Source organism: Dipteris shenzhenensis, chromosome 15 (assembly GCF_047967505.1).
Source record: "Dipteris shenzhenensis isolate YYH24624 ecotype China chromosome 15, Dip_SZ_1.0, whole genome shotgun sequence".
In the NCBI taxonomy this organism is placed as follows: Eukaryota; Viridiplantae; Streptophyta; class Polypodiopsida; order Gleicheniales; family Dipteridaceae; genus Dipteris; species Dipteris shenzhenensis.
Genome location: NC_141610.1, coordinates 55,887,491 through 55,959,579, shown reverse-complemented (window position 1 = coordinate 55,959,579; position 72,089 = coordinate 55,887,491). Strand labels below are relative to the sequence as shown.

Genomic DNA, 72,089 nt, shown 5'->3' with positions numbered 1-72,089 from the left:
TCAAAACTTTGGACGTGCCTCGTGTTGGTAAACTAAAAAGAAAGCATGGAGTGAATACAAACTCAGAATTCTTGCTTATGGAATGAAGAAAGGTGAGGTCCTTAAGTAGGCACCTCTTACATGATCACTAACATCACTGATGACCTCTGAGCTCCACAATCATCTCCTCGGATGATTTTTTTCCTATTAGTTTCATTAAGAAGCGAAACTTTTATATTGGTGTTGAAAGTTTGTATGTCCTTAAAAAAATAAAGGTTTGAAAAATTTGCCAAGATTTGAAAGTTTTATGTGAAAAAATTTAAAGTTTCGCCAAGATTTACAACTTTTTATTTAAATTTCAAAAGAAAATCTATAAAATTGTAGTATGTTTTATAAATATTTTGAAACTAAAAAAACTAGCTTGATAAACCTTCGCCAACATTGTATATTAATATATAAGTATAGCTTCGATAAAAACATCCTTGCTACTCCTAGATTCTCTCAATCATCCTATGTGGTTCTATCACCACCTAATTGTGCTTATGGGCACCTAACTATGCCTCTAGCACACACACATAGAAACCAAGGTGTGCCTGAGGCATACACCTTGAGATATCCCAACAAAGCCCCCCTTCAAGGGAATGCCTCAGGCTATGTCAAGGATACAACTAGCACAAGGTGTCACATGCCATCTCATGGTGGTCATGGATCTATCAATGGCTAGGATCTTAAGCTAGCAAGGGTTCCCATGGGTGTAAGGTAAACAAAAGCGATACAAAGACCTTCCAATGGTTATCTCCCCTGCATGTACATGCACACAATGTCTACAGGAGGTACCATGGAGCAAAAACACATACACATGGCCTACATCATATGGTGACCAGAGGTGTTTACAAAACACACAACAGTTTATTTCATTCATTTTGGAGGACTATCCAGGCTGAGTACCTTGACTCATCAAAAAGAGAGATCTGGAGCATACATGGAGATGATTCAAAAAGCATAATCTTCAAAGGATGCCTCATCTTGTGGAGGCACATCAATTGAAAGTAGATTGGCATTTTCTGTCTTTAAAGTTGCTTCCTTTTTGGCAACCATTATCTTGGCAATCTTCAACGAGGAAGCCATGTTGGCATTCTCTTCCTTTGTAGCATAACAAGACATTGCTTTATGATTTGGCCTTTCACATATTTTGCATAGGCAAGCAATGAGAGGGTCTAACCCAAGAATTGGGTAATGTCTTCTCTCTTACAAGGCTAGAATAACAACTAAAAAGCTTCAAAATATAAGCATTTAATGTAGCAAAGACTTGTGACCAAATTTCAATCAATGATGCTTTCACTTACATGCTTCACAGAGGTGGCTAAATGAAAGCTTTCTAGTCAAATCCAGGTATAGCAACTTAAAAGAAAGTTGTAGCCACAGTTGTACTGATGCTTTTCAAAACTTCAAAACCTCAAAAATGCTAAAGTAGCATCTAATATAGCATCACTTTCACAACCCTATCAAAACTATAAAAAACAGAGGCCTGAACTTGGAGAGCTTGTATCTTACTCTCCAAAGCAAAGAAAAAGGGTATTTCTAAAGAAAAAGAAAGCCCTTATACTAGAGAAGATCCATCGAGGAGGAGAGGTGCAATTCTGCGTCAGGTCGCCATAGCTAGCTTCCTCAATGTCGACTGGTTTTTCTCTATTTTCTCCTTGAATATGGAGCCATTGCTGCTCATATTTCAACACAAGATAGCCCAAGGATGGACAAGCTTCCCCTAAAAGGAATTAGAGAAAGGTGGAGCTGAAATAGAGAAAATGCAAAAGAGAGGTTCAATGATTTTCGAGAAATGATGACCAGCAGTGACGTCCGTTCTTCGATTCCTTGCAGCTGAAGGTTTGCCCATTTGAGAGGTATCTCTAGCAAGAAGGGCTTGGAGAATGGCAGAGAAACAGAGGAGAACAAGCTTTAGCAAGATTTGGGAAGAAGGGAAAGAAATGGTGAAGATGAAGAAGAAGAAGAAAATGATGTGGCACAAATGGGCTCAAGGAGGGGGATCAAAGGGCTCTGATACCATGTTGGTATACTGAAAAGAAAGCATGGAGTGAACAAAAACTCAGAATTCTTGCTTATGGAATGAAGAAAGGTGAGGTCCTTAAGTAGGCACCTCTTACATGATCATTGACATCACTGATGACCTCTGAGCTACACAATCATCTCCTCAATCTACTTCTAGATTCTCTCAATCATCCTATGTGGCTTCTATCATCACCTAATTGTGCTTATGGGCACCTAACTGTGCCTCTAGCACACACACATAGAAACCAAGGTGCGCCTGATGCATACACCTTGAGATATCCCAACACCTCGTAAGGTTCTGTGACATTTTCCCATAATCCCTCGCATCCAACATATGTTCAAGTGCAAATCCATTGCAAAGCTCATGTCATGGCATTCCTCCCATCAATCAACCGATGGAAAGTGGAGAACTCCTGCAGACTCTCTTGCGTGGAAGCATATTGAAGACACATGGCCAAGCTTCAAGGAAGAACCTAGGAGCTTGAGACTTGGATTGGGTATGGACAGTGTGAACCCATTTGGTCTCAAAAGCACCTCTTACAGTGTATGGCCAGTGATATTGGTGAATTATAATCTTCCACCCTCTATGGCTATTAAGAAACGACATTTTATGTTGTCCATTCTAATTCCAAGGAAACATAAAGTCAAAAATCTTAATGTTTATTTGGAGCCTTTGATTGATGAGCTAGAGATACTTTGGAGAGGTATCGAGGTGCATGATGTGAGCAGGCCTCCCTCGTCACAAGACTTCAACTGCAAAAGCAGTCTTGATGTGGATGATGCATGACTTCCCAGGCTATGGCGAGTGTTCAGGTAAGCATTGCACTTCTAATTATGAATAGGCAAAGGATGTGGCACCCTAAACCCACCTTCAACTCTTAATTGCATCTATTGTTCAGGTTTCACTAGATCGGGTTACCAGGCATGTTATGTTTGTGGTTCTTCGCTAGTTGCCTCACGGGAAGACGCATTGAATAAGGTCATCTATGAGAATCACCATCGATTTCTCCCACCTGATTATCCTAGATATGTTGCCCCTTGGAATGAAGTCCTCCCACAATCACTCACCATGGGAGATTGGCCAGTAATATTGGTGAATTATAATCTTCCACCCTCTATGGTTATTAAGAAATGACATTTTATGCTATCCCTTCTAATTCCAAGGAAACATAAAGTCAAAAATCTTGATGTTTATTTGGAGCCTTTGATGGATGAGCTAGAGATACTTTGGAGAGGTATCGAGGTGCATGATGTGAGCAGGCCTCCCTCGTCATAAGACTTCAACTGCAAAGCAGCCTTGATGTGGGTGATGCATGACTTCCCAGGCTATGGCGAGTGTTCAGGTAAGCATTGCACTTCTAATTATGAATAGGCAAAGGATGTGGCACCCTAAACCCACCTTCAACTCTTAATTGCGTCTATTGTTCAGGTTTCACTGGATCGGGTTACCATGCATGTTATGTTTGTGGTTCTTCGCTAGTTGCCTCACGGGCAGACGCATTGAATAAGGTCATCTATGAGAATCACCATCGATTTCTCCCACCTGATCATCCTAGATATGTTGCCCCTTGGAATGAAGTCCTCCCACAATCACTCACCGTGGGAGATTGGATGAGAATTGGCCAGTGATATTGGTGAATTATAATCTTCCACCCTCTATGGCTATTAAGAAACGACATTTTATGCTGTCCCTTCTAATTCCAAGGAGACATAAAGTCAAAAATCTTGATGTTTATTTGGAGCCTTTGATGGATGAGGTAGAGATACTTTGGAGAGGTATCGAGGTGCATGATGTGACCAGGCCTCCCTCGTCACAAGACTTCAATTGCAAAGCAGTCTTAATATGGATGATGCATGACTTCCCAGGCTATGGCGAGTGTTCAGGTAAGCATTGCACTTCTAACTATGAATAGGCAAAGGATGTGGCACCCTAAACCCACCTTCAACTCTTAATTGCGTCTATTGTTCAGGTTTCACTAGATCGGGTTACCATGCATGTTATGTTTGTGGTTCTTCGCTAGTTGCCTCACGGGCAGACGCATTGAATAAGGTCATCTATGAGAATCACCATCGATTTCTCCCACCTAATCATCCTAGATATGTTGCCCCTTGGAATGAAGTCCTCCCACAATCACTCACCGTGGGAGATTGGATGAGAATTTGGGACAGTTCCATGACTCCTCCACCACTTGGCATGAGCCGATAAGGGTTTGTAACTATTGTGTGCTATATTGGCTGGAAATAAAGATTGCACGCTAACACCAGATTTTGTTTAGATACTCCATCTTTTATCGTTTACCATATTGATCCCACCTCAAGATCAATCACTTGCTTGATCCCATGCATATCTTCAAGAATGTGGCATCTACCATACTAGTAGATCGTCTATTAGAAATACTACCAGCCCAATCAGCATCAGTGTATCCATGCAACTGTATCTGAACCCCAGCCTCATAAAATAGTCCATACTGCAATGTGGACTTCACATACCTGAATATGCGTCTAGCCGCATCCAAATACAGTTTCCTTGGAGCGTGCATAAACTGACTTACCAATCCAACAGCATAGCTCAAATCTGGCTTGGTAATAGTCATATACATCAAACTTCCTACTATGCATCTGTACATAGTAGGGTCTTCCAGAAGCTCACCTGCATCTGCGCTTAGCTTCACATTCTGCTCCAAAGGAACTGAAATAGGCTTACAGCCTATCATCCCATATTTGGACAGCATGTCCAATCCATACTGCCTCTAGAAGAGCTGTATCCCACTTGCTGATCTAATCACCTCAATGCCCAAGAAATAATGTAGCTCTCCCAAATCCTTCATCTCAAACTTCTACTTCAATAGCATTTTCACATGAAGGATATCTTCATCACTATCACCTGTGATGATCAAATCATCAACATAAATGACAAGCAGCATAATACCTTTCTCTGTTTTTCTCACATAAAGTGAGAAATCTACCTTGGAAATCTGAAAGCCGATAGTGATAGGATAATGTCGTATCTTATTAGACCATGCTCTAGGTGCTTGCTTCAAGCCATACAAGGCTTTCTTCAACATGCAAACAAACTCAGGATGAACAGCATGAACATAACCTGGTGGCTGCTCCATAAAGACCTCTTCTTGAAAATCACCATGCAAGAAGGCATTATTTACATCCATCTGATGTAAAGACCATCCCTTTGATGCAGCCATAGCAATGACTGCTCTTACAGTTGCCATCCTTGCAACCGGACTGAATGTTTCTTCATAATCAATGCCATATGTCTGTGCATACCCCTTGACAACTAATCTTGCCTTGTTTCTGTTCACAGAACCATCTGTATTGTGCTTCACCTTATAAACCCACTTACAGCTAATCGCATTCTTGTCTTTAGGCAAAGGCACCAATTCCCATGTAGCATTTGCTTCCAAGGCATCCATTTCTTCATCCATGGCTTTCTCCCATTTTTCTTTTCCCATGGCTTGCTCAAAAGAAGTGGGTCCTGGTTCTTGTATCACTTTGACCATATAGGCATAGTAAATGGCTGTAAATCCATCATATTTAAGCCTATCCACAGGATACTTGAGTCTGGTAGACCTGCACAAAATAGGCTCACTACCACGTGCTCTCAAAAAATCCCTGGTCTTCCTTACTCCAGGTGTAACAAAAGAAGGAATACCCAACTCATCATCAATGCTCTGTTCTGAGCCACTGGATTCACCATCCACATAAGAGTGACCTACATTCACATCAAACATGGGCTGATCTACCTTCTCTTTTCCTTTTTGTGATACCTGCATACCACTATCTGCATTGCTTTGAGGAGATTCTCTTGATCTCAATCTGCTTGTCCATGGCGAAGTATGTGAACCACTGCTAGAGGACACTGGAGGTCAACTAATATTTTGTGATTGCTACTGTGAATTTTGTGCAGCATTACCATTTTGTGCATCTACATCATCAATCACACTTACTGGTCTATACCAACTGCTCATCTCATCAAAAACAACATCTCTGCTCACTGTAAACTTACGTGTAGAAGGGTTATAGCATCTATACCCTTTCTGCTATAGAGAATAACCAATAAAGATGCACTTCTCAGCTTTTGGATCCAACTTGGACCTCAACTCATATGGCACATGAACATAGGCAATGCAACCAAAAATTTTCAAATGTGAAATGTATAATTTCCTACTAGTATACATCTCCTCTGGCATCATGCCATGTATTGCTGCAGTGGGAGTCCTGTTCATTATGTAAATTGCTGTAGCAACTGCTTCAGCCCAATAATAATCTAGGAGGTCTTTTTAATTTAGCATGGCCCCAGATACCTCTCCAATATGCCTGTTTTTCCTTTCTGCAAGTCCATTTTGCTGTGGGGTATGACTGCATGAATATTGCTGCTTTATGCCATGCTCCTGCAGGAACCTTGCAAACTCATTTGAGAGGTACTCTCCCCCTCCATCTGACCTTAGGCATTTTATTTGCAAGACTGTTTCTTTTTTAGCCATAGCTTTAAAAGCTTTGAAATGCCCAAACACTTCACTTTTCTTTTTCATAAAATGCACCCAAATTTTTCTATTGTAGTCATCAATAAAAGTGACAAAATAATGACAACCTCCAATAGATGTAGCTTTAGTAGTCCACACATCAGAGTGGATTAATTCCAATGGCTTCTTACTCTCTTGAACATGTCTAGGAAATGGTTTCCTTGCCTGTTTTCCAAATTGACAGGCTTCACATAACTTATGCATTTCTGCAACCTTGAATTTAGGCAATCCTGCAACAATATTTTGGGCTCGCATTCATTTAAGTCGTTGTACATTAACATGACCAATGCGTTTATGCCAGATATCAATACCTACAACTACATCGGTCCCATGTGCAAACATTGCTGCACTCAATTCAGGCATGTCCACATCCAACGTAAACATCCTGCCCTTCTTCTTTCCTTTTGCTATCAAGCGACCATTATTTTTTATATCCTCAACAAAGCATCCATGAGGATTAAATCTAACCTGCAAGCCCTGCTCAACCATTTGACCAACAAAAACCAGGTTGTTGGTGATGTTCGGGACATGAAATACATCAGACAAGTATTTCTTTTTCCCATCCTGCATAGACAAAGGAATTTTGCCAATCTGCACAATAGGATGTGCAGTATCATCACCAGTATCCACAAATCCTGGTCTTTCCATTTTCCTTGCATCCTTCATCCATTCTGCATGACCTGTCATGTGGTTTGACGCACCTGAGTCAACATACCACACATCATTACTTTCTTCTGCACTTGTCATAGAATTGGTCATGTGCTGTACCATAAACAAATGCTCATTTCTGTCATCACCCTGTCTACTAGAGGATGCATAATTGCCTTGCTGCAATTTTCCATTCATAATGTCATTCTGCTTCTTGTAGCAGTCTTTAGCCATATGACCCATTTTACCACAATAGTAGCATTCAACATTGCTGTTTGCATTTTGGCCTCTCTGCCATCCACCACGACCTCTTTGGCTCCCCCTGCCTCTAGAGTTGCCATGTCCTCCTCCAAAGGACTGGTTTTCTTGAGTTTGTTGCATATTCTGATTTCTACCATGGCCTCCAGATCGGCCTCCTCTACCTCTGCCTCTACCTCTTCCAGCATTTGAGTAGAAGACAGTTTCTTTTGAAGTTCCTCCTGAAGAAGATGCACCACCATTTCTCTGCTCTTCAGAAATTAGAAGAGCAAACAACTCCTCAAAATCAGGAAATTTTTCACGAACGGCAATGGATGTCCGGAACTGTGCATAATCCTTTCCTAGACCATTCAAGGTCACAGAAACCAAATCATCATCTTCCACTGGTGACCCAATGGAAGCAAGTGCATCTGTAATTTTCTTCACCTTCATGTGGTGGTCATTGATGCTCATATTTTCTCTCTGCACATTGTGCAACTCTTGCTTGAGCTGCATTTTCCTGGCTTGCGTATTTGTGTTGTACATTTTTGCCAAAGTATCCCATGCCTCCTTTGGTGTACTTGCATCCTAAATATGCACAATCATAGAATCCAAAATGGTGATAGACAGCCAATACATAACTTTTCTGGCTCTCTCATGCCATCCTTTAAATACCTGCATTTCCTGTTGATTGGGAACATTAGGAAGAACTGGTTCTTCTTCATTTCCTGTAATGAACTCCCAATAGCCTTTTCCCATAAGGAAATTCGTCATTCTAAACTTCCATGCTTGGAAGTTGTTCTTGTCAAGCTTTTCAGTGACAATCTGTGAAAGAGAATCAAACGCCATTATAGAACACTGCAAAATATTCTATCACTGCAAAAAACACAGCTTCTGCCTCACAAGGGCAAATCTGCAAAACTGACGAAAGTGGTATTTGACCACACAGTCATTTCCTCAGCTTCTGCCTCACAAGGGCAAATCTGCAAAACTGACGAAAGTGGTATTTGACCACACAGTCATTTCCTAGTGACAATTTTGCATGAATAGGCAATAAGGATGATTCTGTAACTCCCAATATCTCTGTGCATAGGCATACGATGCAATTTTTATGGCAATTTTTCACCGACCTGTAGAGCAGTGGTCGCATAGCAAAAACAGGGCCTTTTTCTAAGTGCTTGCGAAGAACTTCCGCCTTCAAAAACGAGCCCCAAAATGGCCTCGAATCAGAAAAATAAAGTCTCAAAAAAATAAACCCGCAGCATATACTGCCCTCTCGCCACACCACGAAGACGCATTGGTCATGTTAATGTACATCGACTTAAATTAATGCAAGCCCAAAATAGTGTTGCAGGATTGCCTAAGTTCAAGGTTGTAGAAATGCATAAGGTATGTGAAGCCTGTCAATTTGGAAAACAGGCAAGGAAACCATTTCCTAGACATGTTCAAGAGAGTAAATTGTATCATATGGTTAGATCTCCTCGAGTTCCACACATCTCGAACTTGGGGAGGGGACCACCAGGAGGTCCCCATGAAGATCCAATTCTATCATGACCACTTCATGAGAGTATCAGAGGAGGGATTCATCATCAGACCCTAGTGCCTCGAGGACAGAGGAGTCTTTCATGGACTGAGTATTGCCATTGGACAGATGTGCATTTCATCACATCAACTGAGGATTGAGGCAAGGAGAGCTGCAGGTATACCTAGAGTGCAGAGGGTGTGTATGCTATGTACGATGGGAGTGCTTGAGACATAGGAGCATTTTCTCTGTATTTGCCCAGCCTGTTTTGAGATACGAGGTCACTACCATTGTCTCTACCTAGAGGGGAGTGGCTTCGGTCTACTATCACAACTGATCCGTTTCCATGACTAGGTCTGATTTGATGGAGATGCGTTGGCACAGGGAGACACTCCTGCGGTAGATCAGAGAGTAGCAAGAGGCACCTAGACCACATGACATGGAGGCTGACTAGGCATAGCGATGCATAACAAACCTCTACACATATGAGTTAGATCTAGGACATAGTGGAGTAAAGGAGGAGGAGCGAGGGTAGCTTGGATCAATAGAGAGAGCCGACATGATGCCAATGAGAGAGGGACACAGAGATCACGTGTGCGAGACAGAGAGTGTTGAGAGCACATTCTACTGAGGTCCAACCTATCACAGCCTTCCTCAGAGGGGACTGACAGAGACAAGGGGATACCTTGGACAAGGGCCAGAGAACCAACCTTAGGATGACCAAGTTATGATCTTCAATACCTTAGATGCAATGCTCCACCGACATAACTTCACTTATTGAGGTGATCGAGTGGAGATAATGTAGTCTTTATATACTAGGAGCTAGCCTTCATAGGGTTAGTGTTCAAGATGACCCATGTAGCCAAGACATGACTCATAGGAGGATTAAGAGCCTTAGCCCAATTGGAGAGGGATTTCTTTCAAGCACACTTTCAGGATCCACCAATGAAGGGTTGGATTTTTGACACCTTGGTGAGGCTGATTGCCATGTACACAGCACCCTTTTGGGGGAATGATCTTTCAATGAAAGAGTGGAGGTGATTTGAGTGGCTAAAAGTGATTCTAGAGTCTAGGATGATTTGGTGTAAGCCCTCAGCCCCCCACCAAGTAGTACATGAAGAGTTCACCATGACACCTCTCTAGGTTGATGCATTTTTCAGAGATGACATTCCTCCATAGAGTTTGAGCCCTACCCGACTAGAGATTATAGAGGTTGGCCCTATCCAAACGGCTAGCAGAGAGTGGGGTCAATATAGTATGGTATGCATACATATCCACATGGTTTGTCAAGCATGGTATTTTGGTGGTTTTACTTTCCCCCTTTCATAATAGTATGGATGCATAGCTTGAGTTGATCCCACACGATCAGATTAAGCGTATCATATGGTTAGGTCCCCTCTAGCTCCATACATCTTGAACTTGGGATGGAGGGGGCCTAGGATTTCCCCACCAAGGTCCTATTCTATCATGACCACGTCTTGAGAGTATTGGAGGATGACCTCATCATCAGACCCTAGAATGTAGTCATGTTCAAAAATAATATGGAAAGGCCGAATAACTCCATTTCAAATGTCAAAAACACAAAAACTAGTACAAAAATAAATTTCATATACAAGTATTATTCAAAAATAAAAAATAAATAATAATAAATTCAACATAAACAATTTGGTTTATATAGATTTAAATGATGTTGTTTAACATGTCCAAATGGTGTGTGTGTGTGTGTACTTCATCTGCCTGGACATAGGTACTCTTCCTCCTAGCTGCATACATTTGGTATCTCTCTGAGAGTGTGTCAGACATTTGTTAAGGCCTATATGATCATGTTACTAGCCTGGGTACAAGCAATTTTCTAGACACCAATCGTTCGATAGGTCTACAAGATCCTTCAATTGTTGATAGAAATCCAAAGGTATCTTTTGTAGTAGTATGCCAAAACAAGCAATTGCCATTGCTTGTTTCTTGTTAGCCTTAACTACTGCTCTCAATGTATGTTTATTCAGTTCTATGGAACTTTTTCCTCACCTTTTGGTTGACTAGTGAACATAACGCTCGATTGTTCAGTGTGAGTGCATAGTGTGTAGCAAGAATATGCGATCTCTTGCACTCTTGCGATTACTTGGTATGCAAAGTCTTACTCAATGCTTGGGATGTAGAGTTAAATGTCAAGAGTTCTATCGTGTCGCATGGACAAAACCGTATTAAGACAAGTAAATAAGTAGGTGCAGAAAAATACAAGCATTGCAAGAATCCAAAATGGAAACCAAAGATGTAGAGAAAAAGTACACAACCTACTGTCGCCCTTTCATCTATAGAGACATAGTACAGGGCTGCCTGTACAGCGGCATGTGAACCATTGTGGCTCAATTGGATCTTGGAGGACATGAATGTGGCCCAAGAAGATGCGACTGCGGTTATGTGCAACAACCAGAGTTGCATAGCGATCGCCAACAACCCCATGTTTCACGCACGGACGAAGCACATCGAGATCCACTACCACTTTGTTTGAGACCTCATCGACGAAGAAGTCATAGAGTTGATATACTGCCTGACCAATGACAACATCTCTGATGTCTTCACGAAGGCGCTTCCCAGGGAGCAGATGAAACATCTCATTCGACTCATGGGGATTGGCCCATAGTTGTGTCATTGAGAGGGGGTGTTAGAAGGTCACTGCCCCACCTGTGAGCCCCCGATTTGTTGAGGGGACAAGGAGGCAGAAGACCATAGGGGGTAAGGCCTAGTTGCCCTTGTTCAACATATGGAACGTTCCGTACTATTCCGTTCGTTTGTTTTGGATGACTGGTTCTGTTATTACTAGTGGTTCTACCAAACTGAGTTTGGGCCTCCCAAATGGCAAGGTTCCATATAAACCCCCTCTCTTTTGAGTCATCACTATGATCTCACACTAAGCATCTATCTCTGACTCTGGTGAGTCTGGACTCTCCCCTTTCCATCTCCAACAAGTGACGAGGCTCAAGCTGCATCAAGCATCTTCATCTCTCCCCCTCTTTATCTCCATCAAGCACCTATATTACATGTTTGTACAAGTTTTAAAGCTTGTACAAGTACCTAATCCAAAACTCTAAAATACTGTCTTTTTTTTTTGCGTATTGAATGTACCATCGAACGTATGCCTAAGATTTCTTAGTTCGTTTAGTACCACACTAATATCGAATAGTACGCATCAAACGTGATCGTACGTGTCAACCATGGGGTAAGGGAAGAGGAAAAGACAGAAGACCTACCTGGCCTAGAACCTGCGCAGCAGGAAGTTGAAGGCGCAGCATTCTAGGCACCTCCTGGAGAAGCATATGGGTGGCGTTAGGGACTGCAATAGTAACCCATGTGCTAGGCACATGGGCCCTTATATAGGCCTGGCCCAAGCCAGCCAAATCAGCCAGGAAAGGCTGACCCAGCCTGGTCGGTGGGGCCTTACAGGTCGGTGCCTAAATCAGGGAGCCCTCCCTGGTCGGCCACTTTGAGGGGGCCTAGCCCCTCCTATAAAAAGCCTTCATTCCCCCCCTCATTCCTCATCACCTGCATAGATAACCTTGCACACAAGCAAGCGCGTAGAGGGAGAGCAAGAGGGAGGCTAAGCAATTGACAACGTCTCGGAGCTGTTTGTACACGCTCATCCTTGAGCTTTTGTTTGCCCATAGTCATACCCCACAACAAAATGGACTTGCAGAAATGAAAAACAAGCATATTGGAGAGGTATCTCATGCCATGCTCAACGAAAAAGACCTGCCAAATTATTATTGGGTTGAAGCAGTCGCTACAGTAGTCTACATAATGAATAGGACTCCCACTGCAATAATACATGGCATGATGCCAGAGGAGAGGTATACTAGTAGCAAACCAGATATTTCTCATTTGAAAGTTTTTGGTTGCATTGCCTATGTTCATGTGCCAGATGAGTTGAGATCCAAGCTGGATCCAAAAGCTAAGAAGTGCATCTTTATTGGTTATTCTCTATATAGCAAAAAGGATATAGATGCTATAACCCTTCTACTCATAAGTTTACAGTGAGCAAAGATGTTGTTTTTTATGAGATGAGCAGCTGGTATAAACCAGTAAATGTGATTGATGATGTAGATGCACAAAATGGTAATGCTGCATAGAATTCACAGCAGCAATCACAAAATATTAGTGGACATGTAGTGTCCTCTAGCAGTGGTTCACATACTTTGCCATGGACAGGCAGATTGAGATCAGGAGAATCTCCTCAAAGCGATGCAGATAGTGGTATGCAAGTATCAGGAAAGGGAAAAGAGAAAGTAGATCAGCCCATGGTTGATGTGAATGCAGGTCACTCTTATGTGGATGGTGAATCGAGTGGCTCAGAACAGAGCCTTGATGATGAGTTGGGTATTCCTTCTGTTGTTACACCTGGAGTAAGGAAGACAAGGGATGTTTTGAGAGCACCTGGTAGTGAGCCTATTTTGCGCAGGTCTACCAGAGTTAAGTATCCTGTGGATAGGCTGAAATATGATGGATTTACAGCCATTCAGTATGCCTATATGGTCAAAGTGATACATGAACCAAAACCCACTTCTTTTGCGCAAGCCATGGGAAAAGAAAAATGGGAGAAATCCATGGATGAAGAAATGGATGCCTTGGAAGCAAATGCTACATGGGAATTGGTACCTTTGCTTAAAGACAAGAATGCAATTGGCTGCAAGTGGGTTTATAACATGAAGCACAATGCAGATGGTTCTGTGAGCAGATACAAGTCAAGATTAGTTGTCAAGGGGTATGCACAGACATATGTCATTGATTATGAAGAAACATTCAGTCCAGTTGCAAGGATGGCAACCGTAAGAGCAGTCATTGCTATGGCTGCATCAAAGGGATGGTCTTTACATCAAATGGATGTAAAGAATGCCTTCTTGCATGGTGATTTACAAGAAGTCTATATGGAGCAGCCACCAGGTTATGTTCATGTTGTTCATGCTATTCATGCAAGAAGAGGTCTATATGGAGCAGCCACCAGGTTATGTTCATGCAGTTCAAGCTTTGTTTGCAGGTTGAACAAAGCCTTGTATGGCTTGAATGTGAAGATTGTGGGAGAGAGGGAAGGAGTCTCACTTGAGGCTTTCTCACATGCACAATGGGGGAATACACACGAAGGTGGAGGCTGAAAATAGTTTTCCTCTTCTTAGTTGTGTAAGCCAAAAGAACTCTAGTACAAAGAAATAGAAGAACCCTAAATGTGGGTCTCAAACCAAACTCAACTAACTAAGGTGGCATACTAACTGAGCCACGAACTAGTGTAGATAAGGATAGCTGTCATCCAGCTATTATTCGTGGGCGGTGTACCAACCGCATCTCCAGCTAACAAGTCGGTGACATAAGTACACAACGGTCACCCTGGCATATCTCGAGTGGAGCTCGATATCTCAACACTCCCCCTCGAGCTCAATCCCAAATCCTACACACCAAGTAGGTCTCTGAACTTGCGCAGCTTCTCTGCGCCCAATGCTTTTGTGAAGATGTCAGCTACCTGATCCTCTGTGCTGACATAAACTAGATCAATAAGACCTAGTAACACTTTCTCCCGCACATAGTGATAATGCACCTCAATGTGCTTTGTTCTAGCATGAAAGACTGGGTTCTTTGCCAAGTGTATACTGCTCATGTTGTCACAATAAATGACAACTGGCCCATCTGTAGACTGATGCATATCATAAAGTAGCTTATGCAACCAAGCTACCTCACATGCAGCCATTGCTGCACCCCTGTACTCAGCCTCTGTGCTCGACAAGGCAACTGTAGGCTGTTTCTTGCTGCTCCAAGTGACTGCAGCACTCCCAAAAGAGAAAACATATCCACTGGTAGATCGTCTATCTGAAATGCTACCAGCCCAATCAGCATCAGTGTATCCATGCAACTATATCTGAACCCCAGCCTCATAAAATAGTCCATACTGCAATGTGGACTTCACATACCTGAGTATGCGTCTAGCCGCATCCAAATGCGGTTTCCTTGGAGCCTGCATAAACTGACTTACCAACCCAACAGCATAGCTCAAATCTGGCCTGGTAATAGTCATGTAAATCAAACTTCCTACTATGCGTCTGTACATAGTAGGGTCCTCCAGAAGCTCACCTGCATCTGCGCTCAGCTTCACATTCTGCTCCAAAGGAACTGAAATAGGCTTACAGCCTGTCATCCCATATTTGGACAGCATGTCCAATCCATACTGCCTCTGCAAGAGCTGTATCCCACTTGGTGATGTAATCACCTCAATGCCCAAGAAATAACGCAGCTCTCCCAAATCCTTCATCTCAAACTTGTGCCTCAATAGCATTTTCACATGAAGGATATCTTCATCACTATCACCTGTGATGATCAAATCATCAACATAAATGACCAGCAGCATAATCCCTTTCTCTGTTTTTCTCACATAGAGTGAGAAATCTGCCTTTGAAATCTGAAAGCCAATAGTGACAAGATACTGTCCTATCTTGTCAGACCATGCTCTAGGTGCTTGCTTCAAGCCATACAAGGCTTTCTTCAACCTGCAAACAAACTCAGGATGAATAGCATGAACATAACCTGCTGGCTGCTCCATAAAGACCTCTTCTTGCAAATCACCATGCAAGAAGGCATTCTTTACATCCATCTGATGTAAAGACCATCCCTTTGATGCAGCCATAGCAATGGCTGCTCTTACGGTTGCCATCCTTGCAACCGGGCTGAAAGTTTCTTCATAATCAATGCCATATGTCTGTGCATACCCCTTGACAACTAATCTTGCCTTGTATCTATTAACAGAACCATCTGCATTGTGCTTGATCTTATAAACCCACTTACAGCCAATTGCATTCTTGCCTTTGTGAAGATTGTGGGAGAGAGGGAAGGAGTCTCACTTGAGGCTTTCTCACATGCACAATGGGGGAATACACACGAAGGTGGAGGCTGAAAATAGTTTTCCTCTTCTTAGTTGTGTAAGCCAAAAGAACTCTCGTACAAAGAAATAGAAGAACCCTATATATGGGTCTCAAACCAAACTCAACTAACTAAGGTGGCATACTAACTGAGCCACGAACTAGTGTAGATAAGGATAGCTGTCATCCAGCTATTATTCGTGGGCGGTGTACCAACCGCATCTCCAGCTAACAAGTCGGTGACATAAGTACACAACGGTCACCCTGGCATATCTCGAGTGGAGCTCGATATCTCAAAACTCCCCCTCGAGCTCAATCCCAAATCCTGCACACCAAGCAGATCTCTGAACTTGCGCAGCTTCTCTGCACCCAATGCTTTCGTGAAGATGTCATCTACCTGATCCTCTGTGCTGACATCAACTAGATCAATAAGACCTAGTAAAACCTTCTCCCGCACATAGTGATAATGCACCTCAATGTGCTTTGTTCTGGCATGAAAGACTAGGTTCTTTGCCAAGTGTATACTGCTCATGTTGTCACAATAAATGACAACTGGCCCATCTGTAGACTGATGCATATCATAAAGTAGCTTATGCAACCAAGCTACCTCACATGCAGCCATTGCTGCACCCCTGTACTTAGCCTCTGTGCTCGACAAGGCAACTGTAGGCTGTTTCTTGCTGCTCCAAGTGACTGCAGCACTCCCAAAAGAGAACACATATCCACTGGTAGATCGTCTATCTGAAATGCTACCAGCCCAATCAGCATCAGTGTATCCATGCAACTGTATCTGAACCCCAGCCTCATAAAATAGTCCATACTGCATGTGGACTTCACATACCTGAGTATGCGTCTAGCCGCATGCAAATGCGGTTTCCTTGGAGCCTGCATAAACTGACTTACCAACCCAACAGCATAGCTCAAATCTGGCCTGGTAATAGTCATGTAAATCAAACTTCCTACTATGCGTCTGTACATAGTAGGGTCCTCCAGAAGCTCACCTGCATCTGCGCTCAGCTTCACATTCTGCTCCAAGGGAACTGAAATAGGCTTACAGCCTGTCATCCCATATTTGGACAGCATGTCCAATCCATACTGCCTCTGCAAGAGCTGTATCCCACTTGGTGATCTAATCACCTCAATGCCCAAGAAATAACGCAGCTCTCCCAAATCCTTCATCTCAAACTTCTGCCTCAATAGCATTTTCACATGAAGGATATCTTCATCACTATCACCTGTGATGATCAAATCATCAACATAAATGACCAGCAGCATAATCCCTTTCTCTGTTTTTCTCACATAGAGTGAGAAATCTGCCTTGGAAATCTGGAAGCCAATAATGACAAGATACTGTCCTATCTTGTCAAACCATGCTCTAGGTGCTTGCTTCAAGCCATACAAGGCTTTCTTCAACCTGCAAACAAACTCAGGATGAATAGCATGAACATAACCTGCTGGCTGCTCCATAAAGACCTCTTCTTGCAAATCACCATGCAAGAAGGCATTCTTTACATCCATCTGATGTAAAGGCCATCCCTTTGATGCAGCCATAGCAATGGCTGCTCTTACGGTTGCCATCCTTGCAACCGGGCTGAAAGTTTCTTCATAATCAATGCCATATGTCTGTGCATACCCCTTGACAACTAATCTTGCCTTGTATCTATTAACAGAACCATCTGCATTGTGCTTGATCTTATAAACCCACTTACAGCCAATTGCATTCTTGTCTTTAGGCAAAGGCACCAATTCCCATGTAGCATTTGCATCCAAGGCATCCATTTCTTCATCCATGGCTTTCTCCCATTTTTCATTTCCCATGGCTTGCTCAAAAGAAGTGGGTTCTGGTTCCTGTATCACTTTGACCATATAGGCATAGTGAATGGCTGTAAATCCATCATATTTCAGCCTATCCACAGGATACCTTACCCTGGTAGACCTGCGCAAAATAGGCTCACTTGCAGGTGCTCTCAAAACATCCCTGGTCTTCCTTACTCCAGGTGTAACAACAGAAGGAATACCCAACTCATCATCAATGCTCTGTTCTGAGCCACTGGATTCACCATCCACACAAGAGTGACCTGCATTCACATCAAACATGGGCTGATCTACCTTCTCTTTTCCTTTTCGTGATACCTGCGTACCACTCTCTGCATTGCTTTGAGGGGATTCTCCTGATCTCAATCTGCCTGTCCATGGCGAAGTATGTGAACCACTAGTAGAGGACACTCCAGGTCCACTGATATTTTGTGATTGCTGCTGTGCATTCTGTGCAGCATTACCATTTTGTGCATCTACATCAATCATCACATTTACTGGTTTATACCAGCTGCTCATCTCATCAAAAACAACATCTCTACTCACTGTGAACTTGCGTGTAGAAGGGTTATAGCATCTATACCCTTTCTGCTGCAGAGAATAACCAATAAAGATGCACTTCTCAGCTTTTGGATCCAACTTGGACCTCAACTCATCTGGCACATGGACATAGGCAATGCAACCAAAAATCTTCAAATGAGAAATATCTGGTTTCCTACCAGTATACATCTCCTCTGGCGTCATGCCATGTATTGCTGCAGTGGGAGTCCTGTTCATTATATAGACTGCTGTAGCAACTGCTTCAGCCCAATAATAATCTGGTAGATCTTTTTCATTTAGCATAGCCCGAGATACGTCTCCAATATGCCTGTTTTTCCTTTCTGCAATTCCATTTTGCTGTGGGGTATGACTGCATGAATATTGCTGCTTTATACCATGCTCCTAAAAGAACCTTGCAAACTCATTTGAGAGGTACTCTCCCCCTCCATCTGACCTTAGGCATTTTATTTGCAAGCCTGTTTCTTTTTCCACCATGGCTTTGAAAACTTTGAAGTGCCCAAACACTTCACTTTTCTTTTTCATAAAATACACCCACAGTTTTCTGCTGAAGTCAACGTAAACATCCCCGCAGCATATACTGCGCTCTCGCCACACCGCGAAGGGCGTCTCAATCTGAGACAGTGCACTCCTGCACTTCTGGCTGTGCTACCTGCAGAGATTTGCTCCCAAACTCGAAATAGGAAAGCAACACTGGTCCTCTTACCAGGACACCACGAACTTGGCTTGCTTTCTTGAGCTCCTTACCATGAACAAGGCTCTGATACCATGTGAAGATTGTGGGAGAGAGGGAAGGATCTCACTTGAGGCTTTCTCACATGCACAATGGGGGAATACACACGAAGGTGGAGGCTGAAAACAGTTTTCCTCTTCTTAGTTGTGTAAGCCAAAAGAACTCTCGTACAATGAAATAGAAGAACCCTATATATGGGTCTCAAACCAAACTCAACTAACTAAGGTGGCATACTAACTGAGCCACAAACTAGTGTAGATAAGGATAGCTGTCATCCAGCTATTATTCATGGGCGGTGTACCAACCGCATCTCCAGCTAACAAGTCGGTGACATAAGTACACAACGGTCACCCTGGCATATCTCGAGTGGAGCTCGATATCTCAGCAGCCTTTAGGTAAAGGCACCAATTCCCATGTAGCATTAGCATCCAAGGCATCCATTTCTTCATCCATGGCTTTCTCCCATTTTTCATTTCCCATGGCTTGCTCAAAAGAAGTGGGTTCTGGTTCCTGTATCACTTTGACCATATAGGCATAGTGAATGGCTGTAAATCCATCATATTTCAGCCTATCCACAGGATACCTAACCCTGGTAGACCTGCGCAAAATAGGCTCACTTCCAGGTGCTCTGAAAACATCCCTGGTCTTCCTTACTCCAGGTGTAACAACAGAAGGAATACCCAACTCATCATCAATGCTCTGTTCTGAGCCACTGGATTCACCATCCACATAAGAGTGACCTGCATTCACATCAAACATGGGCTGATCTACCTTCTCTTTTCCTTTTCGTGATACCTATGTACCACTATCTACATTGCTTTGAGGAGATTCTCCTAATCTCAATCTACCTGTCCATGGCGAAGTATGTGAGCCACTGCTAGAGGACACTGCAGGTCCACTGATATTTTGTGATTGCTGCTGTGAATTTTGTGCAGCATTACCATTTTGTGCATCTACATCAATCATCACATTTACTGGTTTATACCAGCTACTCATCTCATCAAAAACAACATCTCTGCTCACTGTGAACTTTCGTGTAGAAGGGTTATAGCATCTATACCCTTTCTGCTGCAGAGAATAACCAATAAAGACGCACTTCTCAGCTTTTGGATCCAACTTGGACCTCAACTCATCTGGCACATGGACATAGGCAATGCAACCAAAAATCTTCAAATGAGAAATATCTGGTTTCCTACCATTATACATCTCCTCTGGCGTCATGCCATGTATTGCTGCAGTGGGAGTCCTGTTCATTATATAGACTGCTGTAGCAACTGCTTTAGCCCAATAATAATCTGGTAGATCTTTTTCATTTAGCATAGCCCGAGATACCTCTCCAATATGCTTGTTTTTTCTTTCTGCAATTCCATTTTGCTGTGGGGTATGACTGCATGAATATTGCTGCTTTATACCATGCTCCTGCAAGAACCTTGCAAACTCATTTGAGAGGTACTCTCCCCCTCCATCTGACCTTAGGCATTTTATTTGCAGGCCTGTTTCTTTTTCAACCATAGCTTTGAAAGCTTTGAAGTGCCCAAACACTTCACTTTTCTTTTTCATAAAATACACCTACAGTTTTCTGCTGAAGTCATCAATAAATGTGACAAAATAGTGACAGCCTCCAATAGATGCAGCTTTTGTAGTCCACACATCAGAGTGGATTAATTCCAATGGCTTTTTACTCTCTTGAACATGCCTAGGAAAAGGTTTCCTTGCCTGTTTCCCAAATTGACAGGCTTCACAAACCTTGTGCATTTCTACAACCTTGAATTTAGGCAATCCTGCAACAATATTTTGGGCTTGCATTGATTTAAGTCGTTGTATATTAACATGACCAATGCGTTTGTGCCAGACATCAATATCTGCAACTACACCGGTCCCATGTGCAAACATTGCTGCACTCAATTCAGGCATGTCTGCATCCAACGTAAACATCCTGCCCTTCTTCTTTCCTTTTGCTATCAAGCGACCATTATTTTTCATATCCTCAACAAAGCATCCATGAGGATTAAATCTGACCTGCAAGCCCTGCTCAACCATCTGACCAACAAAAACCAGGTTCTTGGTGATGTTCGGGACATGAAATACATCAAACAAGTATTTCTTTTTCCCATCCTGCATAGACAAAGGAATTTTGCCAATCTGCACAATAGGATGTGCAGTATCATCACCAATCTCCACAAATCCTGGCTTTTCCATTTTCCTTGCATCTTGCATCCATTCTGCATGACCTGTCATGTGGTTTGATGCACCTGAGTCAACATACCACACATCATTTTGTTCTTCTGCACTTGTCATAGAATTGGTCATATGCTGCACAATAAATAGATGCTCATTTCTATCATCACCCTGCCTGCTAGAAGATGCATAATTGCCTTGCTGCAATTTTCCATTCATAATGTCATTCTGCTTTTTGTAGCAGTCCTTAGCCATATGACCCATTTTGCCACAATAGTAGCATTCAACATTGCTGTTTGCATTTTGGCTTCTCTGCCATCCACCACGGCCTCTTTGGCTCCCCCTGCCTCTAGAGTTACCACGTCCGCCTGCATAGGACTGGTTTTCTTGCATTTGCTGCATATTCTGATTTCTACCACGGTCGGCCTCCTCTACCTCTGCCTCTACCTCTGCCAGCATTTGAGTAGAAGACAGTTTCTTTTGAAGTTCCTGCTGAAGAAGATGCACCCCCATTTCTCTGCTCTTCAGAAATTAGAAGAGCAATCAACTCCTCAAAATTTGGGAATTTTTCACGAACGGCAATGGATGTCCGGAATTGTGCATAATCCTTTCCTAGACCATTCAAGGTCACAGAAACCAAATCGTCATCATCCACTGGCGACCCAATGGAAGCAAGTGCATCCGCAATTTTCTTCACCTTCATGTGGTAGTCATTGATGCTCATGTTTTCTCTCTGCACATTGTGCAGCTCCTGCTTGAGCTGCATTTTCCTGGCTTGCGTATTTGTGCTGTACATTTTTGCCAAAGTATCCCATGCCTCCTTTGGCGTATTTGCATCCTGAATATGCTCAATCATGGAGTCCGAAATACTGATAGACAGCCAATACATAACTTTCCTGGCTCTCTCATGCCATCCTTTGAATGCCTGCATTTCCTGTTGACTGGGAACATTAGGAAGAACAGGTTCTTCTTCATTTCCTGTAATGAATTCCCAATAGCCTTTTCCCATCAAGAAATTCGTCATTCTAAACTTCCATGCCTGGAAGTTGTTCTTGTCAAGCTTTTCAGTGACAATCTGTGAAAGAGAATCAGATGCCATTACAGAACACTGCAAAATATTCTCTCACTGCAAAAAACACAGCTTTTGCCTCACACGGGCAGATCTGCAAAACTGACGAAAGTGGTATTTCACCACACAGTCACTTCCTAGTGACGATTTTGCATCAACAGGCAATAGGCATGAATCTGCAACTCCCAATATCTCTGCACACAGGCATACGATGCAATTTCTGCGGCAACTTTTCACCGACCCGCAGAACAGTGGTCGCACAGCAAAAACAGGGCCTTTTTCTGAGTGCCTACGGAGAACTTCCGCCTTCAAAACAGTCCTCGAAACGGCCTCAAATCAGAAAACCGCGAAGGGTGTCTCAATCTGAAACAGTGCACTCCTGCACTTCTGGCTGTGCTACCTGCAGAGATTTGCTCCCAAACTCGAAATAGGAAAGCAACACTGGTCCTCTTACCAGGACACCACGAACTTGGCTTGCTTTCTTGAGCTCCTTACCACGAACAAGGCTCTGATACCATGTGAAGATTGTGGGAGAGAGGGAAGGAGTCTCACTTGAGGCGTTCTCACATGCACAATGGGGGAATACACACGAAGGTGGAGGCTGAAAACAGTTTTCCTCTTCTTAGTTGTGTAAGCCAAAAGAACTCTAGTACAAAGAAATAGAAGAACCCTATATGTGGGTCTCAAACCAAACTCAACTAACTAAGGTGGCATACTAACTGAGCCACGAACTAGTGTAGATAAGGATAGCTGTCATCCAGCTATTATTCGTGGGCGGTGTACCAACTGCATCTCCAGCTAACAAGTCGGTGACATAAGTACACAACGGTCACCCTGGCATATCTCAAGTGGAGCTCGATATCTCAACATTGAAGCAAGCACCTAAAGCATGGTCTGACAAGATAGGATAGTATCTTGTCACTATTGGCTTTTAGATTTCCATGGCTGTTGGCTCTTTCCTACTGCTTTCGTAGGAAGAGTAGGATATTCTATGTTTGCAGGGTTCCGAGGCTTTTTGTCACCTATAGATATAGTGAGGTTGTCGGTGTAGTATATGTGTAGCAGCTTAGGACCTTGAGTCGTGTTTTGATGAGAGACGTAGGCTTAAGTGTGGTAAGCAAACAAAGTGCATGCATGTGTAAAAGGAATGTATATCATCATGATTAAGGTAATGAAGGCTTTCACCTTCATTGGGGGTTGCAAAGTTTAGGAGGAGTTTAAGGGTTACAAGGAAGTTCCAGGGTTAAAAGGAGATTCCAGGGTTTAGAAGGAGGTTCCAAGTTTTAGAGAGAGGTTCTAGAGTTTAGAAGAGGTTCCAAGGTTAGAAGGAGGTTCCAAGGTTCAGAAGGAGTCCAGGGTTAGAAGGAGGATCTAAGGTTCAGGGTAGAGTACATGGTGGAGAACTCATCTCCCTCGTAGATCATGGAGTTTAAGGGTTGAGGAACAAAGGGTTTAGGGGGAGCATAGGAGTGGGAGAGAAAGAAGGTGTAAGAGCATGGGGGAAAGAAGAGAGAGGAGGGAGGAGGAGTAGGGAGGAGGAGGAGAGAGGAGGAGGAGGAGGAGGGAGGAGGAGGAGGAGGAGGGACGAGGAGGAGAAAGGAGGAGGAGGGAGGAGGAGAGGGAGAGGATGGGTTGCAAGGTTGGAGGTGAGGGGAGGAGGAGTTGCAAGGTTAGGACATGCTTTTGGATGTGGAGTGCAAAGAAGCATGGACACTTGAGACAAATGCTTGGAATACCAAAGTAGACTCAACACAATGCCCCAAACAGTGTGGGCTTCATCCCGACGTCATGAAGACGCACTGGCATAATAATGAGATGCAATCTATTTGTTTAGAACATCGCATAGCTCGACACATGGCATCTCTACACTGCTTCATGCAGTGCAGTCTCTGGCCTACGCCACTTGATCAGTTATTATCACTCTACACACGGATCCTATTTGCGATGTTTAAGTACCGACGTTTAGCATACATGGGATGCTAATCATCGGTATTGGAAGCACGCCTCGTCAAGGGTCACTATATAGCGACTTTACTCAAACGTCGTTATATAGCGACCATTGCTAAAGTCGCAAGAAATAGCTTATAGTTCTTCGTTTGCCCAATCACACCCATTATTCATTCAATTCCCTAGCTTCCCAACAACACAAATGCCATTGTGAAAAACTACATAGTACTACATACTATGTAGAACTCTTTAAATTAGAAGTTTAGAACTTTGCACATTCAGTGGAAATTCTAGAGAAAGAGAGCTAAAATTACATCAAAAATTTATCTAGGTCGACCTCCAATTTTAATTTGGCTTGCTGTGTTCTACCTTACCTAGATCACTAAAACTAAAATTCAAAGAGACATATTCGGACTCTTCAAGCATAGATTCTAGGGTCAATGTTAGCTTCAATGTAGCCAATTGCAGAACTATTTTTGGGGCCATTTTGGGGCCACGACGCAATGTGCTTCTAGGTGAATATTTAAATTTTGCGAGTACTTTATCTCATCTTGTGGGATTGACTCAGGAGGTGCATCCATGCTGTACTCAAAGCGAGGAAGCCTGTTCATTTAAATATTGTGCCTGGCAAGCCAAGTGGATATACATGCATGCCATGTCTCTACCCCGCCCTCTGCTAGTCATTTGGATGACTCCAGGCCCACCATTCTCGAAAGTCTCCAATGAGGTAAGTCCCAAACTCTATGGATGAGGGTTACTATCTAAAAGATGGCATCAACCTGGAGTGTTATCATGGTGAACTCTGCCTATAGTATCTCATGTGGGACTGAAGGCTTAATCCCAATCATCCTAAACACCATGATCACCTGTAGCCGCTCAAATTTCCTCCGCTCTACCTTTAGGAGATTGCATCCCCAGAAGGGTGCTGCATACATTGCAGCTGTTCGCACTAGTGTATAAAAAAGCCATCCCTTCATCGGTGGATCTTGGAAGCACTATTGCTCTAGTTGATCCAAAGCACTCCGCCCTCGTGTGAGTCGTACCTCGGCTACATGGGTCATCATGGGGAGGGGTCATGTGAAGAGAGAGAGAGAGAGTTTATTAACATCTTTTGAAGACTGATGGGTCTATGTCATATGAGGCTGGGAGAAACCTGATACAAGACAAGCGAAAAGATTGGAGCTACTAAGCAAGCATCCACACCCAAACTACATGCTACATGCTACATAGTCATAAAGAACATCAATACACACACACAGAGAGAAATAAATATATATATATATAGTAACATCCGTGGGAGGCCCCGTGGACCTATGGGAAAGTACACCAAAAGGGGAAAAAAACTCATACAAGCCACAAAGGGCTGGAGTAAAGGGCGCACTAAGACCCTTGCTGAGTACTATGTACTATGTACTATGATGAAAGAAAGAGATCAATAGCTCAAGCAAAATCAAGTACAAAACATATCATGTACTATCCGAGGTAGGCTGAAGCTAAAATTAAAAATCCAAAACCCAACACTGTGGTGACTCATCCATGAGCGGTGAAAATGTCTCAGATTTGCGTTTGTCGGGCTATCTCATGCTATGGTGGTAGAGGGGGACATGGTCAATCTCTGCACAAGCTGAGATATGTCCAACAAAGTGGCCCCTCATCTCGAGCGGTCTATGAGAAAAGTTGTGATAGGTTGGACCTAAATAGAGTGTGCCCTGGTCACTCTTTGTGTCACAGTTGGCCTCTATAACCCTTTATCGATAATCCAAACTGCTCACATATCAGCTAGCTCCTCCTCCACCCCACGATGTCCTAGAGCTGGTGACTCAAATGTATAGAAATATGTGACTCACCACTATCTCTGTTCAGCCTCTATAACATGTGGTCTGGTCACCTCTTGCTGCTCTCTAATCAGTCATAAAAGGGTCTCCCTGTGTCAGTGCATCTCAAGCAAGTAGAGTGGATCAATCATGATAGTGGGCCGATGCCACTCCCATCCTGATAGGGATAGTGATATTGCCCTCAGATCTCAAACTAGGCTGGGCAGGTGCAGAGAAACTGCTCCTCTGTCTCAATCACTCCCAATGTGCATAGCATGCAAGGCCATTGGTCTCTGGGTATACATGTTGCGCTCCCTCTCTCAATCCTTAGCTGATGATGCATCTGTCCAATAGCGATCCTCCGTGCATGTGAGACTCCTCTGTGCTCGAGATACTTGATTCTGATGTTGAATCCCTCCTTCGAGACGGTAAGGAAGTGGTTGCAATAAAAGATGGTTTTGGTGGGGAGCTCCTGATCTCCCCCCAAGTCTAAGACGTGTGTGTGTAGGGGGGAAGAGGGAACTAGAGGGAAAAAGGAGGAAGAAGTAGAAAGCATGCATTCGTGCGTGTGTGCATGCGTGTGCATGCACATGCGCATGAGCTTGTGCGAGTGTGTATGTGTGAAGACTTGACAAACCGCATTTCATAGTGAAATGAAAACAATTTTGGTAATAGAAATAAAAGAGAAAACTACTATAAGACATTACAAAAACCGAGAGGAGCACAATTTGCAAAAGACTTATAGAATGCATGACTATATAGACAAGTTCTGCTTTGATAAGTCGTCACAAGCATCACTTTTATTGAAGAGGCGAGTCTGCATACCTACCACCATCCAACAAGAAAAATGATAAGAACCATGTTTTAACTTAGTTGTGAAGGTAGGTGTCATAAACACCCCTCCCTTGTTATCGGGATCACAATAAAAATAGTTGCTCACACTAGACTTATAAAGCTAAATTTTGGTATTATGCTTTAAGTGTTGAAATAATTGGGGTGAGTTTAAGGAAAAGTAGGCGGAAAAACTTAGTGTATGTAGGTGTGTGAACATAAAGGAGAAGGAGGAGGGGTGGAATTAAGGATTAGAGCAATAAATGTAATTTTAAGATTTAGAACATAAGGGAAGAAGAATTTATAAGGAAGAGGAGGTTAAAGGAATTTCAAAGGTATTTAAAGAATAATTTTAAAAAACAAGAAAATTAACGAAAGAAATTTAAAGAAGGAATTTCAAAGAATGGAAAATTAGAAAAATTGGGAAGAATTATGGAAAATAAAAAGGATTTAAAGTAATTAGGAAAAATACGAAGCAATATGGAGAAATAGAGAACAATTAGGGGGCAATAGAAATCTAGGATAAGAATTAAAGAAAAAAGCAGGGAAATTGGGAGAATAGCAAAAAACATAGGAAAAATCTAGAAGAAATTAAAGGAAAAAAGAAAAAAAGGGAAGAAATAGGGAGAAGTAGGAAATTTTAGGAAATTAGGATTAGGAAAAAAAGGGTGGGGGGAGAGGAAAACTAAAAGTTAGGAAAAAATAGGGAGAGAGAGGAAAAGCTTGAGAGAATTGAACTTTGGGAATCTAGGAAAAAGAGAGAGGAGTGATTAGTGAGAGGACAAAATATGGAAATTGGAAAAGAGAGAGAGAGAGAGAGAGAGAGAGAGAGAGAGAGAGAGGAATATAAACAAAGAAAATTAGAAAAAATAGGGAGAAAAAATAATAGGGAAAATTTAGAAAGATTTAAAAAAATTTTGAAAATTTAGGAAAATATTAGGAGAAAAAATATTTTTATTTAAAAACATATTTTAGATTAGAAAAAAAAGGGGGGGGAAGTTGAGAAAGCTGTGAGGCAAATTAGAAGAAAGAGAGAGGAAGGGTAGAGAGTGTGGGAGGAAGTTTTATTTGAAGAGAGAGAGAGGGGAGAGGTAGGTAAAACAGTTTTACCAAATGGGTAACAAGGGAAATAATATAAGTTGCATGGAAAAAAGGAAGAAAAGGATTGTGCGTGCGTGTGTGTGTGTGTGTGTGTGAGAGAGAGAGAGAGAGAGAGAGAGAGAGTTTATTTAAGTCTTCTAGACATTTGGCTCTATGAGGCTGTGAGAAGCCTAATACAAGACAAGCTGAAAGGGTGGAGCTACTAAGTGAGCATCCACACCCAAAATACATGCTACATGCTACATAGTCATAAAGAACATCAATACAGAGAGAGAGAGGGAGGGAGGGAGAGAGAGAGACAGAGAGACAGAGAGACAGAGAGAGACAGAGAGGGGGGGGGGACGGAGGGAGGGAGGGAGGGAGAAATAAAGAAACAAAGATATATTAACATCCGCACGAGGCCTTGCGAACCTACAGGGCAAAGTGAAAAGTACACCAAAAGGGGGGGAAAACTCATACAAGCCACAAAGGGCTGGAGCAAAGCTCACGCTAAGATCGTTGGTGAGTACTATGTACTATGTACTATGATGAAATAAAGAGCTCAACAGCTCAAGCAAAATCAAGTACAAAAACATGTCATGTACTATCCGTAGGCTGAGGGCTAGAGCTAGAACTCAGAATCCAAAATCCAACACTGTGGTGACTCGTCTATGAGCGGTGAAAATGTCTCAAATTTGCGTATGTCACGCTGTCTCATGCTGTGGTAGCAGAGGGGGACGTGGTCTCCTCAATATCTACGCTCGCTGAGCTATGTCCAAAGTGAGGTCTCCTCTAAGGCAAGCTGTGATAGGTTGCACCTAAATAGCGTGTGCTCTGGTTGCTCTCTGTGTTGCGGGTGGCCTCTATAACCTTCTATCAGTAATCCAAACTGCCCACATATCAGCGAGTTCCTCCTCCACCCCACTGTGTCATGGAGTTGACTCAAATATAAAGTGTTCCTCAGTCTCAATCACTCCCAATGTGCATGGCATGCAAATCCGTTCCTCTTTGGGTATACGTGCTACTGTCCCTGTCTCAATTCTCATCTCATGGGATGAAACCCGCATCTATCCAATAGCGATCCTCAGTGCATGTGAGACTCCTCTATCCTCAAGATACTAGGTTTTGATGATAAATCCCTCCTCTGAGGCGCTCAAGAAGTGGTCACAATAGAACTTGGTCTTGGCGAGGAGCTCTCGATCTCCCCCCCAAGACTGAGACGTGTGGAGTTGGACAAGATTTAACCATATGATGTGGTTAATCTCATCTCGTGGGATTGACTCAGGTGGTGCATCCATACTATACTGAAAGAGAGGGAGCATGTCCATCTGAATCCCGTGTCTGGCAAACCATGTGGATATATGTGCATACAATGTGTCCGTCCTGCTCTTAGCTAGACATCTTGATGGACTCCAAGGCCAGCGTTAGTAGTCTCCAGTGGGGTAAGTCCTAGACTCTATGAATGAATGTCACTATCTAGAATATGGCATCAATCTGTAGTAATGTCATGGCAAACTTTGCATGTACTATCTCATGCAGGATTAAGGGCTTGCTCTGAGTCATCTTAGATCCCATAATCACTTGTAGCCACTCAAATCTCCTCCACTCTGCTATCGGTAGATCACAACCCCAAAAGGGTGTTGCATACATGGCAGTCAATTGCACTAGCGTATCGAAGAGCCAGCATTTCATCAATGGATCTTGAAAGTGTGCCTAGAAGCACTGTCTCTCCAATCATGCCAGAGCGCTCCATCCTTGTGTTGTACATGGGTTGCATGTGTCATAGTGCAAATGGATCTTGTAAAGTCTACTCCCAAATATGTGTAGTACTACACTATCTCCACAAACTTGTCTTGATAAGTGAAGTTGAGTCGACGAAGCACTGCATGTGAGGTGTTAAGGGGTCTATGAAGAAAGTGATCTCATCAATGTAAAGCCCATAAAGGGTCACAACAGCCCTCCTTCACTATGATCGCACTCTCAACCAAATCCAATAGATTGCCTGGGACACGAACTCTACCTCTAACTCACTCATTTAGGCTCATCACCCCCCATATCGATGTCTCTAGGATCTACAGCTCATGCAATCTCCGAATCATGCGAGATCGCAGAACAATGTCAAAAGTCTTCCGAAAGTCTACAAAGCATGTGTGGACCATTTGGGTTCTATATCTCGCCTCCTCAATGATAGCCCTCAAAATGAAGATGTTATCTAGTGTAGAATGTTGTCTTCGGAATCATGCATGTCTTAAAGGGGGAGAGAGGGAGAGAGAGAGAGAGAGAGAGAGAGAGAGAGGCTCTTTGTATTACTTGGAAATTTTGCTCAAGGTAGTACAATAGCAACATGAGAAGACCCTTCCCTTTATATGGCAAGTACCACCCTCCAAGCATTTACATTCAACTATACAAACCCATCAATGGTGGTAATTGCGTTAATGGTTAGTGTAAATTCTTTTGACAAGACAACACCCATTGTTCGGCTCAACAGCCCTATGTCAAATTTCCCCACACTAAGTGACTTTAGGAACGAACCTCCTCCCTGATTCTCCCATACGAGTGCTTCATTTTGTGATACATCGCTTCACTAGCACCCTTCACTTGGCTTCGTACTTTATTAATTCCCTTCATCCAAAGGCATCATTATCCAACAATGGAGTGACAAAACAATTGTGGTGCTTGACCTTGCTTCTCTCTCTTTGTTGGTTCTCTCTCTTATTTCAAGGAATTTTACAAGGAACAGAGTGCCAATTTCCCTCCTTGATGCTAAGAGAGCCATTTAGTATGCCTATAAAGCAAGTCATGTCATGTTATGGACCCCAAGTTCATGGATCCTTTTCTCATACAAAAGCCTAAAAAGTCATCTGTATTAGCTAAGTAGCTCTTGGTTGGTGGGGGCTTGCTAGTGATTAGACATAAATGGGGTAAATCTAGGGATGGAGGTGCTTTTATTGGCCTAAGTCTTACACATGTTTTTGCAACTAGGACTCCGTACTAGCAGACACAACCTTGCATCCAAGCTTAATGTCAATTCAATGGTGGCTATTAATGATGGTGATGTAACTAACAATAATTTCAAGCCTTGTGAATTGTACGTATTCAAAACTTTTTTAGGGGCTTCAAAGGTTTGGGAAGCCAATTGCTACTATACTATTTGACTAGTTATATGTCGCGTATGTGAGCTTGGGTACGCGCTGGTATATCGGCTGTTGTACACGTTTGCTTTTTATTTATCATAATTTTGCATAAGACTTTTCATTATGTAGGACATGCTCCAGGCTACGCATGATGAAAATGCACTAGTTGCAAAGCTGGTACAAAAGTTAGTGTAAGATCATGTCACATGACATATGTTGAAATTGCAAGGAAGCACATCATTTTGCAACGATGACACACGATTGCATCCTAGTACTTTTTGCAACGATGACACACACTCAAATTATAAACATATCTGCCCAAACAAATGTTTTGAGTAGTCTAAAAGGCTATGGTAGCTTCACATTCATCATGCAGAACACTGGCTTGTCATAAGAGCATCGCGGCAAATCATTTCAAAATAACCCATCCTAATTGCTGTGTGTTAGCCCTTGCTGAAGCTACAGCTTACAGCATCCTTCCCAAAAAAGAGCAGACGGCGAATTTGTGACATTCGATAGCTTCTGCAAACATGACAGTAACACAAATGCTTCTATGTAGAATCTCATAAAAATATGGTACTCAACAGCATTGAAAATGGCTGAAACGATTTTATTGTCAGATTTAAGACACAAAATTTCATAAAAGCAGGAAAGTGACAATTGTTACATAACACAGCCAAACACTCTTTCAAATTCATTCTTCCCTTGCAGTATGCTTTATGCCTTTGGCGATCTCCCTTGCCTCTTTGTTGATGGAACGAAGCTGAGATAATAGCTTCAATTTCTGATGATTGTTTGGACCATTTGGTTGCCTCTCAACATCCATCATCATCCTGTTTAGCAGTTGAAAGAAATAACTGTCTGACCTGAGATATTCTAGACCTCTGTTGAATGTCTTAGCCCGCTCTAGCGTTCCATTATCTCTCAGCAGCTGCTCAACAACCATGCAGTCCTGATTATTGCATTTTTGTTATAATTAAAATGCACAGCAGGATATTAGTGACATGATGAGATCATAAGTTCTTTTGCTAAAATCAAACGTTCACTGCCTGAAGGCAGACCATGAACACAAGTATACGGCCTATGGATTCCTTCCAAATGTATAATGTATATAATGCAGGAACAGTGATGAGCATGAAACATCTGTATAGAGTATAATTCATGAGACTTTGCAAATAACCTGATTCAACAATTGAATTTCCGGTCGTAGTGATTTTTCCCTCTCTGTCATAGCTGTCTTCAATATACCTTCGATGCGATTCACCACTTCCACATTTCCTTCTTTCTTAGCCTTCCTACCATGGACATGCATACTATATTTGTTAACAAAAGGATAAGTAATATGTTTTTCCTAGACTAAAGCATAGAAATGATAAATGGATAAAAATACACCCTGTTGATGAAGCTTAATTATTATAACCAGACTACAGTGTGCATTATCCAACAGCATGCATCATGAGAAAACAGGAGTAGTGGGCAATACTGTGTGGGATCAGATCTAGCACCCATGGAGCTTGTCCATGTTGTGGAGGTTTGTACTTAACCTTTTGGTCCTATTTGGATATATCTATTGAAGTTATGGTTACTACGTCCAAAATTCGGGCATGAATTTTTCATACATTCTTGTGCACATGGAAGCTGAACTGTGAAATCTCAAGGAACTGCCACAATTTGCTCATATCTTGCTTCAAATAAAGCTGGGACAACATATACTGAATCGCAATTAGTACTACAAGGGACGTGCAAAGTGTGATTTCCACCAGATTCCAAATAATTTCCAGTTATCTTGAGATGTTTCAATTTCTTCCCTTGTTGGTGCTCAATTGGATCTAGAGTATGTAGTAAGCTTGAAGAAAACTGTGGATTTGGGATCGAAACAGAGAATTATTGAAATTTGGAGTTTTAGGCCTTCAAAGAACCCTGGAAATCAGGCTAGAAAAGCAAGCAATAATGGAATCAGACACAGAAAACATTGGACTAGGTTCAGTTGCAGGCTATTCAACATAACTCGAGCATCTGATTCATAGTTCTTTGGGGCCTATACTCCAAGAATTCAGAGAATTAACTCATGAAAATAAAGATCAATAATCAAAGGAATCAGGATGGATCAAAGACTGCAGAATTTAACTGCCACAATGAACAGATATCTCAGGAGAAATCAGATTCATGAAGGGAAGAGACCCATGGAGACTACCCTTGAAACAATTCCTAATTCTGATGATGAAATTGAACCTGCGACTGTCTGAAAGGTTTATGGCATCAGCTAGAAGAGCACACAATAGGTAGGAACAGGCTGCAACCAAAGCAAAAGACCTTCACCAGGGTACAGCTCAGAAAAGGTCCAGCCCAGAAATTGAAGTCTTATGCCAGAAATTTAATGAATACAAGGGTCTTACTGCTGATCTCAGATATTTCCCTTTCCAAGTTCAAAGGAGAGACTGGCTCACCCAGTAAGCTGGAATAATGGATCAGTAAATTGGAATACTACTTTTTATTATATCATAAAAGGGATCAGGGTAAAACAAGATCTGTTGTGCTTCATCTTGAGTATCTTGTACACTCATGGTGGAGGCATTTGTAACAGGATGGTAAGGTGATTGCTACATGGGAAGCATTCAAAAGAGAGAGATTCCAGACTTTTAGTTCTTCTCTAGCCAGGGATCAATATATCTGCAGGTGGTATGATTTGACTCAGCAAGGAATAGTAAAGAATTATATCCAAGAAACTAGCCTTGTTCATCCATGGCCTTGATGATAGAAGTAGAATGCTCAAATTTATCCATGGATTGCATCCTAATACTGCCCCAGATGTGGCAGCTCAAAAGCCCATCACTCTTAGAGAGCGCATCACTCTTAAGGAGACCATGCAATTGGCTGAGTTATACGAGGGCAAGTAGAATCTAATGGAGAAGACCATTGGTATTAGCCACTTTTGGTATTACAACATCAATTAAAGAAATCCCCCCTAATGAAAACAGGCCACTTGCATCGTCTCCAACCCCTTCTATCCCTAGATATCATACTGTTCATGGGGTCATGCAAAAGCTTATGAGACTGAGGATGCAAAGGCCTCTTTAAGACTACCCCCAGAGATGGTTCCCGTGATAAGGAGGAGGAGGTGGTTAGGCAACTATCTCAGGCTTTTATGGATGAAAGGAATAAGAAGAGGAAATTTTGGACCCGGGAGCACCGGAGTGTATGCAAGCCTAAGGCATGGGCAAAGTCAAGATGATACTTGAGGTTGATCATGATCTACCCTCTGACGATCCACTCCTTGATTCGGAATTTCATGATTGTCAGAATGATGGCAAAGATGATGATGAGGTCATTCAAGGATCCAAAAAAGAGACTAGCCAAGTGGTCCTACATAGTAGAGCTACATGATCAATGGAGACTACCAGTCCAATTGCCCAAGAGTGAAGTTGTTGATAAATATGTGGATGTTGGCAGAGATACAGATGAAATTCTTGGATTGAGGACAATTAAGTGTTTTGGGACACTCAATCTATCTTGTACAGCATCTCTCCAAAGGCTATAATGGGCTCTAGAGATGCCCAAACTCTTAGATTGAAGGGGATGGTTAATGGCAGACCTCTCCACATCTTGGTTGATAGTGGTAGCACCCATAACTTCATTGACCCAAATCTGTCCAAGCAGTGAAATTGAACCCATCTACATTGGATCATGGGCTTAAGGTTGAAGTGGCTAATGTGAAGCACTCCAGCAAACAATGTTGCCAAGCCACTCAAATTAAGCTCTCTGAAGACTATACCTTTATGGGTGATATACTTGCTTTGGATATGGGACCTATTGATATTATATTGGGCTGTGAATGGCTGAGGACCTAAAGAGAGTTCTCTATGGATTTAGGCAAGTTGTATATGAAGTTTTTGCATTCTGGAAAACAGGTCTGACTTATGGGCTTCAAACCTCCTAAATTGACAGTTATATCATCTAGAAAATTAGCGAGAGACCTCAAGAGCGATTGTGGATTCTATGCTGTACATTTAGCTAAAACAGAGGAAAGCAATGGACTGTTGGTGGAGGACGGGCCATGCAGGAGTTGCTAGAGCGATGTTTTTTGCTGATCTTCCTCATCACTTACCACCTAAGAGAGATGTGGACCATGCAATTAACCTTCAGCCCGGGTCAAAGCCAGATGCGTAGAGGCATTGGATGGATCTCAGGTCCATCCTGGACAATATTTGGATGGATACCATACATACTTTAATGGCCAGTTGGGCGACCATGCAAGGTTCCTCCCGGACAGCTTCTGCCATGAGGGATATTTTCCTTAGGGAACAGAGGGGCTTCCCTTCTTCTCAAAGTCTATAGCAGGATTGAGGTGGCACTTTCAGCCGCTTCCTTGGTTTCTTTCCAGTTTGTACTGAGGTTTTATGTTGACCCACTCTGGGTGGTCTTTTGTTCATGCCATGCATGATGTACTTCATCGTTAATACAAGTCTTTTCTTAGGGGGGGGGGGGGGGGCACAGTCAACAAAGCACCTATAGGCTATCACAAGCTGAGAGGAGGTGTCAGGACTCCTTTTGCTTCCTCAGTTCTCTTGGTAAAGAAGAAGGAAGGCTCATATAGGATGAACAGCTTCCTATCCCGAGAATTGATTATTTATCAGATGAGCTAAGAGGAGGCAAGTACTTTACAAAGATAAACCTAACATCAGGCTACCATCAAAGAAGAATGGAAGAGAAGGATGAGCCAAAAACAGCTTCAGAACTGAACGTGTCTATATCAGTTCAAGGTCATGGCATTTGGCCTCACTAATGCTTCCCAAGCACTCATGAACAAGATCGGACATCTCTATCTCTACAAATCTGTCCTCATTTTCTTTGATGATATACTCATATACAGCAAGTGCTCTGTATATGCAATCGGAGCTTTCCAATGATAGGGGTAACTGGAGTGCTGAACACAAGACAAGCCAAGCCTGCCTCACTCATAGGCCCCATCTCCTCTGCATGGATTCCAAGTTTTCCTGCCAATTCTGGAGTGAGAAAATTTGCACGAGAATGTCATCTAATCCCTCACTTTGCCCCATGCCCTGCAAAGCTTTGTAACATTGCCATTAGGCTGCTCATTGATAACATCAGGCATTAACCCTGCAGATCATTTGGGCTTCTTGCCTTTTTGCTCTTCCCTATCATCCATTTTTCCTTTAAGCTTGCATTTTGGACAACCTCATGCCATATGGCCCTCTTCTCTACAGTGAAAGCATTTGTTAGCCTCCATCAAGGATTTCCTTGACAACGAATTAGAACCTGGCCCATCACACTTCTTCCCTTTGTTGAAAGGAGGCTTCAAAGCATTCTCACAGGACAAGCCAAGCCTGCCTCACTAATAGGCCCCATCTCCTCTGCATGGATTCCAAGTTTTCCTGCCAATTCTGGAGTGAGAAAATTTGCACGAGAATGTCATCTGATCCCTCACTTTGCCCCATGCCCTGCAAAGCTTTGTAACATTGCCATTAGGCTGCTCATTGATAACATCAGGCATTAACCCTGCAGATCATTTGGGCTTCTTGCCTTTTTGCTCTTCCCTATCATCCATTTTTCCTTTAAGCTTGTGTTTTGGGCAACCTCGTGCCATATGGCCCTCTTCTTTACAGTGAAAGCATTTGTTAGCCTCCATCAAGGCCTTCCTTGACAACGAATTAGAACCTGGCCTATCACGCTTCTTCCCTTTGTTGAAAGGAGGCTTCAAAGCATTCTCTGGCTTCCCTACTTTCTTGAAATTCTCGGACTTACTGCTTTTATACCCGCTGGTGTTTCCCAACAGCAATGCATCAGCTGTGGTAGCATTCTTAATGAGTTGAGACCTGTGGTAGCATTCTCAATGAGTTGAGACATGTTTGTAGCCCTTGTTTTAGTACAGTAGTCCCTAATTTCCTTTGGCAGCCCACAACAATATTTTTCAATCTGTTCTAACAAGGGCACATGCCTATAAGAGCTGACTGGCAAGAGAGCTTCCTAAAACTTTTTGTTGTATTCTTCCAAATTATTACTGTGAGCTGCATCCAACTTGTGCCATGCTGTCACAACATCTACCTCAAAGGTAGTGATCAACCAAGTAGTTGAAAACACTTGCTTAAACTGAACCCAACTAGTGGGTGCTCTATTTTGGAGCAGCAAATTTGTCCACCATTGTAGCGCATTCCCCTTCAGGAAGGTGGCTGCCTTTTGCATTTTTGATGACTCGGTGAACTTCCCCCCCAAGAACGCTGCATCAAACTGCTGCACAAAAGTTAAAGCCTTCAACCTATCCTGAGCCCCATTAAAGGGGTCTCAAACTTCACTCTTGTGCCACCCTCCTTGTAATCTTTACCTTTCCTTTGGGTGTCAGATTGTCATACACAGGTGGCTGCAAAAATGGAGGCTGGATTGCATTTTTTCTAGTCCTCTAGTGCCACTATCCATTAGAGGATTTCTCAAACCAGCCCTAGGCATACTAAACATACTTGTAGGAGCTCTAAAGATCCCTGCTTTGCATTCCCGGCTGCATGCCAATATTGCCATACATCATGTTACGCATTGCGGGCTGCATATTCCCAGATACATTGCATTGCATCCATGGCTGAAAACCCAGAGGGTAATTTCCAAGCATTCCTTGACCATCATTAACTTGACCAGCCATTGCTTGAAATACTGAACCCCCACCAAAATACCCTGGATGGATAAAGGGTTGAGGAAAAACTGCTGCCCTTGATTTAAATTCTGAAAATCAGTCCCTTGGCCATGCATAACTACACCAGGACCTAAGGGATGCTGCTCTGGAACTCCCTGTACATTTGGCATTATCGGAGGCTGTCCATCCAATGGATTCAGACCAAATGACTGTTTTTGAAATCCACAAGGCTCCCCTACATAAGAATGCTTCTTCCTTTCCTTAGACCTCAAAGGAGTCTGCATAAACTCAAAGAATCTTGGGTCCTGTGTGAGCTGCGTGTGTGCTCCCACAGCACTCACTAACTATGCCTTAAAGAAAGCATCGGCATCCTCTGCATTCTCAGCCTCTTTTGACCCTTTTGATTGAGAGGCACTCACACCAAAAAGATTTACCACTGCTGTGCCTCAACATTTTGGTCATCCTCTTCTTGCTCATCCTGGGAGGACTGCCCCTTAATATATCCCAATCATTATCTGTCAAAGACATATTTGCTGATTTTCTTCTCGCTGTACTCAAATCACAGCAAGCAACACTTTACTAGAGACGATCACATGCTCACCTCCTTAAGAAGATGGTGATGTCTCGGACACAGAACCATGAAACCAGTCTCAAGGCCAACAAGATTGTGGTAAAACAACTAATCAGCCAAAAGCCTTCACATTAAGATAGCAAACACTCCAAACACAGATAGGGGGAGCTAGAGCGATCGTGCTCAAGTACAAAGACACAGACTGGCACCAAATCCTTGGCACCCCTTTCGGTATTTCTTCATTAATTTAAGAGTCCCACAAGTAGATTACACAATGAGTACAAACTCACGCACATTCAGTGCTCTTCCCACTCTCAGTAGGCATCAGTATCACAACACATTAGCCCTACACGGCTCTGCTCTCACACCCATGTGACCATTGGCATCCATTCTCAGTGCAAACACCTGCATTAGAATTCAGGAGCTGTTACTAGCAGCCCTTGCAGGACCACACACTCTCCAGCCAACCACAAGTGTCCACTGACTCACTGGAATACCCAAACAATGTCAGAGTGGAGTAGCTCCAATGGTCACTTAGCCCTCGATGTAGCCTCCTGTGGGAATCTCTCCGACTGCTACTTGCCCTCCAAGCAAGTCTGACAAACTTTATCTGTGCCTGCGATAGGTGGCAGTCCCTCCACCATCTTCGACTTTTGCATTCCTGTCAGAGTGCCGTAATTGGCATAACCAAACCTTTCATGCCACAACTTTGAGTACCTGTGGTCCCCATGTATGACTGAGGATCATGTATGACTGAGGCATGTAACCAGTATAAACTATTTTCCTGGACACCTTGGGCCACCAATTTTCCTTGGATGTGACGATGACTTCCCCATTCTAGAAGAGTACTAGCATCTTATGCTTATCCATCTAATTCACGGAGAATAGATTCTTGCAAAGATTAGGAACATATAGAAAACCGGGTATTACCTTTTCTTCACCCATTGTGGTGATGAACGGAATACTACCTGTACCCTTCACATGGCATGTCCAACAGTCCCCCTCAATTACCTTGGAGTCGGGATGGGTCCCCTCCATAGTCTTGAGCCACTCTTTCCTGGTGGACATGTGTTTTGAAGCGCCATTGTCCACATACCAACCCTCCTTGTTATCACTCGCTACATGAGAGGAGCAGTGCTCGATGCACAAGAAGAGCTCTCCTATAGTGACATTGGCCGAGTCTGTCTTTGGCTTCTCCTTGCTCTTGGACTCCCTTTTCTTTTGATCTTCCTTCTTCTTCTGGCAATCCTTTGCATAATGGCCGAGCTCCTCACAGTAGAAACATTTTACCTTCTTCTTCTTCTATGAGTCTTTGGCCTTGCCTTTGGAGTCCTTCGGCTTGCCCTTACCGAGCTGTCCTTTGCCAAAAGTGCTTTATCGTTGTCCTTGTTGTACTACTTCTCCCGAGACCCCTCCCACAGTAGCAAGGGCCCAAAGCTCTTCAAATGTTAGGGGCTTGGTCCTTTCTCTGGCTGCCACAATGGTGATGAATCCCTTGAAGCTATGAGGTAGCATACCAAGTGTCAGTAGTGCCGATTGAGGAATCCAGAGAATTGACGGGGAAGGGGGTATTTATAGGGAGCGTATAGGGGACCTGCAGCTCCAAGAGGTGGTCGACCCAGGGGTCTGTTTTCAAGATGGCTGGCTGACCTGCCAGTCGGCCCTTTTCTGCCCCAAACAACCCCCCTGGGCAGTCTATATAAGGGGCTGCCACGGGGTTTAGTAAGCTTGCTGTCCCTGCCCTTTGTGGCCTGCCATACAGCCCTCTATGCTGCTGTCCTGCAGCCATAACAGTCCCTTGTGTTCCCTCCCCCTCACAGTCATCTGCCCCCATGTCCTACTCACGTGGGACATGGGTCATGATGCTAGGCTTGAGATTGTGTCTCCTAGCAAGACTCTTGAGAACACAGAGAACACACATATGTAGGGTATGAGGGAGATGTGTGTCTCTTCGCACTTCTAAAACACCTTACAGACATTCCAAGTGCATGTTCTTTGTAGAAATCATCCAAGAATATGGCTAAGAATGCATCAATGCACTCCTAGAAAGATCCATTATGAAGCATTGCTGGAACATGGCCAGTGCATTCTTTAACCCAAATGGCATCACTTTGCTTGAGTATGCTCCCTATTTGATGTTGAAGGGCATATTATCTTGCTCTTCTTTGTCTTGCATGATTCTTTTGTACCCGTTGTATCCATCCATGAATGAATACATCTCGTTCCCCACCAATACCTGATCCAAGATGCTATCTATGAAAAGGAATGGGTCTTTGATCATCTGTTCGTTAAGCTTTTAGTAGTCAATGCAAACTCTCAACTTGCCCTTTTTCTTTGTCTTAATTACAATCAGAAACAACCAATCCTTTGGTCAACCTAGTAGATAAATCCTACCCTTACTAGTTTGGACAACACCAATTGTATTTTGGCATAAACGTGGGGCAATTCTTCATCCCAAATCATCGTTTTGTCACCTATATCCTTGTAGTCAATAGCTTCCTGGGACAATAGGTTGTCCATGGATTGCCAAGGATTGGAACAAGTTTGCACAATGAAGAGGAGTTCGAGTATTTCAACTATCAAAATTATGAAATTTTAGATCCTAAAATTTCTCCCGGGTTGTTTTGATTCAATTAGGCTCTTCTACATAGTCTTCACTCATAGATTTGTTTCTATTGTTTTGTTAACTACTTGTTGGTTCCTCCAACTGGTCATTCATTACATGAAGACTTGATGGCTCCTTAGCTTGACAAGGGATCCTTTTTATTTGAGGGATTGTATGATCTTCTTCACCATTTTCTTATCTTCTTTCTAGTGAATCCTTAGTTGGTTGGCTTCTTTGGGATCATTTGGTCTTGGCCTTTTGATCTTATGAACACTTGCGCATCCACTTCCATGAGCACCACTCTTGCAATCAATGCACGGTCATATTGATCGTACGCCTTTTGTAGCATATCCATCTACTTCTTCTACAAACAGCATTTTCTCTTCGAGTAGCGTGTGGGACAACTCGAAATTTAACAGAAAGATGTAGCTTTGCAAGAGGAGAGACCCAAGAGGTTATAGAAGCAAAAAGGTTCAGAAAAAGCCACTTTTACAAATTCGACCAGCAAAAAGAGTGCTCAAATTTGCCCATTCTACCAAACGCACATAGGAAAAAGCATATCACTGCGAAGGGGAGGCAAAGGGGAAGCCATCGGGCAAAACAGTAGTCGAGGAATCCAAACGGGTAAGGAGTTATGAAGAAAATTGGAATTCGGCTAAAGGAGGCTGAAAAACTAGTCCAAAATCTCAAAAAAGGGAAGAAAGGCCACTCCAAGAGAAAATGTTCATTGTAGAAGTAGATGGATATGCTACAAAAGACATGCAACCAATATGACCGTGCATTGATAGCAAGAGTGGTACTCATGGAAGTAGATGCGCAAGTGTTCATAAGATCAAAAGGCCAAGACCAAATGATCCCAAAGAAGCCAACCAACTAAGGATTCACTAGAAAGAAGATAAGAAAATGGTGGAGAAGATCATACAATCCCTCAAACAAAAAGGATCCCTTGTCAAGCCAAGGGAGCCATCAAGTCTTCAAGAAATGAATGACCAATTGAGAAACCAACAAGTAGTTAATAAAACAATAGAAACAAATCTATGAGTGAAGACTATGTAGAAAGGCCTAATCGAATCAAAACAACCTGGGAGAAATTTTAGGAACTAAAATTTCATAATTTTGATAGTCCAAATACTCAAACTCCTCTCCATTGTGCAAACTTGTTCCAATCCTTGGCAATCCATGGACAATCTACTGCCCCACGAAGCTATTAACCACAAGGGTACAGGTGACAAAACGTTATTTTGGATGAAGAATTGCCCCACATCAATGTCAAAATACAAAACCATATGGTAATGGATTTCTCATTGATGAAGGCTCTTGAGTAAACATCATCTCTGAGGAAGCCTAAAGGAGACTCAAGCTGGAAAAAATTTGAAGAATTCTCTCTTCAAAATTCATATGGTCGATCAAAGGTTTGTGATGCCGAGGGGTATGCTTAGGGAACTCTTTATCAAATCAATGGAGCATACTTCGTGGGCACATTCATCATGGTCAAGATGGAGAATGAGCAACGATATCCCATGCTATTGGGACTAACAAGGATGAAAGGTGCTATGGACTACACAATTGGGGATGTGACATCAGACATGACAAGAGCATGGTAAATACTGATGAATAAAGCACAATTTAAAAGCAATGTAAACCTAAATTCTTGAAGTTGGAAGAGAAATACATCTTGGAAATTAAAGATAAGCTACTAGCCCCCAACATTATGTGCATTGCAATGATTAATGCAATCTAGGTAGCCACACCAAGATGCTAGTGGAAGACCAAAAACCCAAGAAGCCCTTTCCAAAAGGCTTCAATGAGGATGAAGAGGGACAAAGGGCAGCCCGAGAAGGACTAGCCTATTGAATCAGCTGAGTTAATGGTAGTAGCCAAAATACAAAATGGCAAGCCATCTAAGAAATCAATGCAGGTTCACGAAAAAAATCAAAATTGATCCAAATCAACAAAGAACTACTTGATGAATTCCTTGAGAGAGCCCAAGAACTTTTTCTAAAGTATAAAGATGTATTAACATGGGAATACATAGACTTGAAGTTACAAAATCAAATTTCTCTCATTCTCAACATTAAGCCAATTGGGAACAAAGGTACTGAATGAATCCTAACTATGCCAAGTTGATGAAGTCCAAACTAGTAAGGGTAGGATTTATCTACTAGGTTGACCAAAGGATTGGTTGTTTCTGATTGTAATTGAGACAAAGAAAAAGGGCAAGTTGAGAGTTTGCATTGACTACTAAAAGCTCACAAACAGATAATCAAAAACCCATTCCTTTTCATAGATAGCATCTTGGATCAGGTATTGGTGGGGAAAGAGATGTATTCATTCATGGATGGATACAACGGGTACAAAAAAATCATGCAAGACCAAGAAGAGCAAGAGAATATGCCCTTCAACATCAAATAGGGAGCATACTCAAGCAAAGTGATGCCATTTGGGTTGAAGAATGCACTGGCCATGTTCCAGCAGTGCTTCATAATGGATCCTTCTAGGAGTGCATTGATGCATTCTTAGCCATATTCTTGGATGATTTCTACAAAGAACATGCACTTAGAATGTCTATAAGATGTTTAGAAGTGCCAAAAGACACAGATCTCCCTCATACCCTACATATGTGTGTTCTCTGTGTTCTCAAGAGTCTTGCTAGGATTCAAAATTTTGAATTTGTGAATATGCTGATCTGTTTTGTACTCCTTTGTTAATGTCCTGCTTTTGTTTCTGATTTGCAGATCCCTCTCAAAATCGGCTTGATGTGTGCTGCAGGAGGGGATTCGAGAGGGCTCTGGGGCCCTTTCTTGGTTCGGACAGCTGTCTTGAAGGCTGAAAAGGGCAGGCACCAGGACTTTGAAGGCAGCCCGTATGGGCTTGTGCTTGTACAGCAGCCCCCCGCACAGTCGGGGAGGGATAGATGGACCAAATATGGGCGAGACAGCCTGCCAACGGCTGAGGGGGCCTAAGATTCCTTCGTGAGCTGCAAAGGGGGCTAGAGAGGCCCCTCGACCTGCAAGGGGGGGGCGGGGGGGATGCACCCCCATAGTGTGATGGCGGGGGCTGTAGGCTGGGCTGAGAGAGAGAGTTTAGGAGCTAGTTTTTACGGGCTGTACTTGGCTGGATGCTGGTTGCAATTACTGAGCTTAGGAGAGCTGATCATAACTGGATGTAACATGAGGTACATAACTGGCTGCAAGCTAACTGTAGATGGAGCATATAATTGGCTACAAACTGAACAGAGGATGGATCATATGGCTGGCTATGTTACTGCTCCAAAAGGAGGTAGAGAGGGAGTAGTAGCACCACTATGAGGACAGAAAAGGCTCAAAGAGGGAAGGAAGCTCAAAGGCAACGGGTCTCCAAGGAGGAGGAGTTCCATAAAAGCCGAAATGAGGGGGGGGGGGGGGAGGTGCACTTAATGCAAGGGCTCGCTCCTTTTATAGCCCCAAACGGAGACTAGGTCCTCCCCCAGAAAATGGGGGAGATTGTCCCAAGAAAGCACAGATGGGAGTAGGATCGTCCCAAATTAGCAAAATTGCTGAGTTTTGGTGAGCTATAGCTGTGGGAACTTCCTTTTCCAAGTTGGCAAGTGATGAAAGTTCCCCTGAAATGAACACTCGTCCTTGCCATGACATGTGGATGCCATGTTCTATGGCCTTTTGTTGTCCAACAGGGTGTGCTCTCCCTTTAAATACATGGATCTCTCCTTAAATGGAGATTTTGAAGTGCGGAAGGTTTTCTGACTTGTAAAGTTGAAAATTTTCCCCATATCTTAAGACTGTATTGTATACCTTGTGACGATAATATAACCTTTTGAACTATTTACAAACACTTTTAAAAAAAAATCACAAACTCTATTTTCTGGGGGCCTTGTGGGGCATAGAATGAACATAGTATAGAGAAGCCCGAATAGTGCCAGCTTTTAATCTTCCTTATCATTATCTAACTCCAAGACTAAATCCAATTGTGGCACATGGCCTGCCTCCTTGATTAGTTTTATTTTCCTTATTAAATTATCATAGATTAGGTATTTCTGTGGGTGGGTCTTGTCTCCCACCGCAAACGAATCTAAATTGCTGTTAACCTCAATTGAGGCCTTTCCAGGTTTCTTCCATGCACTGCCGAGCTTTCTCAGCTCCCTCACTTTGTTAGCCTCATCCCACATCTGAGCATCAGCATAGATATTGGACATGAGCACGTACACCGAAGCAACGTTGGGATCTAGCTGGACAACTTGGTAAAAGCATTGCATTCCTAGTTTCACATTGCCATACGTTTTGCATGAAGAAAGCAAAGCAGTCCAACTGGTGATATCAGGTGGAACTGGCATTGTTGCGATTAACTGTTCTGCTTCTTCCAAGCATCCTGTACAGCCAAGAAGATCAACCATGCAGTTGAAGTGCTCAACACTCGGTGTGATGCCACAATCTTCTACCATTGATTTGAAGTACCAGCGGCCTTCGTCTCCATAGTGTGCATGACAGCAGGCCGACATAACACTGGTGTAAATCATAGCATTTGGTTTGAATCCCTGCGCTTGCATGTCTTCAAGGCATTGAACAGCAAGCCTGCAATTCCCATTCTGAGCATATCCTCCAATCATTGCACCCCATGACATGATGTCTCGATTCTGGAAACTGTAAAACAATTTGCGAGCTTCTGGCAAGCTCCCACATTTGGCATACATGTCAACAAGGGCACTTGCAACAGCTACATCTGCAAATCCACTCTTAATAACCTGATCCTGTATCAACTTACCTTGCTCCAAGGCTCCTATACTGCTACATGCCTTCAAAGTACATAAAAAAGTGCCTCTGTCAGCTTTTATGCCCTCTTGCTCCATTTTCGCAAAAAGTTCAAGCGCAAGAAAACCATCATCAAGCTGGGCATATGCTGCAATCATGGTGCCCCACGACACAATATTCCGATTGCACAATTTGTCGAATACTTTTCGTGCATCCTCCAAGCTCCCACACTTGGCATACATGTCTATGAGGTTGCTCCCAAGAAGAACATCGGATTCAAACCCACTCATGATAATCTCGTCGTGCAAAATCTTTCCCTGACCTATGGCTCCTATGCTCCCACATGCTTTCAAAGTGCATAAAAATGTGACTATGTTGGGCTTTATGCCTTCCTCTTGCATTTTTTTAAAGAGTTTGAGAGCACGAAGCCCATGGCCATGCTCAGCATACCCTGCAATCATTGCACCCCATGATACCACATTTCGATTTGGTAATTCATCAAATACTTTGAAGGCCTTGTCCAGTCTGCCACATTTGGCATACATATCCACAAGAGCATTTCCAACTGCCACATCTGATTGTAGTCCAGTCCTAATGATCTGATTATGTATATCTTTCCCTTTTCCTATGGCTCTCATGCTGCCACAAGCTTTCAAAACACATGTGAATACAAACTTGTCTGGAATTATGCCATTCTGTTGCATCTTCTGATACAACACAAGAGCCATATCGTTGTCTCCATGTGTGGCATGGGCTGATATAATTGCATGCCATGTATAGACAGTTGGCTTTTCAACCTTGCAAAACACCAGATTTGCTTCCAACAAGCTACCACAGGAGACAAAAAGGCGGATCAGATAATCTTGGGGAATGGAAAGATAGAGGTTTCCCTTGAAAAGAAACAAGGAATGGACGCCCCTGCCAGCTGTGAGATTTTTTTGCCTAGCACATCCCTGTAGAAGATCGCATAAATGATGCCACGATAGATGCAGTCCTTGCTGTTCAACCAAATCAATGGCCTGAAGTGCCTTGTAAACCTGTTCCAAAACGCGAATATCTTTAACTAAGTTTAAAAATTATGCACCACTGTAAGTTCAAACTCAGGGCTAAGAGTGTGAGTTTGAAAGCAAAAGTAAAACTTCCTACAAAGAAATCACAAAAACAGCATCGTTTCATGGCTGCCATTCTGAGAGCTTCAGGCAGAATTCAGGAGAGGATCCCTCCCTACTCACAAGAAGAGATTGATAGGCAGCCTGTCATGTGGAATGATATTATTCTTGATTATCATGGCAGACTCCTAGGCGTTTCTAGTTACATGGAGTGGTCTGGTTGGGAGAGAAGCCCTTCTTCCTTTGTGGTGTCATGGAAGGCTTTCAAAAACTTCCGGATGATCGCAGAATTCAAATGCTTAGTCAAATCAAAGGAAGCAGAAGGAGAATTGAGTAGATTGATGCAGCCTTACCCTTCGACTGGGTCCTTATAGATGACAGATGGCACGGGGTTCCTTCTTCTTACCAATGTCTGCTGAGTCATTCATGCAGCATTGCCTTTAGGATTGCATACAGGCCAAGGTTGTCTAGAAGGGATTTCGAACCTTTTGAGTGCATTTGCTTCCTCCCGTTCCTTCATCACTTGGGGCTCAGTGGCTTAGCTCTCTCTGTTGGGGACTCCGGTGTTCTATGAGATGCATAGCTCCTCTTGGACGTTTTTGGTTTGATGTCATTGGTTGAGTTATGCTCTCTAGATGTCGTTCCATCCTCTCCTTATAGGCTTGCACATGCCTCAATGGACACATGCTAGGAGATCATAGCAAACATTTCAGCTTGGCATATCTAAAAATCTAGATGCACACAGGCACTTGATTGTTCCAAGGTCCATCCTTCTCACACCATGACCGTAGTTTGACAGACACGGTACAACACTTTAATGGTCATTTGGTCCAGTATGCAAAGGTCTTCTAGGGCTTTGCCAAAAGAAAATTTTCCTCAATAAATGAAGTCATTGTCCCTTCTTCTTGGAAGTCACTACAGCTTTGAGGTGGCACTTTTAGCCTCATCTCACGATCTTTACCAAGCTTTCTTGTGGAGCAGGGTTGACCCTCTCCGGTTTTTCCTCATGCTACACAAGATGTATTGTTACCTTGAGTACTCACATCTTGGGGATTTCTTTCATACTTTATAGAAGTCTTTTTCATTGAAGAAACTTTTTTATGAAAAGGCCTTTACATCACACTAAATGATCGTGGCCATTGCAGAGCACCTATAGACAAATGCCCAAAGAGATTGAGCATGCCCTAACCTCCTACCGCTCGATCTCAATGTCCATTGTCAACTAGCCTAATGACACTGCATCCTAATTGGTTCCTCCGTTGGGCCCCTTATCTCCTCAATGACACATGATTAGGGCACAATACTCCTCACAAATAGATTTCATCTTGGCAACAAGGCAAAAGATATCTCTAATCTAACTAACATCCTCACATCTCTCATGCAAAACTCTCCATGACAAGAGAGAAACTATTAACATTCATGCAAGAGTAACAATAACACACCTTATTTTCTTTCTTCTCTCAAATAAGGATAAAATTGTTCACACCCGAAGTCATATTATAGTTTAAGATGGGAAGAAGCAAAGGATCAGGAGAGGCCATGATTTTGCTTAGTAGAACCATCCTAAAGAGAAGGGAAATGTCATTTTGAAATACAGCTTAATATGACAAGAATCAAGATGTATTCAGGAGGTGAAGAGGCTGATTTGTTTGGATGGGCTGATTTCGAGAAAACGTTAGAAACGTATGCTTGTAACTCATATTTCAACGCACTTTCATAGATGAGACGCGTTTGAAAGATTATGGCCATTTTACTAAAAGAGGGTTAAAAAAGCCGCAAGAATAGACAGTCATACATAGAGACTTACACACTTCACTTTTATTATCCGATCACAAAACTGAAGACATAGGTAGATGCGCCTTAAAGAGACCTTTGTGCTAGTATAAATTTCACTGAAATCAGATCACCGAGCGAAATGTTATAAGCATTACACCAACAAAGTGGAACAATCATAGAAATTGCCCTCTTTCCATACTAATTTGCCCTCAAATACAATTAAATATGCTGTAAATATAAGAGGGGAGAAGAAGTTTCATACACTCAAGAGAAAGATAGAGCTCCAAGACCACTCATGGAAGAAAAGTAAATTATAGAGAGAAAGAAGCTCATCGAGGAAGCATAGACATAGATGAGAAAGGGCTTTATGGGTGAGAGAATAGAATAGAATAGAATGTTGTATTATCGTCCTCTGGGGGCCGAAAAACGACCCATGGGACCTCATCTGATCAGAGAAGATACAAAAAAGGAGTCTCTGTCCTCCAAAGAGGAAGGGGCGATAAAGTAACATAGTATCACTGCTTTATAGCCTACGACATCGTGCATTGTTCTCAGTGCTTAAGAATCCTACCAATATATGTGCCCAAGATAGGAGGATGTACATGCGTGAGTAGGCTCACAAGATTTGAGTGCCTCTCTACGACATTCTAAAAATCTTTCCTTATGTGGGCATACTATGGGCATGTCAATAAAACATGTGCTTCTGTCTCCACGTCCTGCAAATCACACATTTGGCAAATTCGTCGATCTCTTGAAGTATCTCCCCAGGCTCCTCTCTCCACCTCTAGCATATGAGAACAAGTACGCATACTTGCAATATTACGCCTGACATTAATAGGTATGGGCATGCTTATGTATCTTTGAACATTGTCCTTTGCTTGAGCATATGTGCTCCAACCGCTGGGACTAATATGTTGGCAATAGTATTCAAACTTAGCTCTTTTCTTAGCTGATTGCCATTTATGATGCAATGCTTCAAGGAGCGCTTTTTGCAGTGCCTCCTCATCCATTTTGTCTGAGGGGCTATCTAAATATGAGGCAACTTCCCACCTTTGGAACCAGCCATGAATATCTAGCCACCATCCTGAGGATAATATCTTACTCTTATTTGTTTTTTGAAGTCTTCTACTTGCTTCCCATGCCTTTCTTGGTAGTCTGTGTATATCCATGGCCTTGACCTTCTTGATGTATTTGAAAACTCTTTCCAATGCCCTTATTTCAATTGGTTTGGTGCCAATCTCTAGAAGCATGATTGAGTAGGGTGTGGTAATTTTGATTCCCAAGTGCCTTCTGATGAATGATTTTTGCATCTTCTCAATATCATCCCATTTTGATGCTGAGATACTTCCTCCCCAAACTTCCACCCCATATAACACTGTCTGTACAACATATGCATCAAAAAGGATTTGTCTAATACCCCATCTTATAGTGTCACTATTCCTGCAATCATTCTCAAACTGATAGTACTTACCCCACCCTGCATCAATCCTTCTTTGAACACAATCACTCCACCTGTGATTTGCTGGTATATCCACCCCTAGGTATTTGAAAGTTTGCACTCTTTCAATTTGCTGGCCATTGTACATAATATTTGGTGTGTTTGCTGGCTGTACTGTTTTGACTATCATCATCTTTGTTTTATTGACATTAACAGCGAAGCCACTTTCCACACAAAATTTATGAAGTACATGCATCGTCCATCCCACCTTTTCTGCTGTGTGTGAGAAGAAAACAACATCATCTGCATACAACAGCAGTAATACAGCATATCCCAAGATTTGGGGGCTGTCTATGCTCTTTTCTTGTAGTGTCTCCTCGACCGATTCTTCTAGTCTATCAATGCATAAGCCAAACAATGTAGGTGACAGTGGGCATCCCTGTTTCACCCCCATATTGCTGTAGAATGCTGTTGATGGCCCATTTTTTCCCTTGAGTTGGCATGTTACCTTCTCATATAGCCTGAAAACTGCTATCCTGAGTTGGTGTGGTACTTCCAACTGCAACATTCTCTCCCATAAACTGTTTCTGGGCACCATATCGAATGCTTTCTTAAAATCTATAAAGCAACAAAAAAGGGTTTTGCCTTGTAGCCTACTCTCCTCCATTAAAACTCGTATAGTGACCAGATGATCCACAGTGCTGTGAGCTTTCCTAAAGCCTGCTTGTCCAATGGCCCTTTTTTTATGCAACTCTGCCCATAGGCTGAGTTCTGACTCAATTATTGTGCTAAACAGTTTTGCCATTGTGGAGCTCACCATTATGGTTCTATAATTGGTAAGTTGATTGCGTCCCTCCTTTGTAAAGTGGCTTTATCCAATTCTCTTGCCATTCGGGTGGAAAACCATTGAGCATTGCATCATTGAGTAGCCCTACTAGGCATCTTCGTGTGTATTCATTTGTCCATTTTATAAGTTCTGCACTCAATTGCACTATGTCCGATGCTTTTCCATTAGCCATCTTCTTCAGCCCTTCATTCACATCATCCAATGAAAAGACGTTTGGGCCATTATAATGAACTATCTATGCTGTCATAGGTGGGGCTTGGGTGTGCACATACAATTGTTTGACATATTGCAGCATTTCTTCCTCTGTGAAGTCCCCTATTATGTCTCTTGGTCTACCTTTAGTGCGTCTCCATGTCCCCTTTGGGTTTTTAGCAAAATCGATAGCGTCTTCCCATTCCTTTTCCAGTAAATATTTCCTTCTTTCTTCGAGTGAGTGTATGGAAGAGCCTTTTTGCTTTTTTACGTTCCTCATCATCTATCATTAGTTTCAACTTTATCCTGGCCACTTTGCAATCCTTATCAAACCATTTATTTTGTGGCAGACCCTTCCTGCATGCTTTACCACTCTTTTTCTTGCCTAACGCAATTTCTCCTGCTGAGAGCAAAACTCTTCTTGTTTCATCCCAATTTAATTTGCATATATCCTTCATTAATTCGTCAACAACATCAGCATATTTCTCTCTTTGATCTAGGCATAGTCGGAAGGTCCAATGTTCAGCTATTTGCTTTGCAAGTTCTGCTTGATGAGGCATATGCATCTCAACATAGAGGGGGGTGTGATCTGATTCCGGGTACTTAGAACCGATTGTAAAATCAGTCACAAGATGTATTGCATCGAGCGAGATCAATGCATAATCTATTACACTAGATCCTCCACTAGGTGGGAAGCATGTTGGTATCCCTGTCTGTGGGTATAAACCTGCCCCATTCATCACGATCAAACGGAGGCCATTGATCATGCTGGTTAATGCGTCACCATGTGCATTGGCCTTCTTATCATGTGAATGACGGCACCAACTATGATCTATGTGCATTTCCTCTTCTTTGTTGTACTCATGCTCTGTGAGGGGCTGAAATTGTGTGTCCCCTATACGCGCATTCATATCACCCAGCACCATCACACGTCCTTGAAGTCTGAAATGTGCCACATCCAAGCATAGGTCTCCATATGGATCTGATGCATCTTTACCAAACCTTTGATAAAATGGGTAGTCTTGATGTGGGATATAGCATCCTGCAATAAATAGTGGCATTGACTGCGTTTTGACCTTGATCCATATATACCTTTTATGTGGATCATCTTTGCATATAGTCACCATGTCTTCTAAGTGCTCTTTGCATAAGAGAGAGAGAGAGAGAGAGAGAGAGAGAGAGAGAGAGAGAGATGATATGATAAAATTGTATTATAGTCCACATGAGATCCCTTAGGATCTATGGGACTAGCGATCACTATCAACTAATAGTGATCCCTCACAACCACAGAAAGAAAATATTACTAACTTCATGTAGTGAGTACTTGTTGGGCTAGCTTGTGTCACATGCACCCTAAGGTGACAATTGGCTTCATCGACAAAGTGCGAATAGTTCCCTATTATAGGATATTTTGTCATATGCCGTGACCCCATTGTGAGCCCTTGTCCAAGGATAGTCAGGCACAAGCTACATAGGTCAATCTCTTAGCTTTAGGTCAAGTCAAAAGTCAAGTCCTTGTTCACTAGTACCCACTGGAGAACAATAGCTTAATGTATGTCCTCCTTAGGATTAGGCAGAATGAGTGGCAACCCATGATAGGATCCCCATAAGGAAATCCCAAGGGCAACACACAATCTGGAAGGAGGGCAAGTGGAGCACCTTGCATAGGCAGCCCCCAAGGCCTTCCTGAAATGGCCCAAAAGGGCTTGGTTTTATAGGCAAGGAACAACAGGCTGATCGGCCAAACCGACCAGTCAATCAGTTTTTGTCACGGGGGCGTGAAATTCTAAGTACTTTAATGTACTACAAGACTGTGACAAGTTTGGTTTTAAAAGTCCAAGCGTGGGCTTAATAATGTGTAATTAAACGCAGCATGGTACCTAGCACATAAGCATAATTAATCCCTAGGCCCAAAGGCATTCTAGGAATTAAAAGAGTGGTTGTTGAAAAATGATGACGTGGCATTTTTACTCGGCCCCCTAGAGGGCCATGTACCTTCAGTGGCCCCCCTAGAGTTCCAGGTGGCTCTAGTGCCTTCTACATGCTCCTTTGCCATTCCTGGATCTTCCTTGGCCTTCTAAACTTCACATGTGTGGTTTTCTCTCTCATCTTCTCCCTTTGTTGAGATTTTGGACTGGTTTTTCAGCCTCCTTTAGCTGAATTCCGATTTTCTTCACAACTCCTCACCCGTTTGGGTTCCTCGACTACTGTTTGGCCCGATGGCTTCCCCTCTGCCTCCCCTTCGTAGTACTCCGTGCGTTTGGTAGAACGGGCAGAGGTGAGCACTTCTTTTGCTGGTCGAATTTGCAAAAGTGGCTTTTTCTGAACCTTTTTGCTTCTACAACCTCCTGGGCCTCTCCTCTTACAAAGCTACAACTTTCTATTGAATTTCGAGTGGTCCCATGCGCTGGTTGACTGGTTTTTCTCAATTTTGGAGGACTTTCCGGCGATGAAACTTCTCCAAAACCTGGTCGAATTTGCAAAAGTGGCTTTTTTTGAACCTTTTTTCTTCTACAACCTCCTGGGCCTCTCCTCTTGCAAAGCTACAGCTTTCTGTTGAATTTCAAGTGGTCCCATGCGCTGGTTGACTGGTTTTTCTCAGTTTTGGAAAACTTTCCGGCGATGAAACTTCTCCAAAACCTTCTCAATGCATTCCCCTCTGAAGCACGCTTCTTTTGAGCCCAAGAACTCCCACTTCTTCGTGATAGAAGTGCTTCTTTTCGGATTTTTCAGTGAAATTCTTACTGGTCGGCTCTTGTAAATGTTCTTTCTTCATGCCTGTGTACTCTTCTTTGGCTGAGAATGCAATTGGGCATTGGCTACTATGTCCTCTTAGCGATTGAAGACTTGGTTCGAGTTTTTAAGGCTTGGTGAGCTTCATGAATGCCATCTGGAAACCACTCAAAGAGAGTGCAGCTGGGGTGCACTGTGATTGCATTTGGACAACCAATGGAATTGCACTCAAAAAAGAGAATGCCTTTGGATTGAGCCTATGGGTTAAGTGCACTTATGTGATGGTGTTCTATGCTTGAAAGCCTTGCAAAGGCTCAGTGAATTGGGACTGCATGCTCAATTGCAGGGAAGGTCTCCCAGATGCAACTTGTAATCATTTCATCATGAAATATAAAGAAATACCGAAAGGGGCGCCACGGTGTTTGGGGCCAATCGGGTGCACTTGTCTATGTTTGTTCAGCAAGGGCATTCTAGCGTCCATCCCTTTTTCAGTGGTTTTGTTTGTGAACAAATGGGTAAATGCCAAATGGTGATCATGCAATGGTTAATGGTTGTGATATATGCTTTGTGAGCTGTAAATAAGTGCTGAAGTAATTAAAGGTTTAGTTCCATTGCCCTCTAAGTGATTAAAGGCCGGTTTCATTAGTTTTGTTGGCCCAAGGTTGGCTGGTTCCCAACCTATATAAAGGGTCTTTTGCCCTCCTTTTCCCTCACTCAGCCTTCAGCACTTTCCTCAGCTCACAGCCAGCCCTAAGAGCAGCCCCTGTGCCCTCCAGATCTGGCCCTGAACAGCAGCAAACCTTAGCCACTCAGCTTAGCCTGACCTTGGGGGTATACGCAGCACTTCGGCAGGACTTGGACCAGCGAACGGAGGGAGGTTTGGTGGTTGTTTCACTAGCTCTTTGCAGTTTTCTTTTACAGTTCACAAAGCTCTCTTTTCAGCTCTTTCACTGAGCTTTCTCTCAGCTTCCATATAGATCTCTTGAGCTCCATATCTCAGATTTCTGACTTCCCTTCAGCTCTCTCAATCACGCAGCTCCACTGCATGCCCAAGGACAGCACAAGCCTTTTGGATAGCCTTGTTCATTGGTCTACATCTTCGGTGTGGGCAATGTTGGTCTTGGTTGAGATTGGGTTGCTCTTCAGGCATTCGTGGGTCAGCTCTCAGTGTCAAAGGGTCATCCTCAGAGTTGCATGCCGTGCTCTCTGAAGGAATGTTATTTGTATATTTTGCAATTCTCCAAGTATAAAGTAAATTCTTCCCTGTTTGGGGAAGGGGGTCCGCAGTGGGTATAAGTACCCAATCTGGTGTTGTCTACATTCTCTCTCTCGCTCTAATCTCTCTCTTTTCCTCTATGGTGCATACGCATACGCCTCGCACGAAGGTTTAAAGAAGGTCTCACTACGATTACATGATCATTAACTGTTGCATGCTACATTGGTATCAAAGCTTCAGTCTGTAATCCAACTTGACTACTACGAGTGCATGGTCTTGTTGAGATCCGGAAAGGACACGTAGCCTAGCATCATGGTGCAGTAGAGGAGAGAGGAGGAGCAAAATTTGGACTACCAGAAGACAAAGAAAGTATGCTACCACCCAGCACTCAAGCGACGATGGAGAAGCTCAGAACAAAATCGACTCCTCTCGGCCCAGCTTGAAGAGACTTCATGGCAACTGGGTGAAAAAGACAAGTAGCTGGAGGAGACACAGAAACATCACGAAGAAAAACAAACTACAAAGAAGGAATAACCTGAAGAAGGCAAGGGACTCTCAGAATTCGAAAAACTACTCTTGTTGATGCTCGAGGAGCACAAACAAGAGGCGACACTTGAACGTGACGAGATGTCCTAAGCCGAGAAGCAACAATGACTCGATTGGGAAGCCATGTTGCTCCAGCATAAACGGATATTGGCCACTCTGCAAGCTAGCATGAGCATTGCTTTCCCCTCGGGTTCAAAAACACCAAAGGTTACTCCACTCACTCGGTCCACTCCGAACTTTAAGAAATACGACAATAAGTATGACCACATTCAATCATTTTGCAATTTATTCATCAATTTGTAGCTCATTTTCCGCTAGCTCGTATTCACAACGAACGAGCAAGGCAAATTCCACCTAGCTACCCCTCATCTGACCGGTGAGACGGTGACCTAGTGGCAAGATTGATCTAGTAATTATACTAATTCAACCACACATGTCACAAGTTTCAAGTGGGATACGTTTGTAACCGACCTCCAAGCTCAGTTTCTACTACTTAGTACTTGCTGAGCCCGGAGGATGAGTTTTCTCGTCTCACCCAAAATGGTATGCGATGTTAACCTATAACAATAAGCTTATTACCCTGGCCTAGCAATTAGGTGTGTCCAAGACCAATAAGCTAAACCAATTTCATTTGGAGATTGGAGTCCAAGATTCACTTCCATGTCTGGAAGTTTGACCTTCTGACCTACGAGAATGCGCTTACTCTAACTTAGAATCAAGAAATGATGCTGAACACGAGAAAGCCTAAGTAGGTCCAACCAAGAGCCAAAGCCCCGCAGCAGTCTACAATCCTCGTGGGTAAAGGCTCTCAGCAAAAGGACAATAGCTTCTAGAAGAAAGACAAACAACAGTCAGCTGGTCAGAAAAAGGAGTCTTAGCCCAAGATGACTCCAAATGAAAAAGGTAAAGCAGGCATTATGGAAACAAAAAGAAGCAGCCACCATTGTTTCCATTGCCACAATATTGCATGGCATGGAAAGAAAGACTGCCCGTTCTTCCACCTTGTGCACTGAGCTTGATTCTTTTCTTTACCATGGAATTACAGATCAGCAACTGACAAAGTGGCTGAAGTTACAAAGCAAAATGCTTTGAGCTTTTCCAATGCTTGACGGTAGGGACCAATGAACGACTCTTTCTTTGCTTAGGAACATTGTGAGGCTAAATGTTTTGATGGGTATGGTTGAGCAGGGAGATTGTCAGTTTGGTACAGTTCTGTTGGATTGCTTTGACTGAAGCATGCCTACATAAGTGCGAGCCACCCACGAGTAGAAGAATAGAGACCCTCATGGTGATGGTTAAAATCAGGTACCCGAGTCTCCAACTAATCTGAGACTGGATTTACACGATTACCGTCAGTCCGATCAGGAAAAAGAGGAAATTGTAAAAGTAAAACCAATTGAAGAATTTCTGTCGTGTCCTTTCGTCATCTGCTGTTGAGCCATCAAACTGACCTGCACCAACCCCAATAATAGACCCTCTAAACCGTGAGCATGGGCAGCTACGTCTAGCAAGCCAAGAACCGCCAACAAGAAACTGAGTTGGCTGCTATAGCCCAGAATGGAAAACGCTATCCAATTCACGAAGAGTAAGCAGCCGAGGCAAGTGCACTCAAAGCTGATACAAACAAAAGAAGCCAGTACACTCAAAGCTGAGAAAACCAAGTTTTCTGCAATGTAAGACATTTGCTTTTGAGTTAGAGCTTCATAAGATATTTAACTTTTAAATGTAAGGAAGAAGGAACGTACCCTTCGTACAACAGGATTCCATGTCATACAACTATAGTCTACAGACAAATGTCCTTTCATTTCCCCAGCTGCTGTGTCATTCCCGCTGATGGAAGCTATTTATATCCGCAAAATTTCGACCATTCATTCACTGTATACCAGTTTTTTAATGGCATGTTCCTGCAATCTTTAGTCGAATACCTCTCTTTATACAGGCCACCATTTTATGCATTTTTCCAAACGCATCAAGAAGCAGCTTGAATTGCCACTGCCACTGCAAAAGCACCCACGAAGGGAAACAATGGTTTGGCCTAAATTCGAGAATTCATATTATTTGAAGTGATGGGCTTCACCAAAACCAGTTTGTAGTGTGGGTTGTGGATTCCATGTTGCCTTAAATCTAAGTTTTTGGCGTGCCACGGGAAGGCCTACGTGAAGGCGAAGGCGATGCGGCAGTGAAAATTGCCATTTTTTATTTTAAAAAATTCACGATTCTTTCTTGCTATTTTTCTCCTCCACATTTTCAGAGTCTCTCTCTCTCTCTCTCCATCATCTCCGTCCTCTTTTGCTATTCGAATCTCCAGCACGCCTTATGAATGATTTATTATCATTCACCTTGTTCTTTTTCCCCCAAAGCAAAAAAATAGGAATTGAATTAAAGAAAAGAAAAGTTACAAAACGGAGATAGAACTCAGAGCACGGTGTGCCACCGCATAGTCAGAATGCTTACTAGAGTATACATGAAGGACATCTAAATTCTCCAGGTGAAACTTAGTGAGCCTTAGGGTAAAACAAGACTGGAATCCGCCGAAAATTATGTATAATTCAACCAAAGCCTATGTAGAAAAACAGCCCGCAAAAGGGACGTGCATTGATAGCAAGAGTGGTGCTCATGGAAGTGGATGTGCAAGTGTTCATAAGATCAAAAGGCCAAGCCCAAATAATCCCAAAGAAGCCAACCAACTAAGGATTCACTAGAAAGAAGATAAGAAAATGATGGAGAAGATCATACAATCCTTCAAACAAAAAGGATCCCTTGTCAAGCTAAGGGAGCCATCAAGTCTTCAAGCAATGAATGACCAGTTGGAGGAACCAACAAGTAGTTAACAAAACAATAGAAACAAATCTATGAGTGAAGACTATGTAGAAGGGCCTAATCGAATCAAAACAACCTGGGAGAAATTTTAGGAACTAAAATTTCATAATTTGGATAGTCCAAATACTCGAACTCCTCTCCATTGTGCAAACTTGTTCCAATCCTTGGCAATCCATGGACAACCTACTGCCCCACGAAGCTATTGACCACAAGGGTATAGATGACAAAACGTTATTTTGGATGAAGAATTGCCCCACGTCAATGCCAAAATACAAAACCATATGGTGAATGGATTTCTCATTGATGAAGGCTCTTAAGTAAACATCATCTCTGAGGAAGTCTAAAGGAGACTCAAGCTGAAAAAAAATTGAAGAATTCTCTCTTCAAAATTCATATGGTCGATCAAAGGTTGGTGATGCCAAGGGGTATGCTTAGGGAACTCTGTATCAAATCAATGGAGCATACTTCATGGACACATTCATCATGGTCAAGATGGAGAATGAGCAACGATACCCCATGCTATTAGGACTACCATGGATGAAAGGTGCTATGGACTACACAATTGGGGATGTGACATCAGACACGACGAGAGCATGGTGAATACTGATTAAAAGCAATGTAAACCTAAATTCTTGGAGATGGAAGAGAAATACATCATGAAAATTAAAGATAAGCTACTAGCCCCAAACATCGTGTGCATTGCAATGATTGATGCAATCTAGGTAGCCACACCAAGATGCTAGTGGAAGACCAAAAACCCAACAAGCCCTTCCCAAAAGGCTTCAATGGGGATGAAGAGGGACAAAGGGCAGCCCGAGAAGGACTAGCCTATTGAATCAGCTGAGTTAATGGTAGTGGCCAAAATACAAAATGGCAAGCCATCTAAGAAATCAATGCAGGTTCACGAAAAAAATCAAAATTAATCCAAATCAACAAAGAACTACTTGATAAATTCCTTGAGAGAGCCCAAGAACTTTTCTTAGAGTATAAAGATGTATTAACATGGGAAAGCCAATTGGGAACAAAGGTACCGAATGGACCCCAACTATGCCAAGTTGGTGAAGTCCAAACTAGTAAGGGTAGGATTTATCTACTAGGTTGATCAAAGAATTGGTTGTTTCTGATTGTAATTGAGACAAAGAAAAAAGACAAGTTGAGAGTTTGCATTGACTACTAAAAGCTCAACAAACAAATGATCAAAGACCCATTCATTTTCATAGATAGCATCTTGGATCAAGTATTGGTGGGAAACAAGATGTATTCATTCATGGATGGATACAACGGGTACAAAAAAATCATGCAAGACAAAGAAGAGCAAGAGAATATGCCCTTCAATATCAAATAGGGAGCATACTCAAGCAAAGTGATGCCATTTGGGTTGAAGAATGCACTGGCCATGTTCCAAGAGTACTTCATAATGGATCCTTCTAAGAGCGCATTGATGCATTCTTAGCCATATTCTTGGATGATTTCTATAAAGAACATGCACTTAGAATGTCTATAAGATGTTTTAGAAGTGCCAAGAGACACAGATCTCCCTCATACCCTACATATGTGTTCTCTGTGTTCTCAAGAGTCTTGCTAGGAGACACAATCTCAAGCCTGGCATCATGACCCACTTCCCACAAGCATCCTACACGATTCACCTATTTTTACAGACCATTTGCGGGACATTGCTGTCTTTTCCCTTCCCTTTCCCTATAATACCATTCTTTAATGAGGAGATACGTCTCAAAATGTAGCATACGGAGGAACACAAGCTTCGTACATGCAAAATGTAGCACTGTCCACTGTTAGATGAGGAAGGAGTCATATGCTCCTAAGCTCTTGAAGACTTCTGACAATTTAAGATTCGTGTTCCAAAGCCTACCATGGACAAATACGTCGATGCCACCATGAAGAAGTCCTGCGTCAAAGAATCGACATGCTTTTTAGCGACAAGTTCTGGATTTTCCGTCTTTAACAGCTCAGCCAAAAGGTCTGTAGCTTGCAGCTGCGTTTTCCTGGCAGAATCTATTTTGTCTGCAAAAATAGTGAGTTATGAAACATCAGCTCGCACAAGGTGAATAGCGCAAAAGTGAAAGTTCAACAAGCCGGCTGGACGAAAAAACGCATTAAAAAATGAGTTACACTAGAGCACCTTTTTCTCCAGCTTGACAAACAAGCGAACAACGTTGAATGCTAGGGCGCCACTGAATGTTGGCTCGAAATTCATTGCACCCTGGACGTTTCCACTAGCCAGCATATAAGAGAACAGAAGCATTTATGACGCCCCAGCTGGATAAGTGCTTGAAGAGCACTCGAGAAAATACTTGAGCCAAACGTTTATTGAATTACATCGGCAACAACTTAAGACGAATCGACACATTTGCAGAAGATACCGAGACTAATAAAGCTTGGAAAATGAGGCGTGGTTAGAAGATCAACACAACGATGATGCACTAGTGACCTTGTGAAGAGACGGGAGTAGAGAAACGCGGCCGGCATTCAAGTTTGGTGCTTGCTGTTGTGTGCACTGACGCCAACCGCAGTATGGCGGCCATGATTAATTCTCGTACGGGGAGTGGTAGATGTTTACATCGGTCTTATTAGCGGTGAGGGTGCCTCTTTCTTGTTACCAAAAAGAGACTACTCGCACCCACGTGGAGGTAATGTTTGTTCCCTTATCAGCTCTTAATAATAAGCACCCACGCTGTACTGGTATGGTTGCGCTTCTCGATAATTTGTATCCCCTCGATTCTTGTCTCACCTTTTCATTGCTGTTTTCTGGAAATAGTTTATTATGGAAATGACGTGGTTTTAGTGGGGGTGAACAACATGGCGATTGGGGGATTCGTTGTACCAGTTTGTTGCTGTCCAAGTCCCCGGCTTGGGATTTCGCATGCATGCATGCTGCAATGACGCCATTTGATATGGCTCGTGCTTCCCACCACATGGCAATCTCCTCTTGGTGGCCAATTCCTAACCGCCCTCCTTCGTGTACGTTCTCTTTGCCCATGCCTTTGGATCTATGTGCCGGTACACATGTGTCTACCATGAAGAAACCATGTTTATGACGAAGTATTTCTCAGTCAGGAAGGAAACTGGGCAACCACATTGGTGGAAGGATGCACAGGGGTATGGGCGACGAACCTCCCAGGCCCATCTTTGCCTGTCTAAATCGGGAGACTTCCGCTTGGTTCTATAAGAAGAAGACATCTTCGACGATTGGTCCTTTTGGTTTGTGGCCTCGTGCTTGTTGCGTATCTTGTTTTGTGTCTGTGGTTCTTGCAAGAAAGCGTTTAGTACTATGGCGAGTGAATGTAAGGCGAGTTATGGAGATGGACCGAAAGGATCTAGGGATTCCATGGATACAAGTAGCAATGAATTTGAATTTCTTTGTTCTTTCTATTGGGATTCCGATTTCTTTATTCAAGCTTTGGCCTTTCTTGAAAGATTTGTAATTGGCCTTCTTATTCTTTCTTTTCAAGGTTGATGAGCATGGTGGAGATTAAAAAAGCATGTGTTGATGATGCGCGGTCTGTTCTTCGTGGTGATGATCTAACGTTGGCTACGAGCGTTGCTTGCTTTATGCACTCTATCTCTGAGATTTACACACCTCGACACTTTACTTGATGCCAATGTTACAGCTACTTGTTGATGTCATCATTTTTTTTTTGTTCTTAAGGCCGGTTGTTGTTCGATGTTCGTGATGGCCATGATAGCAGGATGTACTCAATCTTAAGGAGCTTTTATTGTCCTGAATTTTTTTGGGAAGTCGTTCTCGTAACGCAGACCTCAAGGACTCTTTGTTCTTCTAATTTTTATCAGGATGTGGTTTTCGTTGAGCAGAGGAAGTCGATGAATCTAAGGTGGACAAGCCCAATATTTTGTGTGCATAGTAGCATGATTTAAAAATCGTAAATGCTATTGCTGGTATAGGCTCTTGTTTTACTTCTTTTCCTTTCTTTGGCAATGAAGAGGCAGCAGACCAAATGTCTGTGAATACTATGGCTTCTCCTATCCTATTCGATTATCCTATTCGATTTGAGTGGAACGTCATCAATCAAATTTGTATCCATTGGGCTCGCATGCACTCCCGATTTACTGAGAAGGAGTGATTTGGTGTTTCATCCACCCCCGCTAACCTCTTCGGTTAATAGGCTTATGAATGCATGTTGGGCTCACATTTGGATCAACAACACTATCTTTTACTTGTTCATCGTTGGTATCCGCGATTTGTTGTTGTCAATAGAATGCAAAGGATTAGGGGAGTTTGTTAGGCTGTCTTGACAAGTATTAGAGACTTACGGTCGACATTTGCACGTCTCGAAGGCTAAATTCGATGTGCAATTGTCCAATTCTTGCGCTTTGTAGTTTTTTAACTGTCACGTGCTCATTGCATCTTCTAGCAGACATCCTTGTGGATGCATAAGTTATCAAGCCATCAAGTGCTAGGGCGAAAAAAAATACACTCAAAGTCTATGCAAGATACAGTGTAGTGCCTATCATCCGCTCTCCTTATCATGGGCTAGTGGGTATCTATTTTTGTAACTGTCGTCTCTTTTTACCCAAATGCAGGTTCCGAGGGTGTTAGTCACCTACAGTCGTGTCGTTGCTCGTTGTAGCATAGGTGTTCACAAGTGTAGCATAGGTCCTCGAGTCGTCTTCCTGTGAGAGGTGTAGGCTAAAGCGTGGAAAGCAGATCTCATGTGCGCGTGAATGAGAAAGAGAGCTTGATCATAACGATTGGTGGAGGCTCTTGCCCCCACAGGAGTTCAAGGGTTTAGAAGGGGATTTTAGGGTTTGAAAGTGGGACAGGGTTGAGAGAGCTAACTAGGAATTCCAGGGTTCAGAGGGGGTTGTAGGATTTAGGAGGAGTCCAAGGTTGAGGAGTGGAGAGCTAGTCTCCTTTGCGGATTTGAGGGTTAAGGGTTGAGGAAGAGGGAGGAAGGAGGAGGAAGGAGGAAGGAGGAGGAAGAGGGAGGGAGGAGGAGGAGGGAGGAGAAGGAGGAGGAGGAGGGAAGAAGGAGGAGGAAGGAAAAGGAGATGGGAGGAGGAGGAGGAAGGAGGAGGAGGAGGAGAGGGGAGGAGGAGATAGAGGAGAAGGATGAGGGAGGAGGAGGAAGAGGAGCGAGAAAGGAGGAGGAAGAAGGAGGAGAAGGGAGTACAAGGGTAGAGAGTGCAAAGGTAAGGGCATGCTAGAACACAATAGTGTAAGAGAGCATGGATGCAATGGAGATCAATCGCATGAACACAATAGTGAGCTTGAACACTGAACCCCAAAGAGTGGAAACTTCATTCCATTGAGAGATATTTATACATGTTGGTCTCTACACAATCTTTAGGTACCTCCGTGGTGGGACCTCTTTTGTAGGAGACCTTTTAGACAGAAGTCCCTCCACTTTTGGGGGGAACCTTTTGGGTCTCCACACAAAGTGGGGGGACCTTTTGGGTCTTTACACAAAGTGGAGGGACCTTTTGGATCTCTATACAAAGTGGAGGGACCTTTTGGGTCTCTACACAAAGTGGGGGCACTTTTTGGGTCTCTACACAAGTTGGAGGGACCTCCGAAAGTGTAGGCTTGTAGTCTTTCTCTCTCTAGATCCTGATTTTGCAAGTATGATTAAATCTTTTCTAGAGAGGATTTTGGCTCTCCTCATCCTTTAAGATTTATCATACCATCTTTCAAGCTCAAGATATTACAAGCCTCGCTTTGCCACTACTCTACACACATAATGCTCTCATATTTGTTGTCCTAGACGCACTTCTGGCCCTTGTTGCCATAGGGTTAACAACTCCCCTGGACCGATTTGATGACCCGTCCTCGGGTTATGGTTGGGTCTGCAAACGATGTTGTGATACAGTTGTCTTTACCCAACGAGTATGGTAAAGATGGCAACATTGATAGATGGAGCAAGCTTCTTATCGAACACACATAACGCCCTTGAAGAGATATGGCCCTTTGAAAGAGGCGACTTGTTGTTTGAGCATCTATCTGTTGATTTGGATTGAAGCTGAGGTTGGGCAAATGGTGAGGGACACCTCCAAGATGACTGCTAAGGCTTCACTGTATCTTGCACTTTCCTTGAGTGTTTTGTCATAACTGCTTTGCATAATTGATGCATGTATGTCCAAGGCTCTGATGAGTGTTTCCTGGCTTGTCCATTTGATTTTAGAGTTTCTAGTGATTAAAGGCCAATTGCGAGGAGCATCTGCATTATCTGGATTATGATGATTGGCATCCCACCGGTAGCGACGGGGCACTGCATCAAATGTGGGATGCGTGCGAAAGGAAGATGAAGCCTACACGTATTCAAGGAGGTACTCTTCATTGAGCAACTTTGGTCTAGTGAGTGCTCATGATACAATCCAGTCCTAACTATGGAATACTTAGGGCCCCCAAATCTCAATTATTGTCAGGAATGGCCTGCATGTTGATGGAGTAATGCTTCAGTTGGGCTCCCGTTTATTGTTGTTGTGAACTAGACTCCATCCAGTGTTTCTAGTAGCATAGCTCTAATGGGATTCTTTTTTTTGACTCTATAAGGTCCTTGACCTAGAAATTTGAGCTTGCCCTTATGGACTTTGGTATTGTACAATAAAACCAATTCACCTTTCTTGATGTCTTTGTCTCTGAGGTTTCTATCAAACCATGCCTTCCTTCTTTGTTTTTCTATTGTCATGGCATGGTAGGCAACTAATCTGGTTTCTATATGCTTCTCTAATTGGTAGATTCTTTCTTTTAGCGATGCATGATCTCCCATACATTCTTATACTGCTATGCATAGACTAGGTATCACAAATTCTAGTGGGACCACAGCTTCAAGGCCGTACACCAATTAAAAAGATGCATTTCATGTACTGACCTTGAGTGTGGTTCTGTATGCCCATAAGGCTACATTTAGTTTCTCTGCCCAATCAAAACGCTTTGGCTCTACTACCTTGGTGAGAACAATACATAGAATTTTGTAGGTGGATTCGGCTTGTCCATTCCCTTGGGGATAGTAAGGTGTGCTCTTTTTATGGATCACCATAAAGCCAGACAAGAGTTCTTGGATGACCTCATTGACAAAATGTGTGCCTCTATTTGACATAATTTCGATGGGACATCCACATTGGGTGATCACATTCTCGTACAAGAACCTTGCTATGCTTCTGGCATCTGCCTTTCTGACGGCTTTAGCTTCAGCCCACTTAGTAAAGTAATCAGTGGGGCCACAATAATGTAGTGTGCCTATGTTCCTTTTGCTGCTGGATGGATGGGAACCACAAAATCAATCCCCCATTTTTCAAAGGGTTTTTGTGCAACGACTGTTGTTAGGGGATTGAAGTCTTTGTGTTGTGGTTTAGAAGTTCGTTGGCATACATCATAGCTTTTGACATATTCATAGGCATCTGACCAAAGTGTTGGCCACGAGTATCCTGCGAAAAGTGCTTTTCTTGCTGTTGCTTCCCCTTAGAAATGTCCACTTGCAATTCCTTTGTGTGCTTCACTAAGGATTGGCATGATCTCATGTGGCATCACACATCTCCTTAAAACCTGGTCCACACTCCCTACTGCATAATTGAAACCATCAGTACATACATGAAAGTCTATGTTCCAATTTGGTGCCATTAGAACAAGGGCTGTGATCAATCTCCACTTGAGGGTTTCGAATGCTTGTTCGCATTCATCTATCTAGATGAAGTTGACTAGGAGCTTATATAGGGGCCTTGCAATCATGGCATACCTCAATATGAATCTTTTATAGTATCCGGCATGTCCCATGAAGACTTGGATTCCCTTGGCATTTAGCAGGGGGGAAGTTCCATGATGATCTTTATTTTTTCCATGTTAGTTGCAATCCCATGTCGAGAGACTATGTGTCCTAAGACTACTCCATGTGTGACCAAGAATTGGCATTTTAGAGGATTCAAAGAGATTCCATACTCCCTGCATTTTTTAAGGACTTCTTCAAGGCATTTCAAGTGATCCTTTTTTCTTGAGTGTACGCACAAGTCATCGAGGAAGACTTATAGGAACTTATTGAGAAATTCCTTGATGGCAGTACACGTTACCCTTTGAAAAGTAGATGGGGCATTGCATAAGCCGAATGGCATGACTCTACATGCAAAAATGCCCCATTCTATAGCAAACGCTATCTTTGCTTGATCTTAAGGTGCAATTTGTACTTGGTTGTACCCGTTGAACCCATCCAAGAAGCTGTACACTTCAAATCCTGCTACCCTTTCTAAATTTGTTTCAATTAATGGTAGGGGATAATGATCTCTGATTGTTGCTACATTGACATTCTTGAGATTCACACATATTCTGAGCCTGTTTAGTGTTGGAATACTGAAAGGAAAGAGTAGAGTGGACACAAAATCAGAATACTTGCTTGTAGAATGAAGAAGAAAGAGGTCCTTAAGTAGGCACCTCATACAAGGTCACTGACATCACTGATGACCTCAGAGCTCCACAATCATCTCCTTAATCTGCTCCTAGATTCACTCAATCATCCTATGTGGCTCTCCACCACCTAACTGTGCTTATGGGCACCTAACTGTGCCTCTAGCACTCACACATAGAAACATAAGGTGTGCCTGAGGCATACACCTTGAGATATCCCAACAAACCCCCCCTCAAGGAAATGCCTCAAGCTATGTCAAGGATACATCAAGTCTCATAGTTTCTCATGCCATCTCATGGTGGTCAAGGATAAATCTATGGCTAGGTTCTCATGCTAGCAAGGGTTCCCTTGGGTGTAAGGTAAACAGAAAGGGATACAAACAGACCTTCCAATGGTTATCTCCCCTACATGTACATGCACACAATGTCTGTAGGAGGTACCATGGAACAAAACATACACATGGCCTACATCATAAGGTGACCAGAGGTGTTTACAAAACACACAAAAACACAATAGTTTATTTTCATTCATTTTGGAGGACTATCCAGGCTGAGTACCTTGACATAAAAAGAGAGATCTGGAGCATACATAGAGATGATTTAAAATGCATAATCTTCAAAGGATGCCTCATCTTGTGGAGGTTCATTCACTGTAAGTAGATTTGCATTTTCTGTCTTTGCTTTGGCTTTGCAAAACTTCTCACTATGGTTGTTTTTGCCACAGTGCTTGCATGGATTAACTTTGAAGCAGTCCTTTGAAAGGTGATTTGTCTTTCCACAGTGATTGCAAGGAGAATACTTGCCCTTCTGGAATTTCATAACATAAGCAGTGTCATTGCCTTTCCTTAGCTCCATGTGTCTTTCTTCTTCTTGGAGAGCTGAGATAATGCCTTCAAGGTTTGGATTGGGAAGATTCTTCAAAGTGCTAACAATGTGATCAAAACTTTCAGGCATACTCTTAAGTAGCACTGCCATAGCATCATCAGGGGTGATAGGAGAGTTGATAGAAGCTAACTGAGTCATAAGACTCCGCATATAGTTGACATGAGCAGCTAAAGTAGTATCACTTGCCATCTTTAATTCAAAGAAAGAGATTTTAAGTGATAGTTTAGATATGTGAGAGCTTGCACCAAAAATCATGTCTAGCTTATGCCAAGCTTCCGAAGGAGACTCCAAGTCAGAGATATGATGTATGTAATCATCACCCAAAGCTAAAGCAATTATACCATATGCTTTGCTGGATCCCTTGCTGGTCGTGTCGGTGTTGAGGATTCTCCAGCATTGGAGGCTGTAGAAGAAGCGGTAGGAGTAGGTTTGACAAGTCCCCATAAGTTCTCCCGCATCAATGCAAATTTCACCTTCATTTGCCATGTATGGAAGCCCTTTCCATTGAACTTCTCAAGATTATATATGGTAGCCATGAGAGGGTCTAACCCAGATATTGGGCAGTGTCTATCTCTCTTACAAGGCAAAAATAACTGAAAGACTTCCAAAATATGAGCACTTGATGTAGCAAATAGTAGTGACTAGATTTCAAACAATGATGCTTCTTTTTTCATGCTTCATAGAAGTGGATGAAATAAACACTTTCCAATCAAAACCAGGTCTAGCAAGTCAAAACAAAACTAAAGCCACACTTGTACTGAAGTTATTGAAAGCTTCAAAAAACCAGAAATGCTAGAGTAGCATTTTATGTAGCATCATCTTCAAAAACTTGTCCAAAACTGTCAAAACTGAAAAGCTGAACTTGGAGGGCTTGTAGCTCACTCTTCAAAGCAAGGAAAAGAGGGCTTTCTAAAGCAAAAGAAAGCTCATATACCAGAGAAGGTCCAGCACAGAGGTTGGACGAAATGGTGCGCACTTTTGCCCGGGAGAGTTGCTACAGGCTGAAACTGAGTTTTGACAATTTCTCCCTCGTTACTAAACCAAATGACCTGAAAAATGGCTCAAAATCTTCGTCTTGAGGTCGCCCATCTACTCCTAAAAGGGCTCAGGCAATGGCGGAGTAGGCAGGGAGTATTGAGCAACAGAAGAAATTCGCTGTTTGGAGAATGGCAGCCACCACAGACGTTTTTTCTTCAATTTGCAGGTGGAAGTTTGCCCATACTAGAGGAGTTTCCAGCTCAGAGGGTTTGGGCAATGGTCATTTGTAGGTGGAGAACCAAGCTCTCTAAGATTTTGGGAAGAAGGAGGAAGATAGGGAAGAAGAAGATGAAGAAGAAGATGATGATGTGGCAGAAATGGGCTCAAGGGGGATCAAAGGGCTCTGATACCATGTTGGAATACTGAAAGGAAAGAGTAGAGTGGACACAAAATCAGAATACTTGCTTGTAGAATGAAGAAGAAAGAGGTCCTTAAGTAGGCACCTCATACAAGGTCACTGACATCACTGATGACCTCAGAGCTCCACAATCATCTCCTTAATCTGCTCCTAGATTCACTCAATCATCCTATGTGGCTCTCCACCACCTAACTGTGCTTATGGGCACCTAACTATGCCTCTAGCACTCACACATAGAAACATAAGGTGTGCCTGAGGCATACACCTTGAGATATCCCAACAACATAGAAACATAAGGTGTGCCTGAGGCATACACCTTGAGATATTCTGAGCCTGTTTAGCCCCACTAATTTTTTTTTAAAGCTTCTGTTAATCGTCGCTATATAGCGATGTTTACTAGTGTCGCTATATAGCGACATTTACTAGTTTCGCTATATAGCGACATTTATATAGTGAGCATTCTTTTTCGATGCTAATAGCAATGTAAATACCGACCTTTGCGCCCGTTAAAAAAAAACTTTTTAGTGTAAAAAAGGTCGGTATTTTCATCGAAAAAGGGCCTGTTCCTTGTAGTGCAAAGAACCTTCATAGCATTCAAAAATGCAAACAAAGGCCTTTACCAAATGAATCATATTACTCGTTACTAAGAAAAGGAACTTTGACCAAAGAATCAGACTAGAAGATGTTCTCCTAAAGGAAAGAATACACCCAGAAACACATTTTTGCTTATTTATATCGAGAGATGTGGGGTCAGGAAAACTTTAATGGCACTGGCAATTGCAGAGGCACTGCATCATTGCTATTCGCACAAGGACACAATAGACATTGACCTCCCAAAGGCATTACTGTTGGTGTACACCGGCAAAGCAATAAGAACAATAGGTGGAAGCACAATATGTACAGCTCTTCACTTACCTTTACTGACAAGCACTTACACAAGTCTTTCATCGGACAAACTACAAAGTTTATTTGCATAATACCAAAACATCGAACTGGTAGTGATCGATGAGATTTTGCTACTTGGGCTGAACACCTTTCTTGCAGCAGCAGACATGAGAATGCACAAAATAAACCATGACCATGACGAACCCTTTAGTGGTGTGGATGTCCTCCTCTGTGGTATCCTTTGTTAAGCAAGCTCAATAAAAGACTCTTGGATCTTTAGTGGACACTAAAAAACATCTATGCTTGGTTACTTTTGGAGATCACACGTCCATAATTATGAGCTAAAAGAACCATTGCACTAAGAAAATATGCAATTCCTGAACCTACTGAACAAGATTCGTACAGGATCACAAATTGATACTGATATTGACATTCTAAACGCAACACACTTAAAAGAACCACCAAACAAAGATACTATCCTACATATGTTTTCACAAACTCTGCAAAAGACAAGCACAATGACTACATCTTCAACAAACTACCTAGTCAACCACACGTACTCAAAGCAATCAACCTAAACAAAGAAGCTGCAGCAAAACCATAACAATCCTGAGCGACTATAGGAAAACATGTGGACTTACAATGAGCTCAAACTTAAACCATGTAAGGTCATCAAAATATGTTTAGGAAATATTGACATCGAAGATGGCATTGTAAATGGCACGGATGGCATCTTCAAAGGCTCTAATACCAACACAAAACCATATCTTGTGTGGATGTACTTAAATGATAACAACACAGGTGCAAAGGCCCAATATGAGAACAAGCACGTGTACAATGATGAGATACCAAGATCGTTAACACTGATATTACAAATAATCTAACTGTGAGTTTCAAATTGGCATTAACCAACTCAATACAATAACAAGACTGCAATTCCCAATCTAGGCTATAGTTGCCAAAAAAATCCACCACTCGTAAGGCCTAACCATGGAAGCACTTGCGTTTGACCCCACAGGTACTTTCCAACATGTGTGTAGAGATTGTGGAGTTAGGCATGCATGCATGGACTGCCCACTTAGAGCAAAATCTCAACCGCCTCATGAAGTGAAGCCAGATGTACCCCTTGGAATAATTGGCATTCAGAGTCACAGTGTGGCAACACCAAGTGTTGCATCTCAACCAATACTGGTGATAGCAAGGAAGTAGAAGGAAGCAGCACAAACAAAACTAATTTTTGCTCAGAAAGTAAGAAGTCCAAAGGCCACACTCTAGTCCTAGAACAAAGTTTTGTAACATCAAGTACATCTTCCCCCATTGCTCTTCAAGAAGCAAAGGAAGTCTACCCCAATGCCAAAGTGGAGAAAGCTCGGTATCAAGCCTTGAAGGAATGGGTAAGACATGAATAGGAAAAAGTTGAGGGAGACCAAAGAGCAACAATTGAAAGCAAGGAAGCAACATTGCATAGCATCGACACAATGGTTGAAACTTGAAGCCACCACTAACCCAAGAGTAATGGATCTACATGCAATTCATCCCCAATTGGATGGAACCACCCTAGCCAGCTTAAGCAGCTACCCTGTCATGATGCCAATTGGAACCTTATTGAGAAATTGTCCTACCATGTGGGAAACTTTCAAGGGTTGGATAGAATTGGCACAGTGTTTCCCACCACTTGAAAAGGAAGAAAAGGATATATTAGTAAAATTTGGTACTTGGGATGACATAAAAAACGTAACCATCCCCCTAGAGCATGAAGCCTTTGGCCAATACCGTGTAATAGCCTTTGGCTGATACCTTGTAATAGTGGACGGTGGGGTAGGTGTCAACATTCTCGCAAAGAATTTGTATGAAGAATAATGACCCCACCAATGAGGAATGAGGAATGCCCACCAATGACCCTATCAAACAAATCCAAAGTATGGTGACCATGTCTATGAAGAACTAGAAAAATTATTGAATGCCAATTTATTTAAAAAATCAAGCACACCAACTAGGTGTCACCAATTGTGATTGTCCCAAAACCCAAAACCCTAAATCCTACATGCGAGTTCTACATGCAAGTTCTACATACGATTCCTACATGCAACTCCTACATGTCAGTTCTACATGCGAGTTCTACATGCAAGTTCTCCATATGATTCCTACATGCAACTCCTACATGCAACTTCTATATGCAAGTTCTACATGTAGAGAGAGAATGTTGTACAATTCCTTCATGCAGAGAGAGAAGCTCTCCAACTTGTATAAATACCACATATTGGAATGAAGTCC

The 72,089-nt window shown here is 42.7% G+C and overlaps 1 protein-coding gene and 1 pseudogene across 1 annotated transcript; both read right to left on the bottom strand.

Annotated features, from left to right (window-relative positions):
- Nucleotides 1-32,276: 32,276 nt before the first annotated feature.
- LOC147894019 (putative pentatricopeptide repeat-containing protein At3g05240) lies at nucleotides 32,277-60,983 on the bottom strand. The gene is made up of 5 exons (XM_087386591.1): nucleotides 60,728-60,983; nucleotides 60,419-60,499; nucleotides 60,149-60,300; nucleotides 44,914-46,638; nucleotides 32,277-32,338 (listed from the first exon to the last, which is right to left on the bottom strand). The coding sequence occupies exons 1-5, from the start codon at nucleotides 60,819-60,821 to the stop codon at nucleotides 32,330-32,332; spliced, it is 2,061 nt and encodes a 686-aa protein (XP_087242717.1). The 5' UTR covers nucleotides 60,822-60,983; the 3' UTR covers nucleotides 32,277-32,329.
- On the bottom strand, nucleotides 35,904-37,853 carry LOC147894020 (uncharacterized; annotated as a pseudogene).
- Nucleotides 60,984-72,089: the final 11,106 nt, after the last annotated feature.

Coding starts and splice junctions, on each gene's coding strand:
- LOC147894019 (XM_087386591.1), bottom strand. CDS start 60,821: ATGGCCGCCATACTGCGGTTGGCGTCAGTGCACACAACAGCAAGCACC. Junction 60,500..60,727: donor TACTCCCGTCTCTTCACAAG/GTCACTAGTGCA, acceptor GGAAACGTCCAG/GGTGCAATGAATTTCGAGCC. Junction 46,639..60,148: donor CATCGACGTATTTGTCCATG/GTAGGCTTTGGA, acceptor GTTTTGGAACAG/GTTTACAAGGCACTTCAGGC.